Raw genomic sequence first — 72,089 nt, 5'->3', positions numbered from 1 at the left:
CCCGCTTACCAACAAGAACCGGGGTTCGACTGGGAAAACCTCAAAACGCGACTACGAGAGCGATTCTATTCAACACATGTAAAAGCATCCATGTACGAAGAGTTCCTCCATTTGAAACAAGGAACAGCTACTGTCATGGAATACCATAAACGATTTCTCGAACTAGCACGCTTTGCACCGGAACTAGTCCCCACGGAAGTAACCAAAATAGAGAGATTCATATCGGGCCTCAATTTCGAAGCCTGAAAAGCATTAGTGGTAAGCAGACCTCGGACCCTCAACGAGGCTTACTCCAGTGCCGCTAATCTCTATCGAATCCAACTACTCCAACGCGGGGTTCAGGAACAGATACGAAAGAGGAACACCGGAGGAGGGGCACCGCCAGCAAAAAGGGCAAGGAACGACACCAACACAAGGCCAAGCAACCTGACCAACCAAAGGCCACCCCTAGGAAACAATGAAGCAAACCCAAGAAGCTTCCCTTGCCCGAAATGCAACAAGAGCCATAGAGGCAAGGATTGCATGGGCAATTGTAACACCCCAGATTTTTAAGACTTTTTTCGAACTTATAATAAAGATAGATTCTTATTAAATCCCAAGATATAAATACAAGCGTTCGGGGTGCTATGCCACACCTGGGCTAGAAAACCCAAGTGCACAGGCTAACTAACTAATATCTTCAGAACGTACATAAGTAAACGTGGCACGCAGGCCAAAAGGAAGCTATCTACTTCTATACTCCAAGTTCTAGCGCGCTCCAGTGACTTAATCTTCTGTGCCTGAAAGCCAAATATATCTGTTCAGCGAGAGATGCTGGTAACCCACTTCAACGCGTTAAAATACAATACATATAGAAATATATATAGATATACGAAAACCATTTGAGCATGAAGATATATCCTACGAACTCTAGCTTTAAAACCGGGAATGACTCGACAGATGAGGCCAGACACAAGTAACAGTTATAACAGTCATAAGCAGTTCACAACAGATAAGACAGATAAGGCAAGGCATAAACAGTAATCACAACCCATCATAAACAATCCCCAATATGAAACCCATAGTCACATCCCCAAGACACTTCATCCATATCACAACACATAACGCACTCTGTTGGCGCCACAGGACCAATCGCATGCCCATACATGAGGGTCAGCGCATATAGCTCTGACACGGCCCCGAAACACCTTGCCCCATATCGCAACACGGAGGGGTCAATCGCAACCGACAGATGAACCGCAGCTCATCATAATGTTTGATCGCAACCAAACAGTGGACCGCAGCCCAAGAGAATGTCATCTGACCGCAGCCAGGGAAGAGGAAGAACCGCAGCTCGTATAGAAACGTTTGACCGCAACCAAACGGTGGACCGCAGCCCAAGAGTATCAATCTGACCGCAGCCAGCTTCTGAACCGCAGCTCAGGATAACCAATCCGATCGCAACCGAATTGGGGTAACACACACACATAACACATAGCAAGCACATGCAACCCACATTACACATCGGGAAGGGGATAAAACGTATAATCAAACCTATGCGTGATCCATCACCTACTAAGAATAGTCCTAAGGGGTTCATACTCCTTCCACCTAGGTCCACGGGGTACCAATTCAACTAGCATGCAATATAATAGACCCATAAACCTACGAACGGTACCCGAAACATCAAACTAGACATAGGCACGATAAACGGAGTCCGTTGGGACACCACGGGGAACGGGGAAACATCAAACGGGGGAGCCGGGGTCCCAAGGGGGACTAATTTCCAGCGGGTAGCCGGTGGGTGGGGGCCACCCGCCGGCTGCCCGCCGGAAACACTGTTCCGGGCAGCGGGTCGCCGGCGGGTAGCTGCCCGCCCGCCGGCTGCCCGCTGCCGGAGATGTACTTTCCGGCCGTGGGTAGGTGGCGGGTCCCCTACCCCCCACTGACTCTTAATACACAATCTCGCCCCGGGAACCATTGTGGAACCCGAAACCATGCTTAGACACTTTACGACGCAATTAACGACAACACGTAGACGATTAACGGATCAAATACGAGAAACGAACGGCACATAACCTATCATGCTTTTCTAAACACAATCAACGCCCAAACATGCGATTTCCCCACCCGGTAATCCAAGAATCAAAGCATACGATACAACCTAGGGTTCTAATCACTTTTATATCAACTAGAATACGATTTGCCTTCTAATTGCAAGATTCGGTAAGAATAACACATAAACCTCAAGAACATCACACAATCATCAAGAACAATACATAATCATCAAGAACAATACATAATCATCAAGAACTCCATATAATCATCAAGAACACCATAATTATCAAGAAACTCCCAATATCAAGATTATCAAGATTCCTCATGGAATCATTATATCAATTGCCAATAATAATCATCACCAATCATTAAAACACAATAATAAGGGGAAACCCTAAGGGGGAATCATAACTATGAAAATAGGTTTTGTTGAGACATGGGTTACCTCTTAGCCTTAATTAATTCCTTGGCTATGAAGGATCTTTCTTTAAGCTTTCTTGATTTCTTGATTTCTCCTAGGGGAATTCTTGGAGCTCTTTGGGTGGTGAGAGATTATTGTGGTGGGGATTCTAGGTGCCTCCTAAGTTCCCTATTTATAGGTCTGGGGGTCTTATTTAGGGTCTAATCCTATTGGGATTAGGGGTTGGGTTTAGATATGAGGGCCCACGGACCATGGTGGGCCTTTATTCCCAAGTAATCATTTATAGTTTATTCTTTCTTTTGGGCCATTGATTAGTTAATTAATTAGCTTTTAGGGGTCGTAACACGGGGTGTTACAGGCAGCATCCTAAATACAATAGAAAAAGTGTCCTAAACCTAATCTAAAAAACAAGTAAATAGAGTCCTATTTAGAACGGGGTTTAAGGAATCCTTTCTAAATACAAACTAGTGTTTTCTCTTTAATTCCAAACAATTTAAAATAATGATGACCACAAATAATAAAGCTGATTTGGGCCTTGGATCTTGTGATTGGCCCAATTTGTACTCTTAATGGATTTTCATTATGTTGGGCCGCATCATTTGGACTTGGGCCTTGTGATTGGCCCAATTGGTACTCTTGATGGATCTTCATTATGTTGGGTCGCATCAGACGTAGACTTGAACTCTAGGTACTTAGAGACATAGGATTCGGGAATCCTAGGACACGCGGTGAGATTGTGAAACCTACACATAACCTCCCCTCACTTTATCCCCCCACTTATCACATTAAAAGAAGAGCACCAAGCTCTAATTTAACGTTCTATAAACATTGACCCAGAAAGACGACAGCATGGCACCAAACAGAAGACAATCAAGGACTCTAGAACCCGCCGCACACGACCCCCTGACCCAAACACTACAACAACTAACGCAAGTCGCCCAGGCACTAAGCGACGTAGCTCTTCGCAACAACAGGCCCCCGCCTCCTCCATCAAACGCGAACTCAGATGTCGCCCGACAAGTTTCAAACCATCGACCACCCACGTTCTCAGGAGAAGAGGACCCCGTAATTCTGGAGGAATGGATCCAGACCCTCGACAAAATTCTAGGGTTAGTGGAATGCCCAGAAGAACGTCGTGTGGAAATAGACTCGTTCTACTTCGGACACGAGGCCGACCTCTGGTGGATGCACGAGGGGCCCGCTTACCAACAAGAACCGGGGTTCGACTGGGAAAACCTCAAAACGCGACTACGAGAGCGATTCTATTCAACACACGTAAAAGCATCCATGTACGAAGAGTTCCTCCATTTGAAACAAGGAACAGCTACTGTCATGGAATACCATAAACGATTTCTCGAACTAGCACGCTTTGCACCGGAACTAGTCCCCACGGAAGTAACCAAAATAGAGAGATTCGTATCGGGCCTCAATTTCGAAGCCCGAAAAGCACTAGTGGTAAGCAGACCTCGGACCCTCAACGAGGCTTACTCCAGTGCCGCTAATCTCTATCGAATCCAACTACTCCAACGCGGGGTTCAGGAACAGATACGAAAGAGGAACACCGGAGGAGGGGCACCGCCAGCAAAAAGGGCAAGGAACGACACCAACACAAGGCCAAGCAACCTGACCAACCAAAGGCCACCCCTAGGAAACAATGAAGCAAACCCAAGAAGCTTCCCTTGCCCGAAATGCAACAAGAGCCATAGAGGCAAGGATTGCATGGGCAATTGTAACACCCCAGATTTTTAAGACTTTTTTCGAACTTATAATAAAGATAGATTCTTATTAAATCCCAAGATATAAATACAAGCGTTCGGGGTGCTATGCCACACCTGGGCTAGAAAACCCAAGTGCACAGGCTAACTAACTAATATCCTCAGAACGTACATAAGTAAACGTGGCACGCAGGCCAAAAGGAAGCTATCTACTTCTATACTCCAAGTTCTAGCGCGCTCCAGTGACTTAATCTTCTGTGCCTGAAAGCCAAATATATCTGTTCAGCGAGAGATGCTGGTAACCCACTTCAACGCGTTAAAATACAATACATATAGAAATATATATAGATATACGAAAACCATTTGAGCATGAAGATATATCCTACGAACTCTAGCTTTAAAACCGGGAATGACTCGACAGATGAGGCCAGACACAAGTAACAGTTATAACAGTCATAAGCAGTTCACAACAGATAAGACAGATAAGGCAAGGCATAAACAGTAATCACAACCCATCATAAGCAATCCCCAATATGAAACCCATAGTCACATCCCCAAGACACTTCATCCATATCACAACACATAACGCACTTTGTTGGCGCCACAGGACCAATCGCATGCCCATACATGAGGGTCAGCGCATATAGCTCTGACACGGCCCCGCAGCACCTTGCCCCATATCGCAACACGGAGGGGTCGATCGCAACCGACAGATGAACCGCAGCTCATCATAATGTTTGATCGCAACCAAACAGTGGACCGCAGCCCAAGAGAATGTCATCTGACCGCAGCCAGGGAAGAGGACGAACCGCAGCTCGTATAGAAACGTTTGATCGCAACCAAACGGTGGACCGCAGCCCAAGAGTATCAATCTGACCGCAGCCAGCTTCTGAACCGCAGCTCAGGATAACCAATCCGATCGCAACCGAATTGGGGTAACACACACACATAACACATAGCAAGCACATGCAACCCACATTACACATCGGGAAGGGGATAAAACGTATAATCAAACCTATGCATGATCCATCACCTACTAAGAATAGTCCTAAGGGGTTCATACTCCTTCCACCTAGGTCCACGGGGTACCAATTCAACTAGCATGCAATATAATAGACCCGTAAACCTACGAACGGTACCCGAAACATCAAACTAGACATAGACACGATAAATGGAGTCCGTTGGGACACCACGGGGAACGGGGAAACATCCAACGGGGGAGCCGGGGTCCCAAGGGGGATAAATTTCCAGCGGGTAGCCGGTGGGTGGGGGCCACCCGCCGGCTGCCCGCCGGGATTACTGTTCCGGGCAGCGGGTCGCCGGCGGGCAGCTGCCCGCCCGCCGGCCACCCGCTGCCAGGCGGTGGTTCACGGCGCAGGGTAGGTGGCGGGTCCCCTACCCCCCACTGACTCTTTTTCATCAAGTACGCCCCGGGAACCGTTATGGAACCCGAAACCATACTTAGACACTTTATAATGCAATTAACGACAGCACGTAGACAATTAACGGATCAAATACGAGAAACGAACGACACATAACCTATCATGCTTTTCTAAACATAATCAACACCCAAACAAGCGATTTCCCCTCCCGATAATCCAAGAATAATATCATACGATACAACCTAGGGTTCTAATCACTTTTATATCAACAAGAATACGATTCGCCTTCTAATTGCAAGATTCGGTAAGAATAACACATAAACCTCAAGAACAACACACAATCATCAAGAACAATACATAATCATCAAGAATCCCAATTAATCGTCAAGAACATCATAATTATCAAGAAACTCCCAATAACAAGATTATCAAGATCCCGTATGGGATCATCACATCAACATCAATAATAATCATAAAATCTCGCCATTCACAATAACATGGGGGAAACCCGAAGGGGGAATCATAGCTATGAAAAATAGGTTTTGTTGAGACATGGGTTACCTCTTAGCCTTAATTAATTCCTTGGCTATGAAGGATCTTTCTTTAAGCTTTCTTGATTTCTTGATTTCTTGATTTCTTGATTTCTTCTAGGGGGATTCTTGGAGCTCTTTGGGTGGTGAGAGATTATTGTGGTGGGGATTCTAGATGTCTTCTAAGTTCCCTATTTATATGCTATGGGGTCTAATTCTCCTAGGATTAGGTATTGGGCTTTAGGGATGAGGGTCCATGGACCATGGTGGGCTTAATGTTAATTAATCATTATGATTTATTTCTCTCCTTTTTGGGTAGATGGCTAATTAATTAATTGGTTTTAGGACTCGTAACACGGGGTGTTACAGCAATCCCTGGCGATGCTTCAACTGCGGGGAGGAAGGGCACAAGGCCTTCCAGTGCACTCAACCCCAAAGGTTACGTTCCACCACCACGGGGCAACACGGGGGCACCACCCACCAAGGAAACTACGGCGCTCCCGGGAAAATATTCGTCATGAGCCGCACTCAGGCCAACCTCAGGGATGAGAGAAACCTCGAGGAGGACAACCCAACCCCAGAGGACGAGGACCACGCAAACCCCGCAGAAGAAAACCAAGAAGACGAATTCTGTCTAGGGTAAATCGGCAAAACGCTTGTAATCACCTTCGTAGTAACGAATTCTGTCTAGGATAAATCAGCAAATTCCTTGTAATCACTTTCGTAATAAAACTACTTACTTAGTTCAATTACTTCGGAATTATTATAAACGAAAGATTAGATCGAAATTTGATCCTACTTACAAAGATGGAACCAAAATTTTATATAACAAGCCAAGTCTCCCACCACTAGGAGACGAAAGAGGGGAAAAGACAATGGCCACACCATTAAAAAGCCTAGTGTTACTAATGGGAATTGAACCCTTGACCTCCCACATACAAAACCAAAGTCTTGACTACTAGGCTAAAAGTGTTTCTTGAAACCTCAAGGGGACACTTTCTTCTTAAAACCCCTACAAGTCCCTAAAACCCATAAAATCCCCAAATCAAAAACCCTTCTTCTTCTTCCTCCTCCTCACTTTCTCTCCTCCCCTCTCCCACTCACCTCACCGCCCCCCAACGCCGGAACCCACGAACCACCGCCGTCAGCAACCGGACTGCCACAAACCGCCCAGACCACACCCCGCCGTACGCCGCCATCGCTGCCGGAGAACGCCCGCGACACCAGCGTCGCCCGCCACCTGCCCGAACGCCGCCCGCTGCCACCACTGCCCGACGCCACCCAAGGCCGCCACTCCCCCTCGCCAACCTGACACCGGAGCCCAGCCGCCGCCGCGTCCCTCGCAAACAAAGAAATTTGCACCGCCGGAAAAATCCACCGGAAAAACGCCACCTACCCAAAATGCCGAAAAAGCTCCTCGGAACCCGTACCCCGAAGTGGGGCAACGCCGGCTACACCGTAATAGGAGGTAAAGCCCTTGAACTCGACCAATTTTCTCCAGAATTGGTCGATATGCTTAATCACCAAGGCCTTTGGGATACGTACCTCACCATCAAGGGTGACACGTACCCCGAATTAGTGAAAGAGTTCTATCAACACCTAGTGGCCACCAAACGGGGTGATAAACTAGAAATCACCACCAAGGTCCGCGGCAAAGAAATCATACTCTCCGAAGGCCGTTTGGCCAAGCTCTTGAAATTGACCACCACGGGTGTGTCAAACTATGACCGGAAGTGGTAGATTGATACCCAAAATACGGGGTACAAAGACTATCTCGGGTACCTACTCGGGAAAGAGGAAGGATTCATCTCGGCCACACGACCAAATAGAAAGTGGCTAACTGCGGAGTAAAAGATATTGGTTATGATTGTAACCGATAGCCTCTTGCCCACAAACAATAAGAGCAAAGACATGGGAAGTTTAGAGTGCACATTCGCCTATCTCTTGAAACACAAAATCAAGTTCAACCTGCCGGCCCTCATGCTAAAACACATGGAGTTTTGCAAAACAAGCAACCGACTTAGCCTGCCCTACGGGATGATCCTAAGTTGGATCATGGAGAAAAAGGGGGTGGACCTAAGCCACACCGAGGTTAAGACCGCAAACGGCATGATCTTTAACGCCCAGAACCTCCGCCGCAATGATATCTACTACACTGAAGGGGGACCTTACCTCACCCTCGAAGAAATCTGCCTAAAGCCCGAGGAAGAACGAAGAGAATTGGTCGACCAATTGGACATCTCCAACAAAAAGCTCAAAAGGGCCATGCAGGATTGTGGGGGTTTGGAGGGAAATGACGATCAGGAGGAGGATGACGAGCCTAACCCATCGGCGCACCCACGATCAGGGGGGAACCCAAGGGAACAAGACGAGGGCTCGGTCAATGAACGCATCCTAGCACAACTCAACCGGCAAAACCAAATCATGGAGGAAGGGTTCTCGTCCTTGATCCGTACAACACGCGCATTAGATCCAGAGGGTGGCAGCAATCGAAGCCACCATGAGCACTCACAGGGCATCCAGCTCCGGAGCAGGAAACCAAGGTAGACCCAAACTTCCCTAACACTACGACACCAGAAGTCCAGTCTACCCCAGCAAAGACAAAACGTGGGGCCGCGTTCTGAATCAGGAGGCCAAAATACGGGATGTCCGGGGGTGAAAGAATGAATTAACACACCGGGCTTCGGGGACGAAGCCCCTTGTAAGGGGGGGAGAGTGTAACACCCCGTGTTACGACCCCTAAAACCAATTAATCACTTAACCAATTATCCAAAGAAAGAATTAAATTACAGCAATTAATTAGGAAAAGGCCCACCATAGTCCGTGGGCCCTCACCTCTAAACCCAACCCCTAGTCCTAAGAGGAATAGAGTTAGCAAGCCTATAGTATTTGGGCCTTAATTAAGACTCTTAGATATATAAATAGGGGACCTAGGAGGCACCTAGAAACCCCACCACAATAATCTCTCACCACACCAAGAATTCCCCTAGGAGAAATCAAGAAATAAGAAAGCTTAAAGAAAGACCCTTCATAGCCAAGGAATTAATTAAGGCTAAGAGGAAACCCATGTCTCAACAAAACCTATTTTTATAGCTATGATTCCCCACTTAGGATTTCCCCATACTTTTGTGTATTGATGATTCATTATATTGTTCTTGATGATTGGTGTTATGATTCCATGGGTGATCTTGATAATCTTGTTGATGAAAAAGGATTTTTGATAATGGTGTGATTCTTGATGGAACCTAGTTTCTTGATAATTATGTGCCATTCTTGATTGTTGTTGATGTTTAAAGATGAATCGTGTTCTTGTTAAATTGCATGTGTCTAGATCCCTAGGTTGTATTGTGAAATTCGTGTGGTGTTATTCTAGATGTATTGGGTGGGAATTCGCATGTTCGGGTATTAATTATGTCTACAAAAGCATGATAGGATATGGGTCGTATGTTTCCTGCTTTTGATCCATTAATTGTCTACGTGTTGTTGTCAATTACGTTTGAAAGTGTCTAAGCATGGTTTCGGGTTCCGCGAAGGTTCCCGGGGCGTTTTTTGTGATGAAAGAGTCCAGGGGTAGGTGGGGGTAGGGGACCCGCCACCTACCCGCGGCCAATATTAAACGTCGCCGGCAGCGGGCAGCCGGCGGGCGGGCAGCTACCCGCCGGCCACCCGCTGCCCGGAACTACGACGCCGGCGGGTGACCTCTCACCTACCGGCTACCCGCTGGATTTTACCCCAACTCGGGATTTGGCTTCCCCGTTTGAGGTTTCCCCGATCCTCGTGGTGTCCCAACGGACTCCGTATATCGTGCCGGTGTCTAGTTTGATATTTCGGGTACCGTTCATAGGTTGTATGAGTCTTATATATTGCATGCTAGTGGAATTGGTATCCCGTTGGCCAAGGTGAAGGAAGTATGAACCCCTTAGGATTATTCCTAGTATGTGGATGACCGCGCATAGGTTTTGTTATACGTATTCTTCCCCCTTCCCAATGTGCTAATATGGGTTGCAAGTGCTTGCTATGTGTTATGTGTGCATGATACCCCAATCCGGTTGCGATCGGATTGGTTATTCTTGAGCTGCGGTTCAGAAGCTGGCTGCGGTCAGATTTACACTCTTGGGCTGCGATCCACCATTTGGTTGCGATCAAACGTTTCTACATGAGCTGCGGTTCATATTTCCTGGCTGCGGTCAGATGACTACTCTTGGGCTGCGGTCCACTATTTGGTTGCGATCAAACATTATGATGAGCTGTGGTTCATCGGTCGGTTGCGATCGACCCCTCCGTGTTGCGATACGGGGCAGGGTGCTGCGGGGCCGTGTCAGAGCTATATACACTGACCCTCATGTATGGGCATGCGATTGGTCCTGTGGCGCCAACAAAGTGTGCTATGTGATGCGATAGGGATGATGGCCGTTATGATTGTTATGAAAGCGTGACCATAGGACACATGCTAGTAAACCGTATATGCTTAGTTATAACTATTGGCTGTGCTTATCTATATCTGTGCCCTACATTGAGAATTGTATATGCTTGGTTATGACTGTTGATTGTGCTTATCCCTATCTGTCGAGTCCATTCCCTGTTTTGAAAGCTAGAGTCTCTTAGGATATATCTTCATGCTTCGAAATGGTTTTCTTATATCTATGTATATATCTATATGTATTGTATTTCAACGCGTTGGAGTGGGTTACCAGCATCTCTCGCTGAACAGATATATTTGGCTTTCAGGCACAGACGAGTAGACCACTGGAGCGCGTTAGAGATTTGAGGGCATAGATTAGATAGTTTTCCCTTTCAGCCTGCGTGCCATGATTTGTACTGATACTGATTGAGGTTCTTAGATTTTGGCCTGTGCACTTGAGCTCTCTAGCTCGGGTGTGGCATAACACCCCGTATTCTTATATAAACGTTTTGGGATTTTATGATCATTTACCCTTGTTATATAGTCTTTAAAAGTTTTAAAATTTCGGGGTGTTACACAATTGGTATTTTAATTCCTTAAATTCCTGAAAATTCAATAGTCGGGGACTAGTAATTGACTTGTCAACCCAAAGTCAAATGTTGTACCTAAAGTTTTGTGAGTAGTTCCCTTGTTCCCTTACACATTTCATCTTAGTAAGGGTAAATAAGACATTTCTTTGGCAATAGTCGTTCAAGCTAACCTAGGAAGACACATTTCATTTCTTCAAACACTCTTCAAAAATCATAAGCTCCACCTTCTCTCTAAAAGCTAGATAGCTTTCTCTCCAAGCCACACCTAAGGCTACCAAGATCTTCCAAGTTTGTCTTCAAGATTCTACCTTTCATACCTTTGAGCATCTAGGAGGGTAAAATCAAAGCTCCTTTTGTGTTTTTAGTGTTTTCTAAGGTATCTTTTTATAAAGGTGAAATCTTTATGTTGTTTTGGTGTGTTCTTGAAGTAGGTGTGGAAAGGGGACCTTGTTAGGAGCTTGTGGAGTGTTGTGAGTGAAGGATAAGTCTTCAAGAGGTAACCCATGCTCTACAAAATCTATTTTGCTTACCTATATGATGATTTGTTGGATTTTACATGTGATTTTGCTATGAAATGTGAGTGTTTATGCATTATCTTGTGAAAATGCTTACCTAGAGCTTGTTATTAGGGTTCATGTAAGCCATTGCTTGGCTATTCCTTTTATTCAAGTCATTTTGTTGTATTTGGTGAGATTTGGAATGTTTTGGACTTGAATTTGAGCTTGGTGTTGAAAATCCCCGAAGGGACATTTTTGTACAGTGCATGGTACCCGCGGGCGGAACGGCGGGTAGTGCACCACCCGCGGGTTGAAGAAGGTGTTCCCGCAGGCGAAACCACGGGTGGGGGTCCACCCGTGGGCCCACCCGCGGGGTACGATATGTTGGTTGGTGGGGATTTGTTCCCCGTGATTCTTTTGACTCGGTATTTGGTCTTTTGACTTCCCGTTGTTTTTTTGTGGAACTACTTGAGCGTCTTCTTGATGTTTCGTATGTCTAGAACTATATGGTAGGAATCCATGTAGGATTTGGTGTCTTGAATCGTGCTAAGTGTTCAACATTGTGATTCGTTGAACCGTGGTGAGTCTTGTGTGTTCTTCGGAACTATGTTCGGTTTACCCGTTTGATAAGCATGCTAGTTCGGTGTTTAAATGCTAGCGTGTGTGTTGTTTGTACCTTCCTATTGTTGATGATGACTTGTGTTATTCATTGTTGTTGTTGGACTGTGATCCATTCCTTGATTGAGTATGGTTTCATATCTTCGTTGTAATCCTTTGATTGATTCCTGTTGTGGTGTGGTGTGTGTGGTTGTACCTGGATTGCACGATTAGTGGTATGGGAAACTTGTCACCAAGGTACGGCAGTGGTCCTCGTGGTGGCCATGACGCGATTATGGAGTTTGTGACCTGTGTGTAAGGTTCACGTATTTCTTAGGAGGCATGTGTTGCCGTGTGTGTTCGGTACCCTCGTGTACTATGAAATCGGTGGTAATGTTGGAGACTGTTGGAGAGGGGACGACGGTCCTCGGAGGAATAAGGTTGGACTTGGTGTACAGGGGTCCTGGAGGTACAGGTTGGAACTAGATATAAGGTCGGGGGTAGCCATAAGGTTGGAACCGGGCATAAGGAAGGCATATCAAATCGTGATGGGTGATGTCACGAAGGCTTGTGTAGCCGTTGTTGTGTGTTTCTCTATTTGTGACGAGTGATGTCACAAAGGCATGTGTTTCCTAGGCATGTGTTGCCAATGGTTGTGTTTTTACTCTCTCTTGCATTATGCGTGTCGGGTGTTAATCTACTATGTGATGGTAGATTATGCCTTGAGCCGTTCTTGTGAGTCGTTATTACTTCTTGTGGTTTTGGGATGTGTTCCCTTGCCTTGTTGTGAGTGCTTAGAGTCTTGTGTTGACTTCTGCTCTTGGTTTTGAACTTTTATATATATATATATATATATATATATATATATATATATATATATATATATATATATATATATATATTCCGTTTCGCAAATGATTTTACATACGTATATTTTATTTATGTATGAGATTTCACATGTATTAGTGGGTTACCAGCATTATTCGCTGATCGGGCGTCGTCACATATTTTATGTGTTTCTTTCAGGTGCTGAGTAGACGAGAGTGCGGTCTAGAACCAATTAGCTTAGATCCCTTTATTTTGAGACGTTGTGGCCTGTGTGCCGATGTTAGACATTAGTACTCCTGTTTCTGAATGAATTTAGATTGTAGATTTATGCAGATGTTTCGCCTGTGCGTTCACCTCTGGGTGGGCGTGGCATAGCACCCTTTATTTTCTATGTTTAATCCCTGTTTAGTCTTCCGATGTGTATGTTGTTGTGGCTAGTTATCTACATGTTTAAGGTTTAATTTAGCATGAAAATTATGGGGTGTTACAGTTGGTATCAGAGCCTAGGTTTGAGCCTAGGTTGATAAAGTCTAGACTTCTAAGTGGCTAAGTGTGACTTGAGACCTTAAGGTGACCTTAAGAATCTAAGTGTTTAGGCTTAGGATTCTAGGATGTGCGGTGAGCTGAGCGTTGTTTATACCTGTTGCTTGTTTGTTGTCTTGTTGGTAACCGTGTTGTTGTTGTAGAAGTTTGCGATGCCTCCCCGAAAGCGTACCGCGATGTTTGGAGATACGGGTGAAGTGGTTAAGAAATCTAGGACGGCTGGAATTAGTTACGCTTCTAGTGTGATTGAGCAGTGGATCCGGAGTGGCACGTCCACTCGAGTAAGCCCTAGCGCAGCTATCTTGCCGGCATGTCGGGATTTAAGAAGAAGAGGGGGAATAGAGATCCAGCGTCCGACGAAAGAATCACCTCAAGGGAAAACACTCACCCTAAGTGAAGCTCGAGCGGGCGACAGTGACGTGGTGATCGGGACCTTTCTCGTGCAGTCTGTTCCAGCAATAATCCTGTTTGATTCTGGGGCGTCTAATTCGTTTGTAACTCCCGAGCTCGTGAAGAAGTTGGGTTTAACTGGAGGTACCGGAGTGAAGTTAAATGTTAAGGTGGCATCCGGAGAGGTTAGGACCTGCGACCGACTCTTCAAAGGCGTCAAGATAAACATCAGTGGAGAGGAGTTTCCCAGCGACTTAATCTAGTAGGATTTGGATGGGATAGATGTGGTCCTGGGCATGGACTGGTTGGGACGGTTCAGAGCTCAAATTTTGTGTAATGAGCAGAAAGTGGTTTTGCGAGGGCCCAGCGGAAAGAGAGTATCGTACCGAGGGTCAACAGAGGAACCAGGAATCAAGTTAGTATCATATCAATGCTGAAGATGAAAAAGTACGTGGAGAAAGGCCATGAGATCTTCTTGTGCTCCGTTGAAAATCTGAAAGCAAAAGGGAATGCAGCTCAGACCATACCTGTCGTATGTGAATTCCTTGATGTCTTTCCCGAGGAGATTCCGGGTATGCCTCCTCCGAGGGAAGTGGAATTCTCAGTGGACCTATTACCGGGTACGGCGCCTATATCCAAAGCTCCCTACCAGTTATCACCAAAGGAAATGCAGGAGTTGAAGACCCAGCTACAAGAGTTGTTAGACAAAGGTCATATCCGGCCGAGCACGTCGCCGTGGGGAGCTCCGGTTCTGTTTGTGAAGAAGAAAGATGGTAGCATGAGATTGTGCATCGACTACCGCGAGCTGAACCAAGTCACTATCAAGAACAAGTATCCCCTACCACAAATTGACGATTTGTTTGATCAACTCCGAGGCGCCAGGGTGTTCTCCAAGATCGACTTAAGATCGGGATACCATCAGCTAAAGGTGGCAGATAGGGACATTCCTAAGACCGCATTTAGGACTCGCTATGGTCATTACGAGTTCATGGTGATGCCGTTCGGGTTGACAAACGCCCCCGCAGTGTTTATGGATCTGATGAACTGAGTGTTCAAGCCTCATCTCAACGATTTTGTGATCGTGTTCATTGACGACATCTTGTGTATTCTCAGGATAAGGAAGAGCACGTAGGACATCTTCGAACAGTACTCCAGATTTTAAGAGAAAAACAGTTATACGCCAAGCTCTCGAAGTGTGAATTTTGGAAGGATAGTGTGGCATTCTTGGGGCACGTGATCGATAGTAAGGGTATCTCGGTGGATCCGGATAAGATACGGGCGGTTAAGGAATGGATTGTGCCGACATCGGTGGCGGAAGTGAGAAGCTTTCTTGGTTTAGCAGGCTACTACCGAAGATTTGTATTGGATTTCGCTAAAGTGGCTCAACCTTTGACTAAATTGTTGAGAAAGGAAGTGTCTTTCCTTTGGGATCAAGCTTGTGAGTTAGCATTCCGGGAATTGAAAGAGAGGCTTACGACCACACCAGTTTTAATCTTGCCATCCAGGACGGAAGGGTTTGAAGTGTACAGTGATGCATCCAAGAAGGGATTAGGTTGTGTGTTGATGCAAAACGGGAGGGTAATCGCTTACGCCTCGCGCCAGCTTGAAGTTCACGAGGAGAATTATCCCACACACGATTTGGAGTTGGCAGCCGTAATGTTCGCCTTGAAGATTTGGAGGCATTATTTGTATGGAGTGCGTTGCAAGATCTTCACGGATCACAAGAGTCTTAAATATGTCTTCACACAAAAGGATCTTAATATGCGTCAAAGAAGGTGGTTAGAACTCATCAAGGACTACGAGTTGGGCATCCAGTATCACGAGGGAAAAGCCAATGTGGTGGCGGACGCTTTAAGCAGGAAGTCTAAACATGCCGTTAATTCCATTTGGGTAGTGGCTGACGAGCTTTGCAAGGAGCTTAACAGATGAACCTATAAGTCGTGGAGCAAGGCGAATTCGAGTCGGAAGTCCGTCTTTACAACCTAAGGGTCATACCTACACTTTTGGAAGAAATCAAAGAGGAGGAGCTAAGGGATGCAAGCTTATTGAGGGCAAGGGATGATCTGGCCAAAGGAAGAGGGGGACCGTTTGAGTTATCCACGGATGGGGGGTTGAGGTACAAAGGTCGTTTGTGTATACCTGCATCATGCGATCGGTTGAAGCGTCAGATTTTGGAAGAAGGTCATATTACACCCTAATCGGTTCACCCCGGAGGCGACAAATTATACAAGAATGTGAAGAATCTCTTTTGGTAGCCTAATATGAAGAAGGAGGTAGCGGAGTTTGTGGGTAGATGCTTAAACTGTCAAAAAGGTTAAAGCGGAGCGTTGTAGGGTCAAGGGGTTGGTGTAACCGTTAGAAGTTCCACAAAGAAAGTGAGATTCTATATCTATGGATTTCGTGGGAGGTCTACCGATGACCCGCACCGACAAGGACAAAATTTGGGTGATAGTTGATCGGTTGACTAAGACTGCTCGCCTTATCGCGATGAAGGAAACGTGGATGATGACGCAGTTGGCCCAAGCTTATGTTAATCAGGTGGTGAAGTATCATGGGGTTCCGAGGGATATCGTCTCCGATCGGGATCCGAGGTTCTTGTCTCAGTTTTGGAAATCCTTACAAGCGGCACCAGGGAGCAAATTAAATCTCAGTACCGCTTTCCATCCGGCCACAGACAGACAAACAGAGAGGACCATACAGACTATCGAGGATATGTTGAGAGCTTGTATGCTAGATTTTCAGGGGTCATGGGAGGATCATTTGGATTTAATCGAGTTTTCTTATAACAATAACTATCATTCGAGCATACGCATGGCACCTTATGAAGCCTTCTACGGTCAAAAGTGTCGCAGTTCGCTATGTTGGGAGAATCTGGTCAATCCGGTAGTGTTGGGTCCGCAATACCTGCTTGATACAGCTGAGAAAATTAAACAAATTCAAGAGAGGATGAAAGCGGCTCAGGATCGCCAAAAGTCCTACGTCGATTTGGCTAGAAGGCAAGTGGAGTTCGCGGTAGGAAATAAAGTTTGGTTGAAGGTATCTCCCACCCGGGGAGTGATGCGGTTTGGAAGAAAAGGGAAGTTGAGCCCCAGGTTTATCGGCCCATATGAAATCCTTGAGAGGATTGGAAGTTTGGCTTATCGGTTGGCGCTACCTATGGAGTTTGAGCGAGTGCACAACGTGTTTCATGTATCACAGTTGAAAAGATATGTTCATGACCCAGCACATGTTTTACCACCGGAGGTGATTCCGTTACACGAGGAAATGTCCTATGAAGAGCATGGTTGCAGTAAGCGCTAGGCGCTAGTCGGGCGCCTGGGCAGCGCCTAGCGCCTAAGCGGTCTAGGCGGCGCCTAGGCGGAATCTAGGCGGCGCTAGGCGGGCGCCAAAAAAACAGTGGTAGACTTGCAGTTTGACAATTTTAATGAGGTTGTTTTCAACATTTACTCAAATAACACATCCAAATAAATGAATTAATGATAATTCATAAGTCATAACATCAAAACTATGGTTTTCAAAAAAAAAATTATATATATATAAATGAAAAAAAATTAGCAAGGTCAAGTCCGCCGGGTTAACTCGGCTAACTCGACAGAAATTGACGAGTAAACTCGGCGTAATCAGCCGAGTTAGGCGCTAGGCGGCCGAATTAGGCGCTAGGCGGGCGCCTAGGCGGTCAGTCTCCTAGGCGGGAGCCTAGGGAGGAAATCGCCACGGCTTAGGGGCGCCTAGCGCCTAGGCGGCGATTACTCGGTGCTTATGCGGGATTTTTGCAACCCTGAATTGAAGAGAGAACGCTCAGGATTCTGGACTCCAAGAACCGGGAAACGCGTAGGAAGTCTGTGAAGATGGTGAAGGTTTGGTGGACACATCACGGGGTAGAGGAAGCGACTTGGGAGCTGGAGTCAACCATGAGGGAGCGATATCCAGAGTTGTTCTCGTCAGGTACCTCGTTTCGACGTTTGTTAGTTGCTTGTTCTTGCTTTTTTGTTTAGTTGAGTAGTTAGCTTTGGTGGTTGGTGCTTTGAGCTAGTGCTTTAGTTCCTGGTTGTTGGTTAGAAGTTGGTGGTTGTGTTTGGTTTAGAGTTTGATATGCTCAATATCTCCGTGGTTTAAATTCTTTCAATCCTTGTATGATATGACTTCTTTCTTGTTCTTGATATCCTTTGAATCCTTTGAGTTTTGATCAAAAAAAGGGATGTTTTTGACGCTCTTGTCACATTATTGTTCCATTTCACCGTTTGTTTAATTTGTCGTACCCAAGCTTCGGGGACGAAGCTTCTATGAAGGAGGAGAGGATGTAACACTTTGTAATCCAAATTCGATTAAGGAATTAATTAAGTAATTAATCCTAATTCAATTGGTATTTTAATTCCTTAAATTCCTGAAAATTCAATAGTCGGGGACTAGTAATTGACTAGTCAATCCAAAGTCAAATGTTGTACCTAAAGCTTTGTGAGTAGTTCCCTTGTTCCCTTACACATTTCGTCTTAAGACATTTCCTTGGCAATAGTCTTTCAAGCTAACCTAGGAAGACACATTTCATTTCTTCAAACAGTCTTCAAAAACAATAAGCTCCACCTTCTCTCTAAAAGCTAGACAGCTTTCTCTCCAAGCCACACCTAGAGCTACCAAGATCTTCCAAGTTTGTCTTCATGATTCTACCTTTCATACCTTTGAGCATCTAGGAGGGTAAGATCTAAGCTCTTTTTGTGTTTTTAGTGTTTTCTAAGATATCTTTTTATAAAGGTGAAATCTTTATGTTGTTTTGGTGTGTTCTTGAAGTGGGTGTGGAAAGGGGACCTTGTTAGGAGCTTGTGGAGTGTTGTGAGTGAAGGATAAGTCTTCAAGAGATAACCCATGCTCTACAAAATCTATTTTGCTTACCTATATGATGATTTGTTGGATTCTACATGTGATTTTGCTATGAAATGTGAGTGTTTATGCATTGTCTTGTGAAAATGCATATCTAGAGCTTGTTATTAGGGTTCATGTATGTCATTGCTTGGCTATTCCTTTGATTCAAGTCATTTTGTTGTATTTAGTGAGATTTGGCATGTTTTGGACTTGAATTTGAGCTTGGTGTTGAAAATCCCCGAAGGGATATTTTTGTACAGTACATGGTACCCGCGGGCGGAACGGCGAGCAGTGGCCTACCCGCCGCCCCACCCGCGGGGAACGCGGGTTGAAGAAGGTGTTCCCGTGGGCGGAACCACGGATAGGGGTCTACCCGTGGGCTCACCTGCGGGGTACGATATGTTGGTTGTTGGGGATTTGTTCCCCGTGATTCTTTTGACTCGGTATTTGGTCTTTTGACTTCCCGATGTTCTTTTGTGGAACTATTTGAGCGCCTTCTTGATGTTTCGTATGTCTAGAACTATATGGTAGGAATCCATGTAGGATTTGGTGTCTTGAATCGTGCTAAGTGTTAAAAATGTGTTCAATGTTGCAACTAAATTATAGATTTCTGCTTAGTTTGTAATAGTTCACAGAGCATATAGGAAAGGTAAATCACGCTAAACAATATCTTTTGCAACTTGACTCTATTAATAATATTATGTTTTATTTGATTCGAGTGATGGGTGGCTACATTTTGTGTTTAGATTTAATTTTTAAAAGTTGAATAGATTTTTTTTATTGGGGCTGCACATTATTTTATATATCATTTTAGTAAGATTATCGTATAAAGAAAAAATGGATAGGCAACGGAAATTGAAAAATGCGCTCCTCTTTGTAACTATAAATTGAAGACTTTTTCTTAGTCAGTTATTGCGCTATCATTCTGTTAGCCACTTTTTAGCGTCTTTTACTCTTTGGCTCTGAACCCAAGAATGCTCTGCACTTCCTACATAACTGCAGTTCTGCAAGAAATAAACTTGGGAATTCATTCTCTTAATGTGATTTCGTTCTCCGATCGATCTCGAATTCAATAGCTAATGGTATGTTGTTTTGAATTTCATCTGGAAGTTCGATCTCCTTTTCTTTCTTTCTGTATCTCAGAGGTGAGGTGAAGTGACAAATGGCGAATAATGTGGCTGCAATTGTCGAATCTTTCGGACAACACAACAAAGAATTAAAGAAACTTTTGGCAACTACGGGAGGTAATGCTATTGTGGGAGGTGTGGGAGGCGGCCTTAATGTGAAACGTGTGGGAAGCCTTAATGTGAAGGGTGTGGGAGGTAACCTTAGTGCGAAAAGTGTGAGAGGTGATGTTAATGTTAAAGGTGTGGGAGGTGATGTTAATATAGAAGGTGTGAAAGGTGATGTTAATCTAGAAGCTGTGGAAGGTAATGTTAATGTGAAAGGTGTACAAGGTAATGTTAATGTGAAATTTGTGAAAGGTAACGTTAATGTGGAAGGAGTGAATGGTCATATTAATGTGAAAGGAGTGAAAGGTAATGTTACCGGAGATGCAGAACAGTACAATGAAGCTGAAGAGTGACGATAATAATGTAGAACAGTACAATGAAGCTGAAGAGTGACGATAATAATGTAGAACAGTCCAATGAAGCTGAAGAGTGACGATAATAATGTAGAAGAGGATTGACTTCCTAATCAAGGCCGTTCCAGTCAAAGTAAAGAGTCCTATGAGAAGTCTTAATTTGAACTCTCTTTCAAAATATATATATATACTAGTTTTTTACGCGCAATTGGGATAATGCCCAATGTTTTTTTTCTTAAATAAGTATTTTAAAGTATATCAATTCAAGATTATATTAGAATTGTTCATGCATAGATAATTGAATGTTAATTTGCGTATTTAAATTGGTAATTCTAAGTTTACAAATGCAAAATAATATAATCTAGATTGATTATAATTGTCAATAAAATAATTGTATGGGTATATGGTTGAAACCAAATACGTGACATAAGGGAGGACAAATAACAAAGGACAAATAACAATTAAAGCATAAAATATTAAATATATACCAATATTGTTTGAGGAGATTCCGACAGTAGGATTTGTGATTAGAGTTCCATTAAGACTTTAATATTAGAATTAGATTAATGTTGTAGTTATAGAATTAGATTAATGTTGTAGTTATAACTCTATATTAGAAGTGATCTTTGGAAAGAATGACCAGGGATCAAGTCTCACCGGCGGCAGTGTGGGAGTAACCTCTCAAAGTGCGCATTAAGCAAGGTCTAGCCTCTGTGATTCATGTTTAGTTGAGTTATCATGATTCATGATTTACATCCTCCCAGATGCTCTGTCGGGCTGGGGTGTGAGGGGCCCTTAGGGTTGGGATTCAACCTTTTGGAAAGAGTTTAATATTAGAAGGTTCAACCTGACTAACGGTGAATTAACTGTACTTAATGGAAAAGTTAACGGATCCGATAAATAATCATATAATTAAGGATAAATTAGGAAATTTTAAAGAAAAATTAAAATCTGAACAATCTAAACTATTCATTTGATTTAATAATTTGACGGTCATTTTTTTTCTACCCAATGTTTATAATTAAATAAATATTTAAAAGTATATATATGCAAGATTATATATGAGAAGTTCAACATAAGTAATTTAATGTCTAATTTGTTTATTTAAATATGTAATTCATAGTATATGAATACAATGTAATACATGAGATTCATTATAATTGTTACTAAACTTTTTTTAAATAGTAACCAAGTATTTTTGTTGCAAAGGGTTCTAATATACAAGATCAATGAATGAATCAACTGTACCAGTCCTTTAGGTGTTTTGCTCAGTGTTTATTTAGTTCAACCATTATTGTTGAATAAATTATTCCTAACCTGCAGTTCCTCTAAGTAGAGCCTCTCAGCCTCAGGAGTCAACTTAAACTTAAGTGAATAAGCCCCTTCTTCCATTATCTCAAACACTGCAGCAAACTTTTTCAACAAAGCAATGAATCTTCGATTTCCCTGGAGACCCAATGCTTTCCTGTACTTACCTAATTCTCCAAGTGCCACGACTCTGTCAGGCTGGCTCATCAGAAGCTTCCTAATTTTCAAAACCAGTTTAAGCTTCTTCTCCCTTTGAATTACATTATCAAGGGGAAACTCTTTCCTCCTTTTGACAACAGTTCTGATTGGATAAATGGGCAAACGGGTTTTCCTCAAGTTACCCAAAACCGCCATTGTCTCTTCCTCAAAACCTTCACCGTCGCTCGCCTCGCTTTTGGCCAAAGGTTCAACCTTTCCTCAAAAACCCAAGCATTTTCTTAGAAATGATGTCTTTTCTAACTCTTGTCTAATTACTGAGAGTAGGCAGCTAACGAAATTTCAATATAGCCCTGCAGTTTTTCCAGCCGAAGCCTAGCTCGGGATAAAATGATGTTGCATTACCTGTATGCTAATGCAGAGGTATAGATGCTTGCATGTAGCTACACATTCGTTGTAGGGATTCTGCTGGCATTCTTTCAAAAAAACTTGGATGAACATTTGCCTTTGTAGAATCAGCCAACTATGGAATCCTTAAAATGCATTCTCTTTCTTGTGTGGTTCCTTTCGTTGGTTGATGTAGTAAATAGCACAATCAGAAATTTTTTGTTAAAAAAAAAAAAACAAAAAACATACACACTATATCAATGCCTTTACCACCTCTGAGTTATTTTCCTCAAAAGGATTGGTAGAAAGATGGCCTAGGTTCTTGTTAGATTCAACCCAGCTCTTCCCAGGAATCTTTTTCACCCTCTTATGTCGCATATCCCACCAAACCTTGAGAGCATCATCCCACCGTCCAATCGCTTTGTACACATTACTCAGGTACACGTAACTCAGATGATACTCAGGTTTTAATTCAATAATTTTCTTTGCAATTCGCTGTGCAATAGTTGGATCCGTGGTATTGCTACAAGCTCCGAGCAGGCAGGTCCAAAGAGATGGATCATTTTTGAACTCTGAACTGTTTATCAAACACTCAGCTTCTTCTAGCTCCCCAGCCCGGCATAGAAGATCAATCATGCAGCCGTAGTGCTCAAGCTTGGGTTTAATTTTGTAATCATCCATCATCGAACCAAAATACTTGCGCCCCGTGTCTACAAGGCCAGTATGACTACAAGCAGAAATAACAGAAACGAAAGTTATATAATCAGGCTTGATACCCTCACTAATCATCTTGTTGAACATTTTAATAGCTTCTTCTCCCCTGCCATTCTGTGCAAATCCGGATATCATCGAGTTCCATGAAACCACATTCCTAGCAGGCATTCGCACAAAAACATTATATGCAGCATCAAAACATCCGCATTTTGCATACAAATCAACTAACGCAGATTCAACTACAATGTCCCTGAAGCCACCCCGCCTTAAGAACTGGCAATGAACTTCCTTCCCCGGCTTCAAAGCTGCCAACCCTGAACAGGCACGGATAACAGTTCCGAACGAGTAAAGTTCAACCTCCTCCGTCATCCTAAATAAATGAACCACTGTATCAAAATCGCCCTTGTGGCAGTATCCAGTTAGCAAGGCACACCAAGAAACTGAATTCCTCTCAGCCATGCCATCAAAAACCCGACGAGACTCATTTATAAGCCCACATTTGGCATACATATCTACTAAACTACTATCCACAAAAATATCACCACATATCCTGAGTGCAACCACCTTTGCATGCAATTGTTTTCCTTGCTTCAACCTACCTAAATTTCCCACAGCAGTCAATACACTCCCAAAAGTATGGGCACTTGGAAGCAACTTGTGATTCCTGTGCCCTGAATGGAAGATTTTCAAAGCTTCCCCAAACAAATCATTTTTAGTAAGGGCTGAAATTACAGAGGTCCAACAAAAATCATCAAGAAGTGGCATTTCATAGAACAACTTCCGTGCATCACCTGCTTCAAAATTCTTCCCATACATATCAATCAACCCACTAACTATCACCCCACTATCATCAAAACCACGAGTGATTACAGCCCCATGGAAACACTGCCCAAGTCTCAACTCCCGGAGCTCAGAACATGCCTTGATCAAAGTAGATAAAGTAAATGCATTTGGCTCAACTCCAAAATCCAGCATTTCCTCATACAATGCAAGCGAAAGCTGGGGCTTTCCCACCCGAATATAGCCCGATATGATTGACGACCAAGAAACCACATCTTTGTAGACTAACCCATCAAAAAGACGTCGGGTTTCAAAGAAATTTCTTCCAAGCTTGAAGTAAAGAGCGAGGAGGCTGTTGCCAACAAACCGGTCGACATCAAGGCCAGCCTTGATCACGTGGGCCTGGAACTGGAGGCCAAGGTTGAAAAAATTGGCTTTGGTGCACCCTTGTACAAGGGTGGCGTATAGAATTGGTTTGGCAGTAATGCCGTCTGGCGAGCCTAGAGAGTTGAGGAGCTTAAGAGCTTTTAAGAGATGGCCTGAATTGCAAAGCTGGATGATTTCAGATTCTCTAGAAGCTGGGGAGAGAAAAGTGCAGTAATGTCGTTTGGTTCTGCTGCTACACAACAGCTTCATCAACATTATTAGCCCAACTGATGTAAGGGGTCATTTGGTTTGAAAATCGAAATCACAGCAAATGCTACCTGCAATGTACTAATATGAAATTCAGTATATGTTTCCAGTATTCATTTGTGAGAGTATACACATTTAGTGTATTTTATATATATATATATATATATATATATATTTTTTTTTTTTTTTTTTTTTTTTTTTTTTTTTTCGAACTATACATATTTCTGAGTATTTGTTTTTCAAAAAAAAATTATACATATTTGAGATGTATGTATTTAGGTATTTTCGTATATACATTTCAGAGTATTTCAAAATTAAAAATAAAAACATTTAGGGTGTGTTTGGTTAACACGTTTTGCTCTACAGAATGCGAATCAAAGTAATTGGTATTGTTTGGTTAATAGGTTTTTAGAACACTACTATGGGTTTTAAATACCCCTTAATTGAAAAACTCATCCAAATAAAATAAGGGTATCATCCATTTTTATTGTTTATTCATTATCATCCCTTTGATTGGTGCATTTAGATTTATTTTTATTTTTTTTGTTCATATTGATGTTTTGAATGTCTTTATATTAGAATCAATTATCTTGATTTTGTGTTCTTGTATATTTTTAAAATATTTATTCCCAATATAGGATCATACATAACCAAACAACTAACCAAACAATATTATTGATAATCATTCTCATTCCACCTAGTACCAAACATGCAAAATACTTACACTAAAATCCATTACCATTATTAAGTATTTGATACCCCATGTGCGACCCAAACACACCCTTAATCATTTGTTAAATACCTTGCGGATTTTGGTTCCTGCCGGAGTTCTCTGTTCTTCTGCCTGGTCGGTTTTCCTGCGTCGCGTTGAGCGCCGTCGTGTCGTGTGCTGTCGTTGGTGTCACTCGACGCCGCAAGGAGCGTCGTCTGGCGCCACCGTGCGATTCGCTGCGTGCGGCAAGTGGTGTCGCTGAGAGCTGCTCTAGGCAGCGTTTAGAGGCGTTGCGTTCCAGTAACCGGCGTGCGGCGGCTGAGCAGTGCGGATCAGCGGTGGTTCGGCGGCGGTTGTAAGCGTTGGCTGCCCTTTTCCTTATTTTGTTTATATGGGCCAGGATATGGCTTGTTTGGCCCAGATCCGGAAACAATTTTATTTTACCAATAAAAGTTACAGAGTTAATACCTAATTTGATCATCGACTATTAAGATTTTCCTATTTTAATTCTCAATTTCAAAATTTGCTTAATTTTATTGTCAATTATGCAATGTTAATCAAAATGATCTTAATCAGGACTATTTTGATGTAGAAAAAAGAATATTTTAAGTAAAAATTACATAATTGAGATAAAATTGAACAAGTTTAGAAGTCGATGATCAAAATGGCGAAATCCTAATAGTCGAGGGACCAAATCGGGTATTCACACATACTAGTTTAATTATAGTAATGTTGAAGTATTATGAAGTATATTAATTGCACTTATGGCCCGTTTGGTTCACGGAATCAATTTAGAGGAAATATGAATGTTATTCCATAGGGAATGGAATAGGTAAGGAATAGAATATGATTTGTATTATGTTGTTTGGTTCGCTGAAGGAATAGACTTTAGAAATTTTATTCCTACGTTTGGTTGGTTAAGGAATAGAAACGAAATATATTTTAAAAGACATAAATGTCCTTGTACAAAATTTATTATTATTATTATTATTATTATTATTATTATTATTATAATAGCACATTAACAAAAGGAAAAGAGTGGCCACATAATATATTTGCAAATTAAGACTTCTATCTACAGCAGCTCACCCATCAAGGCATCAACTACATCAGACCGTCTGCAACTCCATTGCAATCGTGATCGAAGCCTCGCCGGCGACAGGAGCTAGGGTTACGCAGGGGGAACAATAAGCCGTGACCACACCAAGGACATCGCCACCAGCCCTTTCTTTGTCAGCGACCTCTGTTGGCCGAAAATTGAACGGCTGCGCAACAACCACCGATCCGAAAATTCTGGCGACCGCCGACGATCCTACCAGCGGCGAACGTTCTTTGGACATCCCCGACACTATCCACACCATCTGATCCTCCCTGCAACGACTCCATCGCCGGGGAAGCTTCGAGCGACGAAGTCTGGGTCCGATTGCGAGAAGCCTCAGCCGACCTTCGAACCTGAATTTCGGAAAATCCATGAAAGATGTGTGTTATATATCTTAGTAATCTCTGTCTTCTTTTCTTTTGCCGCATATTTTCAGTGATTTTGATCTCGATTTCAATTTTTCACGCCTTTGTTGCATTTAATTAAAAAAAAAAAGATAAAAGAATTGAAGATACTATTTGAAGCTCTGCAAAATGATATACTGGTTGGATATATTTAAACAGAACATATATTTGGCTGTTGAATCTCATTGTAAAAATTGTAAATTTATTACTTTTTTGGGGGAAAACATTTTTTAGGTCCCGAAACACTAAAATTGCAGTGCTTTAGTGAACCAAAATAACATATTATTATAAGAATATCTTTGTTTGAAGCTTCAATTTTTGCAAATGGCAGAAGGGATTGTGATGACAAAGAGGAAGAGAGAAATAGCCTAAAAATGTTTAGATTAAATAAAAGGGTAAAATAAGAAATCAAATAAAACATCTATTCTTGATGACTCAGGAATAGATTAATACCAAGGGGGCCCTAGTAATAGTTATTACCTCATTTGAGGTAATAGGCTATTACCAGGAATATTATTCCTGGTAATATAAAGGTTTGTCAAACAAAAGAATAGACCTATTACTGGGAATGCTATGACATTCCAGGCCTATTCCGTGAATCAAACGGGCCATTAAGGTCATTTGACAATGTATGTTATTGTATGACTTTAGATTTTAGTTTTATTTTTCACGTACACTAGTTTCATTATAGCAATAATTATACTACATGTTCATTTGACAATAATGTGCTCTATTTTTAGTTTCATTTTTCACACACACTAGTTCCATTATAGTAACACTAAAGTACCATTTTAATTCTACCACAGTTTCATTCGACGATCATGGTCTACACAACGATGTGTGGACCATGGTCCACTATATAACAATTGAATTTTTAGGCATGTGGTTTTAATCTTCATCTTTATATGGTGGACCACTAGACCATCGTCTAAAATGGTGTCGTTTCTTTTATGGTCCGTTTAGAAATTTGAAAAATATTTTCTGAAAAAATATTTTAAATTTTTGGTATTTGGCTGAATGTCAGCAAATTATTGTTTTATGTTTGGCTCAAATTTAGAAAATTGTATTTTTTTCTGTTTGGTTTATTTTACAGAAAATGAACATATTATTTGTAATAATAATAATAATAATAATTATTATTATTATTATTATTATTATTATTATTATTACAGACACAGAAAAATTGAAGTCAACAAATGGGCTGGTTCATATGTTTTGGCCTTCGTTTGATGAAATTGGACTAATTATTGATTTATTTGGATTGATTAAATTATCCAATTAAATTGACCTAATTGCCCGAATTAAATATAAATTGAAGAATAGTGAACTCAGATTATAAAGATGGATTGATGCCCAAGAAGAAAATATTTAAATTAATTAATTAATTTGAATATGTGATAAGATATTCATATATTTAAATTAATTATTTAATTTGAATATGTGATAAGATATTCATATATTTAAATTAATTAGTTATTTGAATATATGATAAGATTATGATCCTAGATGCAATGGTGGCTAGATACATTGTTGACAAATATTCATATTATCTTAAATATTAATTGATAATATGAGGATAATATTGAAGAGTCTTAAATATTGAAGGATAATATTGAAGAGTTGGTGTTCTAGTGGAAGTCTTCCATATTCTTCCTTATAAATAGAACTCTTCATTCATTCCAAAGAACACACTTGAAGAATTGAAGAGAAGCTCTGGATTGAAGATCAAGCCAAGCTAAATGATTGAAGATCAAACTAAGTCAAATGGACTAAAGATCAAGCCAATTAAAGACTGGAGGCCATTCAACGAAGATCAAGCAACAAAGCCTTCTTTGAAGAACAAACTGCATTCAGAGGCCCTGTAGCCAAAGTTTTAAGTCAAGTAAACTAAATGGAGAATCAGAGGATTTTGATAGAGATCTTGTACCATCGCAATTTTGAAATTTGAATATATATATATATATATATATATATATATATATATATATATATATATATATATATATATATATATATATATATATATATATTGTTCATATTTTCCTGTTTATAGATTTTGGCACGCCCAGTGGGACATCTCTTCACAATGATCTAAATGGTATCAAGAATTTCCACGTCCAAGATGACTTACGCTCAAGCTACCCGCTCCAATGCATCGTTCGTGGCCAGTTCCGATGATAGTCGCGAGATGCAAGGTGCAATCACTCGGAGTCGAGCGAGGAACATGGGAGTGCAAGTGGCTGAAACTCAGAGCATGGTGCGTAATATCATCCGAAGGATCAAAAACAACTCCACCACTTCAAGGAAAGAACTACTTATGATAGAGGTCCATTTTCTACAACCGGGACTGTTGGTAGCAAGAGCTCTACTCCCTCAAATAAAGCTACTGGAAGCGAAAGTCAGTCTCTTATTCCTTCAACAGGAACTACTAGCAGTGGAAGCTCATCTCCAATACCCAGTCGTCACCTTTATGGAAAACAACACCGGAATGGACTCGCGTCTACACAGCCATGCCTGCTATGGCAACGAATACAGCTTCGGTGGAGGAACAACTAGCAAACATCAACAAAGCTCTTGAGGAGGTAACTGCACTCCTTAATAACCAAGAAAAGAGGATAGATGATCTAGTTGAAAAAGTAGAGAGCGTGAGGAACGACGAAACGAGTTGAGCTTCTGGGAAGCAGCCTCAAACTCAAGTGGAAGAGGATGATGTGGAGTTACCAACCCATGGCGATAGGTCTGCTGCAAGGATGGAGGAAGTAGTATCCCACCCACCACCTGCTGAAAAGAGTGTTCCAATCTCCGGGGCACGATTCTCGTGGAGCAACTAAATGACTACATCATAGAAGCTATCAAAGGGAAGCTTGAGGTGGGACAACGCTCTTATACATATGAGGAGCTAAGGATGCCGCCTAGGTATCTGTAACACCCCACTTTTCTTAAACTTAATTACAGTTCTAAAACCAAATTAAGATAAACTAAGCAAGGCAAATGGTTTGATAGAGTTCTTATTTATAGAGGCACAAAACCCTAGAATGATCCCTCATGATTGGTGGAGGGCAAAAAGGTAAAGTGGCTTGCTAAAAGATGAATCAGGATGAAGCTTTTGAATGGTTAGTGGTCCACCATGCTTCATGGACCAAGACTATAAGGATAGCTTTAAATAGTTTGGGGATCAAAATAGATTTTTCCAAAAAATGATTTCTAAACAAACACTTGGTTCAGGTTTCTCCCGGTCTCACTCAGATTGGTTTCTCAGTTTAAAACTTGGTACACGAAGTACCTGAAATTTAGGATTTTGGAATTAAAATAAGTTTCGGTGTTGAATTAATTTAAAATGTAACTCAAAATAATTTATTCAAACACCAATTTATTTCATTTTTTTTAAGGGAGTGATATTTTGGAATTTCTTAAAATTGGATTTATAAAATTAAATTTTGGGTTGTCACAGCGGTCTAGGCGGCCGCCTAGCCGGCCGACTCGGCCATTTTTTTAAAAGTTTAGGGTAGAAACTTTGTCGAGGCATAACTTTTGACTCGGTTGTCCGTTTTGGACAAATTTTGTTTTCAAATTGCGTATTTTTTCGAGATCTATCCAATGTAATTGCGTATTTTTTTCAAATTGCCCGTTTTGGCCCATTAATTTCTCAAAAAATGTTTCTTTAGCTCTTAATTTTAGTTTTTTATGTGCTTATATGGCTTAAACCATCTTTTGAACAATTTTAAAATGATATGAACCTAGTCCAAGGTTCAAATAAAGATGGAATATTGTCCCAAGAATGCTCTCAATGCAAAGATAGAGATGGATCAAAATACCTTAAACCTCACGAGAAACCCTTTGTCTCGAATCCTCAAAGACTTGGAAGAATCCCGTGTAGCTTCAAGTACCTCGATGATGCAATCTTCAATCAACTAGAGTCGGATCTAGTTTCCTTCGATTCAAGAACGAGTCCACGAACCTAAATCTAAGGTTGAAGAAAGTAAGTTTGATTCGAGTCCACGAATCAATTTGCTAGTCGAGTCCACGACTAGCCACTAATTGAGTCCACAATTAGCCATAAGGTTTCTTACACAAGTGTAAATAAAAACTTAAGAATTTTATTGAATTAAAGCCTCCTTAAAACTGATATGGATGTGCCCTATTTATAGGTATAGGGGCAGCATCCTAAATACAATAGGAAAAAGAGTCCTAAACCTACTCTAGAAAACAAGTAAATAGAGTCCTATTTAGAAAGAGGTTTAAAGAATCTTTTTTAAATACTAACTAGTGTTTTCTCTTTAATTCCAAACAATTTAAAATAATGATGAACACAAATAATAAAGCTGATTTGAGCCTTGGATCTTGTGATTGGCCCAATTTGTACTCTTAATGGATCTTCATTATGTTGGGCCGCATCATTTGGACTTAGGCCTTGTGATTGGCCCAATTGGTACTCTTGATGGATCTTCATTATGTTATACCGCATCATCCTCCCCTTCTTGAAAATGATTCGACCTCGAATCTTGTAAGCATTGTCTTCGATCCATGATATCACTTGAAATGGGCCACTATAATACTTTCCTCTATCGAATGGAATTATTATTGGGCCTTCTTGTTTCTTCCACCAACTATTCTTTAAGGATGTAGTTATGGTCCTTGTGATGAGCCCAATATAGATGCTTATTGGATTACATGTGAACTGGTTCTTATTATTCTCCCCTTCTTGAAAAGGATTCGTCCTCGAATCCAAATCTTCAATGAAAGACAAATTAGCAAGCTCACTTTCTGTTTTATCACGCTCATGGAACTTTTCTTTGGGATGCTTGACACAAGTCGTTCCAATCATCATCCTACAATCAACAAGTAAGGCAATTAAGTCTAATGACACAACATGGAATTTAAACATTCTGGATGGTAATAATTCAACAAAATGAGATATATTAAATTTAGGCTTCTTGTTTGAATTGTCAACAAGCACAAAATATTTCCTCCTAGTGCTTAAGGTAAAATCAAACAGAAAATTCATGGAAATATCAAGTAATGATTTAGATGTATTATGGTGGTAAGTAGCACAAATCTGAACATAAGATTCTGCATCTTTTTTCTTCTTTGGCCAATGAAAATATCCATGCAAAACATCATCACTCTTTGGAAAATCAAAATGTCCTTTGGAAAATCAAAATGTCCCTTATGTGAATCAAAAATTAAATCATTGCCCAAAATAAAGAAAAATGTGCCAATCCCATTGACTTTGAACGAAAACCCCTTGTGCAAGTAGTATTTGCCATACGAAGTTTTCAAATGTGCCTTATAACTTCCAAGTGATTCCTTATCTCTATCAAATAAAGTTTTAGTAAAATCAAAATTAAGGAATCTTGGATGTATGGAGGCAAACAAATTTCTAACACATCTAGTAAGTAGGTCATTAATAGAAACATTGCAAACAAATCTAGAGAGTTTTAATGCATGCTTTTGAAATAAAAGTGAGTAAATAGTTACTCCCCTTCTTTTCTCTTGCTTATTATCCTTTTTTGTTAGCAAGCAAGGCTGCACTTTGATAGCTCTGGCCGGTTCTTTCCACTGTACCACTGATAGTGGTTCCTTTGTTTGGCTACAATATAAGTTAGAGGACTGGAGTGGTGACTCCAATTCTAAACGTGGAGGTTCCAGTTTGCTCTCTTTGATTTCTTCTTTCTTCAAGGCTGGTTTGAGAGCTTGCTTCGATCTCAGTTGAATTTCTTCTACTTGTTTTGGAAGTAGAGGCTTAAGCACATGTATAAATCTATTATAGGTGACATTGCACGTGTTGTTGAGTGCATTATAATAAAAATGTCTGTCATGTTGCCATGACCTTCCAAGTGAAACATGTGCAGTACGCATTGGCACAATATCACATAGAACCTCATCATAATACTTGCCAATACAAAAAGGAATAAAAACTTGTTTAGTCACTCTCACATCCCCTGAATCAATAAGATTGTATGGTTGGGGGTGATTGATAAGAGGTAACTTAAGGTAGTCCACCATGGCTGCACTTGCTAAATTCATACAACAATCCGAATTGATAACAATAATGCATCCCTTTCCATGAATGTTTCCCCTAGTATAGAGTGGCAGTTGCACTCGCTTAGGGTGTTGCTCTAGATTAGTCATTCGAGTGCTTAAACCTTCCATGGCAAAGGCTAGAGCATCTATTTTCTGCTCCAATCTCTTACGTGTGTTTGGAACCTCTTCAGCCATCTGTAGATGTGAAACAAAATCTAAAAACAAGAAGATATGTGAGTATTCACGTTAGTGAAACCAAAAAGTTGGCTCGCAGGTAAGAGGTGGATTATATGGCTCTGGGGGTGCACTACACACACTCCACTCGTGTATCGGTCAAGGTGGCAGATACTCTCACAAGCCTTTTTCCAAAAAGGAAAATTCTAGTCCGGTACTCAAGTTGATATGGATTCAACCTCAAAGTTCAAGAAAACGTACCTTGGAAGACTTCACAAGCCGTTGAGAGTAAGGGTGTATCGCGAGATAGGTAATAAAATTGAGAGCAAGAAGCAAAGAAAAAGGACAATACGAACAAAGAAACTAAATAAGATTTGAAAGAAAAAGGAAACCAAAGAAGGAAGTATGGCAGAAAGATACGCAAGACCAATATCAACAGAATGTAAGAGGGGTTCAAGTGTACCACAACCAAATAGGAATATATCAAGAACTCCTTCCAACCTTATACTTTTCCCCTTCCTTTTCCCTCCAAGATTCTCCTACCAACCTTATTCTTTCCCCAACCTTCTTCTTCTTTTGCTTTCTCTTTTTTTTTTCAACTTTATTAATTTTTTTTTATTTTTTTGATAAGTAACCTCCAAATAACTACTGTAAATATCAAAAAAAAAAATCGGACCAAGAGGATCCACACAACCCCTTCAAAACAGAATCAAGAATTTCAAGAATCACCCAGAAAAACAGAAACGCTGCCCTGACTTTAAAGATCAATATCTCACTAACCAGAAGGAATTAGATAGTGTATAATATATCAAAAGAACACCCCAGAAGAGATCTAAAACATATCCAAATATCAGATAAAACTAACCAGTGGATCTCGAGATATAGGTAATTATTTGAAACTGGTCACAGCTCGCGAAAATCTGGACAGGGTGTGATTGAGACGTGATTGCGCGTAAATGCGCTTTGGATATAGGTAAGGGTGAGATGGATTTGTTTTTTTGACAGAATATGTGGTAATATGGTGCTTAGGAGGTGTGAGGTCTCGTTGATATTAGACGGGAAAAAGGAAAAACACTTTCGGGATTGTTTTTCAAGAAACTGGAAAACATGTATCAAGATTCAAGAACACAATCAAGAATGCAAAAGAAATTTTTTTTTGGGGTTTTTTTTTTTAATGAAAAAGACACGAAAAAAAAAGTAGTATGTAAGATAAGAATGAGATAAACCTAGGAAACCAAAGAAAACAAATTTCTAACGATAATGAGATAAACCTAGGCTCTGAATACCAAATTGATATGAACCTAGTCCAAGGTTCAAATAAAGATGGAATATTGTCCCAAGAATGCTCTCAATGCAAAGATAGAGATGGATCAAAATACCTTAAACCTCACGAGAAACCCTTTGTCTCGAATCCTCAAAGACTTGGAAGAATCCCGTGTAGCTTCAAGTACCTCGATGATGCAATCTTCAATCAACTAGAGTCGGATCTAGTTTCCTTCGATTCAAGAACGAGTCCACGAACCTAAATCTAAGGTTGAAGAAAGTAAGTTTGATTCGAGTCCACGAATCAATTTTCTAGTCGAGTCCACGACTAGCCACTAATTGAGTCCACAATTAGCCATAAGGTTTCTTACACAAGTGTAAAGAAAAACTTAAGAATTTTATTGAATTAAAGCCTCCTTATAACTGATATGGATGTGCCCTATTTATAGGTATAGGGGCAGCATCCTAAATACAATAGGAAAAAGAGTCCTAAACCTACTCTAGAAAACAAGTAAATAGAGTCCTATTTAGAAAGGGGTTTAAAGAATCCTTTCTAAATACTAACTAGTGTTTTCTCTTTAATTCTAAACAATTTAAAATAATGATGAACACAAATAATAAAGCTGATTTGGGCCTTGGATCTTGTGATTGGCCAAATTTGTACTCTTAATGGATCTTCATTATGTTGAGCCGCATCATTTGGACTTAGGCATTGTGATTGGCCCAATTGGTACTCTTGATGGATCTTCATTATGTTGGGCCGCATCATAAAACCACTTACGTAAATAGTTTGTAAGAAATAAATATGGAAATCTTATGTTTTATTATTGAATTTTGATGATTTTTAATTTTTTTAATTAAAAAAATAAAAATTAAAAAATCAGCGCCTAACGTGTTTTGCAACCTTGCTAGGGAGTAATCGGTCAGGGAGTGTCCTGGATGCTGAGGAGGATTCTCCGAGGGGTCGCCGTGTCCGGGCGAAGATGTCCCGACCGCATAGCCTAGTAGCCCGACTGACTTTCTAAATGGTTCCCATCCTGGAACGCACTGCCTGCGGAGCCTGGTCGCCTGCCCAAATGATGTAAGGCATTCGGTCGGGGACACACCGGATGTCACATCTACCTGCTTTGCTTAAACCAACTGGCCTTTATCTGGGCCGGCAGTCGTGTTTCTTGGTGGTCGATTGATGAGAATCGTCTGGTTACGACCCCCCTGTACTCTTTCGGGAATCGCGGGTGTTGCCCTTTTTGCTAAGTGTTGTATCATGTTCACAACTGACCGCCTGGCTTTATCTTCCGGGCCGGGTGTCCGTTTCGGGGGTATCTATAAATATCGTTGTTTGAAACTCCACCCCCAAGTTGGATACATGAGCTTTGTCCAATGTTGTGGCACAGTTTCAATTTTGAAATTCCTACACAGAGAAAACACGCTAATAAGCATACGCATACAGGTGGGAAACTCAGAAATTGGAACGAAAACCAAGAGAGAATATAGACGAAAGGAAATGTTAACGGCGACAATGACCAGGACCCTCTCTTGTGCGGGGACCGGGAACGATGATGGTGATCCACCATTCTTGGAAAAACCTTAGAGAGAGAATGTGATTTTTGAATCTCTTGAGTAGTGTGCAGGGGGAGGCAAGCCCAAGTTCAGTCCTACAGACCCGGTGTAAGGATCATTTTTTATTTGCAATCAATTAATAATTTACATTTCCTTTTCTAGTATTAATAAGTAATTTCTGTTTTCTTTTCAAGGTCAATTAGGTATCTTTTTTTTTTAGTAAACTAGTATTTGCGCCCGTGCGATGCACGGAATGAATTTGTTATAATATCTTATTAATATTTAGATCGATATATAATTATTTAAATTAGAACATCAAATATTATATAGTGCAATTGAATGTATGGTTTGGATCGTTTATGTGTTTTTATGTTATCAATGCTTGAATTTGAGCAAATAATTGCTCAAATTAATAGCTAATGTGTAGATGTACGCATGCGGTGTTGTAATTTTGGAGATTTTATTTACCATTGTTCAATATTTTTATAAATTAGGCAAATGTGTCCGTTCTCTAGCAATTCAGTTATAAGAATGAATTGATATCCTAATTATTTGTATGGAAAATATATTTTTTATCTATATATATAACAAATTTACCATTAAAAAAACATAATATCACCGATTATATTTACACATTATTGAAACCTCTTTGTAGACGCCATTTGTAGTGGCAACACAATCTTGTCCATCCTCGTCTAGAGTTAACACCTTCAGTCCATCCGGACGGGTGACTCGGGTGAAAATATATAATGGTAGAATATCACTCAATTAGTGATCGTATTATATTTTCAATCAATTAGTAATATCATATTCATTTTAAGCCAATTATTCTTTTGTATTTTCAGTCAATTAGAATATATTGAAGTGTGACTTTCTAACATACAACATACAACATAAATATTAATATTAATTGATATTAATTTAACATCATTAAAATACATTGTTGTTTGAAAAATGTAAAAATGCAAATATGTACCTTGGAGTCATGAAACCAGTGCATGGTGGTTGACGACTATGTGTTGATATTCTTTGGACAAATAACAACGCATCAACCAAAGCCTTATAAAACTTTTCATTGTTCTGGGAGATAGATCAGAGGTAGTGACCAAATTTGACTCCATTAGTAAACAATAAAGAGAAAGTTGAGAAATAACAGAAAAAAATTAAAAGTATATAATGGTAGAAAATCAGCAAGTTCGTGATCATTTTATATTTTATTCTCAGTCAAATATTTGTTTTAATACATATGAATTAGTTTATACTATATTTCCAGTCATTATTAATAACAAATACATTTTCCAATTTACTTATACTATTGTTAATCCGTTTCATTTTTGAAATAGTTAATGGTGGATCATTTTTAATTTTTAGTCAATTATTAATATTTATTTCATTTTTCAATGGTCATATAATTAACATAGTCATTGAATAACGTAGTAAAAATAATTTAAAATTATTATTTTTTAAAAAAAAAGGATTTCAGCCACCAGCTGTCCAGCGAGGACAGCAGGTGGTTGAACCCCCCCCCCCCCCCCCCCCCCCCCCTCTTTTTAAATTTTAAATTATTTGGTAACTTGTTAGCAACTTGAAAAAAAAAATCAATTACCTGCACAAAATGCCAATTGAACAAAGTTAGCAGGTAAGTGTAGTTAATTAGACTTTAATTTAGTTCATGGTAGAATTGAACACTTGGCAGTAGTAGATGCGCCTATTTGACACTTCTCCATTTTTTAAATACATATAAATTAGTTAATTATTAATAACATTTTTTAAAATATTTCTAGTCAATTATTAATAATAGATTCCTTTTCCAATTTACCTGTACTATAGTTAATCCGTTTCTTTTTTGAAATAGTTAAGGGATCATTTTTAATTTTCAGTCATTTATTAATATTCATTACATGTTTAATTGACATATAATTAACATAGTCATGCAATAATGTAGTACCAATATTCTATGTGTAAAGTTTTCTCAAAATAGTTTGCTCATTTTAATTTTTAGTCTATTATTATTTATTTCCCCTTTCAAAAAAAGATATTATTTATTTCCTTTTTTAATTGACCTAATTTTCGTATCAAATATTGATCTCAATCAATTATTTTTTTGTTACTATATATCAATTAGTTAATTACTAATAACAGATTTTTAAAAAAATATTTATGGTCATCAATTATTAATAACGAATGTCTTTTCCAATTTATCTATACTATATTGTTTGGATGGTCTGGGACTCTGGCATTTCTTTTTCCATGAGAGTCAATTTAGGATATTTTTAATTTGTAATCAAGTATTAATATTAGTTTCCTTTTTCAATTGGCTTAATTTTTGTGCCATTTTTATTATCAATCAATTATTCCTTTTTAATGTATACTAATTAGTTAATTATTAATAACATTTTTTTTTATTTTCAGTCAATTATTATTAATAATATATGCCTTTTCCAATTTATCTATATTATAATTAATCCGTTTCCTTTTCAAAATAGTTAATATGTTGATCATTTTAAAATTTTAGTCAATTATTAATATTAATTTCTTTTCTCAATTGGCCTAATTTCTGTGTTATTTATATTTTCAATCAATTATTTTTTTTTAAATTCATATCAATTAGTTAATTATTAATAATAAATTATTTTTTTAATATTTCCAGTCAAATATTAAAAACAGATTCCTTTTCCAATTTACATATATTATTGTTTGGACAGTTTGACCATTTCCTTTTTTATTTCAGTTAATTTGGATTTTCAGTCAATTATTAACATTCATTTCCTTTTTCATTTGACTTAATTTATGTGCAATTTTTATTCTTAGTCAGTTATTTTTTTTAAATACATATCAATTAGTCAATTAGTTAAAGATGTACCATCCTTAGCATCACATTGCTTGTTAAGCTCCAAAGTTCCAATAGTACTTTCAATCACCTCTCAATCTAGAAAGTCCTAAAATGACAAGAATAGTCAAATAACTAAATGAAGTTGGAAAAAAATGTTAGTGACAAAATAACTTTATATTAACAAAAGTTTGGGAGGAAAACTAAATATGAGGATTATATTTTTATTTCATTAAATTTTAAATAAATGTTACCAAAATTATATTTAGTAATCTATCATATATAAATTTCTTACTTTAATAATATTAATCATATCATAATATATGTTATTAATAAAAAATAAAATCCTTCGTGCATAACACACAAGATTTTAGATTTGTCAAATTGATTTCTTAGGTGCAACTATAGTTTTAAGAGTGGGTTTCTAACAACCCATAAAATATTTTTTTTTAAACATTGAACGGAACAAATAATCCATACACTAAAAACAAAAAATAAAAAATAAAAAAAATAAGAACAATGATTTTTATAAGAATCTAATTACAGAAAATTAAATTTATGTCAATAAAAGCATACAAAAGTAAATGGTACTTTCAAACATACAGAGATATTTTAATCAACCAGCCTTTAATTATTCCTCGGAATTAGAAGAAGTATCTTCATCAAATGAAGATGAAGAACTTTCCACCACCTTCTTCTGAATCTTGCGATTGGCCTTTTTTTTTTTGCTGTATTATCATCATCATCATCTCACTTAGTTTAATCTCCAAAATTGGGTTTAATTTTTGATTTTTTTAGAGCTGAGTTTTTGAAACATGCATGTTTGATATGGACATTTCACTACGAAGTATCGTTGTTTTCCACACTTCCAAGCTGTTGAGCATATAGCCATTAATGTGCAATCCAACTATCAGTTTAAGCTTTTAGTTGAGATGGAGCACATGCTTCAATTTGGTATTAGAGCCAGACCAAAGGTCATGAGATATATATCGGAGCACATGCTTCAATTCAAGCAATGATGTATTTTTTTCTAGGAAGTATGTTTCCACGCCCCTCACGTGCGTGAAGGAGCGTGGGGCGTGTTGAGCATATAGCCATTAATGTGCAATCCAACTATCAGCTTAAGCTTTTAGTTGAGATATATATCGGAGCACATGCTTCAATTCAAGCAATGATGTATTTTTTTCTAGGAAGTATGTCTATGATATACTCCGTATTATACTAAACTTCAGCAATTTCGTCTTCTTTTTTCTAAATTTCTGAAATAATCGGAACACTAAAATGATTTAAAGGTTAGGATTTATGTGTGGTATTATTCGTTGAAGGAATGCATATAATTAGTAGCTTAATCCTAAACTCTAAAATATGTCTAAAACACTTCTAAATTATTTTAATTATATAGTTTTGATTTTTGTAGAACTAGGATTTTTTCTTTGTTTTTAAGTTGGGAACATGCATGTCTCAACAGATCTGGGAATTTAACAATGATGTGTGGTCTATTTTTCCTTAATTTCCAGATAATGAAGTGAAATTACTTGGTACCGGCGGCAAATTTGTTATTTCTATGGACCAATTGTGTACATTTGTGATCGCTAACAAAGATAAGTATCTTTCTAACCATCTTACCCTATTTTCTATTTGTTATACAATAATTTTCTGTCATATTTAGGGTTTATAATATTTCAAATGCTCCAATCTCAGTTGTACAACTTGAGTCTATTAAAAAATATACAAAACTTGAGTCTATTAAAAAATATACAAAATTATATTTACCTAGGATTTTCTGCATTTAATACTTAAATCTGCAATGTCTCTTTGAGCTTTAGAAAAAATAATGTGTGCTGCCATAATTATATTCAAATGTGCCTATAATGCTATGTGGATATTAAAAAGTCCTTTTGGCATACTGTTCTACTAACATGTTTTTAAGATTTAGGGATCAAAATTGTCTGATGTCCTTTTTTTTTTTTTTTTTTTTTAATGCAGCTCAAAATTAAATGTTAATTTTCCAAACCTTGTTCCCCATGGGAGTGGAGCAGTTTAATGCACAATATACATGTTTTTAAAATATAGAATAGGTAGATGATGACCAAAATAGTCTGATGCTGGCCTTCTAATAATCTAGAAGTTAAGTGACTTAATTTTTAGCCTATTCTTTCTGTGGCTTATATGCATTTCTAAGTGTCCATTTCCTTTTTTCAAAAAATAAATCCAAACATCTGCTTTTTTCGAAGAGATTTTTAAAGCCTGTAGTTTGTGGAGTAAAAAAGTACTGTTTCTATTTATTTATATTATGACTACAAAAAAACATTTTTGGAATAAAGAAGTTTTCAAAATACATTAGCTAACAACATAACATGTATTAAAAGGGAAAATGACGTTCTCTGGCTCATTGCATTTTGTTCCTGCAACTTGGTTCCTTAATACCATTAATTGTCATTATTCTTATTGAAAGATAAGAATAGTCTTCAACATATTCACTGGTACATGTTACCCTGCTAGGTTGCTTGTTTCCTGAAAAAGAAAAACAAAAAACAAAAACAAAAACTAATACAATAATTCAAAATGAATAAGCCTAGAAGGCCTCTAAATGTTCCCTTGAAACATGAGCATGAACAAAATTTCCCTGCAATATTAAAAAGGAAATAAATCATATATTGTGTTGAAAAAAAAAACGTAAAACGGTAGTGCTCAGATGGTTGAATAATGTATTTAAATGCATACATCTTTTTCATGGAAGAGACACTTTACCTCTACCTCTTCTATCTCAGATTTCATATCTATGCACACAATGAAATTTCATCGTACTGGTTGCTGAAAGATGAAAGTAAATGAAGAAAAAGAAGAATGTGACTTGCGTTGATGTTGTACCGTAGTATTTATAAAAGGATTAGGTATAGATGGAGTTCTAAAAGGGATAGAACAAATGGGTGTGCCTCGGAAGATGAAACGCCCACGTAGAAAGGCTTCAAAGAGATCTGAATTAATATATATGTATTGATATGTATTGCTTAAAGAGATTTGAATTTATTTGAAAAGTGTTATTATGTGGAACAACTTCCCACAATTTTGGAAAACAAAAAAGGTGGCTGATAATAGATTAAGTATTTAATTCTAATACAAACACAATTAGTTAAAATATAAAGGTAATTAAGAGTATTTGAGCGCAGTATTTTTAATGGCCTAAACGATGTCACTTTAAATGGGCAGGACCATGGCTATATGGCTTTAATATATAGAAGGAATGATATAGAGTTGTGAACATAATTATAAACATATAGTTCTGTAATTATGAATATAGAGATTCAATAATTGTGAATATGAAGTTCTAAAATTATGAATATATAGTTTTATTATTATGAACATAGAGTTATGTAATTGTGAAATAAAGTTCAATAATTATGAATATAAAGTTAAAAAATTATGAATATATAGCTTTATAATTATGGATATAAAATCATGTCCATCTTGCAAGGTGGACACGGTTCCACAGCATAACGTTCCATATATTGCCCTCCCATGAATTATGAGTGGTGTAAATGTGGTTTTCACAATAATGTTTCTCCTTCCTTTTAGGGGAGAGGCATGTATATATTAGATATAGAATGCAACACACACTGTAGGATATTAGGCCCCCAAAATATCTTTTTGAGAAAATATATAAACACGGATTCAGCTCCATATGGTAATTTGAGAATGACTCAAATTTGGCTTTTGAGAAGTTGGCAAAATTTCAGTTCTTAAATTTTGATTCGTATGTGGGCAAGGCACATGAAACAAAATATGGCATAAAGCAAAAATTGAAATCTAGCAAGAACCAAAAACAATATGGCGTAATTCTCAAATCTTGAAAAGTCAATCCTCTTGTACATTATTATCGTCACTCTTCAGCTTCATTGGACTGTTGTGCATCTCCAGTAACATTACCTTTCACACCTTTCACATTAATATGACCATTCACTCCTTCCACATTAACATTACCTTTCACAAATTTCACATTAACATTACCTTGTACACCTTTCACATTAACATTACCTTCCACACCTTCTATATTAACATCACCTCCCACACCTTGTACATTAACAGTACCTCCCACACCTTTAACATTAACATCACCTCTCACACCTTTCGCATTAAGGTTACCTCCCACACCCTTCACATTAAGGCATCCCACACGTTTCACATTAAGGCCGCCTCACACACCTCCCACAATAGCATTACCTCCCGTAGTTGCCAAAAGTTTCTCTAATTCTTTGTTGTGTTGTCCGAAAGATTCGACAATTGCACCCACATTATCCGCCATTTGTCACTTCACCTCACCTCTGAGATACAGAAAGAAAGAAAAGGAGATCGAACTTCCAGATGAAATTCAAAACAACATACCATTAGCTATTGAATTCGAGATCACATTCAGAGAATGAATGAATTCCCAAGTTTATTTCTTGCAGAACTGCAGACTGCAGTTATGTAGGAAGTGCAGAGCCAAAGAGTAAAAGACGCTAAAAAGTGGCTAACAGAATGATAGCGCAATATATAACTGACTAAGAAAAAGTCTTCAATTTATAGTTACAAAGAGGAGCGCATTTTTCAATTTCCGTTGCCTATCCATTTTTTCTTTATACGATAATCTTAGTAAAATGATATATAAAATAATGTGCAGCCCTAATAAAAAAAAAAATCTATTCAAGTTTTAAAAATTAAAACTAAACACAAAATGTAGCCACCCACCATTCCAATCAAATAAAACATAATATTATTAATAGACTCAAGTTGCACAAGGTATTTTTTTAGCGTGATTTACCTTTCCTATATGCTTTGTGTTACAAACTAAGCAGAAATCTATAATTTAGTTGCAACATGGAGCACATTTTTGACTTTGTGTGACTATCCACTTTTTCTTTGACTTAGTCTCCTATAAGACTGTCTCGCAGAGTCATAGATCTTTATCTGTGAAACAGATCGAGTCAATGAAAATATAATATTTTTGTTGGAAAATTTAATACTAATCAGGATTAGATTGTTTGTTACTTATAAGCGAAAGTATAATATATTTGAAGAAAAATGTAATATTTTTAAATCAAAATGTAATATAGGGGTTGAACAATTATAACACACATTTACTTATGACAAAAGGTGTGATAGTAATAATGGATAAATTAATTGATTTTACTCCTGAAAGAAAGTGTAATACTTATGAGAAAACATGTGATACTTTTGAAGAGACGTTACTAGTAATTAACGTAAAGTGTGAGGCGTGATCGGTGCACGGCAAATTATGTTGTGACCCGGGTCCACCTTGGATGGGTCCCCCAGGTCCAAAACGATGCAATTTTGCGTGTTTGGAATATCGGTGCCATTAGTGAACCGTTTCCTCAACCACTGATTATTATTATTATTATTATTTTTGTGTGAATATAGAGTTCAAAAATTGTGAATATATATATATATATATATATATATATATATATATATATATATATATATATATATATATATATATATATATAGACTTCAAAAATTGTGAATATAGATTAAAAATTGTGTTATAATGTTGAATATAGAGTTCTGTAATTGTGAATATAGAGTTCTATAATTGTGAATATAGAGTTCTGCAATTGTGAATATTGAGTTCTAAAATCGTGAATATTGAGATCTAAAATTGTGAATATTCAGTTCTATAATTGTGAATATAGAATTAAAAAATTGTGAATATAGAGAAACGAATTTTGAAGACAAACGGAAAGGAAGGAAACAATTTTTTGTTTTAAATTCGGACGGCGTCGTTTTGAAGCAAAACTACGCCGTTTTGGACCTGGATCTTCCTTGCAAGGTAGACTGCAAATTATGCTGTATATCCGTATGCATCATGCATGGTGCATACGGATGCAAAAACGACGTCGTTTTAATAAAAAGCGCGTCTCCCCTTAAAAAAAATCAGGTTCAATTCCCAGCAACAACATATGAACTAAAATTCCATAATCGATGAACTATAATTCCATAATCTAATCTATGAACTAAAATTCCATAATCTATAAACTAAAATTTCAGAATCGATGAACTACAATTCCATAATCGATGAACTATAATTCCATAATCAATGAACTATAATTCCATAATCTATGAACTAAAATTCCAGAATGAATGAACAATATAATGTTGTTGCTGGGAATCGAACCTGGATTTTTTTTAAAGGGAAAACGCACGTTTTTTAATAAAACGACGTCGTTTTGGCATCCGTATGCACCATGCATGGTGCATACGGATGCACAGCATAACTATCCAAGGTAGACTCTGGTCCATGGCATAACAATTGATCAGTGCATCACTCCGCTTATTGAGCTGCTAATTACGGTGATAAATAGCACATTTATGGCTCGTAAAAATTGAATTGCTAGTAGCTGAGAAAGGATGATCGAGCAGTCGAATTATTTAATGACTGGTCGGTCAATCTTGGAAGGGGCCTCAAGGTGCTATGGCCGGACCAAATGACCACTTAAGGGAAGGGGAACAACTAGCAAGCGATGAAGAGAAAGATGTACCTGGTCAACAAAGGTGGTAGAACACGTAGCACAAAATTTCTTCTAACTTGCAAGGAAGTCACTACTACAAATAACACTTTTAACGTCTATTTTTTGGCACTTTTAACGTCGGTTTTTCGTCGACGTTGATAATGCAAACGTTTTAATTACTTGTAAATAAATGATACGACGTCGTATATTTTTAAAATTTTTTAAAATTAACGTATGAAGTCGGTTATTTATACTTAACCGACGTCGCATATTGTTTTTTTTAATTTTTATATTATATATAAAAACAAAGTCTTCCTACATCATTTTCCTGCTCAAACAATAGAAAAGGAAAATTGGAACGGAAATTAATAATCTATATATATATAAAAATAAAATCCTCCTTCTCAAATTTTCCCCCCAAAACTTAGAGGCATTTATGTAATATCCTAATTTAATCAATTATAGAAATTATATATTATATATTATATATTATTCATATCCGTGTATAGAAAATTCTGCGTGAATAATATATATTAGGTTATTATTAGGTAATGATTAGGTAGTAGTGTATAGCTAATTACCTTAATTAAATATAAATTAGGTTACTATAAATCTGTGCATAGCATATATTATATTGCATATTTACCATATATGCATATTAGGATGGTATAAAGTAGAGTAATACGTGTAGTATTTTACTAGAAGTTATTTTAGTAAAATAATTAATTTTATTAATTAACCATATATATTTTCGTAAAATTAGCAATCAATTATTATTACATATTATATATTCCGCAATTCTCTTCTAACTTCTTGGAGAGAACAACCACCATCTATGTCTACAACAACACCGCTTAGGTAGATTTCTTCTTCTACTATCATTTCGTGTATATCTTATGCGACATCGTTCTTTCTGCGTCATAGTTTTTCTGGCTTTAATTCATCTTGCTTTTAGCGTAAACAAATGTGTTTTTTGTTTATTTGTGGAAAAGATACGGGTCTAGAAAGATTGACCGGGAAACAGTAGAGTTCCTTGCTCATCAAGTCAATAAAGTTTGGAGAGGGATGGATTCTCTCTATATGTAAACATATAGAGAGGGACGCATGATAGGATAATAATAATAATAATAATAATAATAATAATAATAATAATAATAATAACAATAACAATAACAATAACAATAACAACAACAACAACAACAACAACAACAACAACAACAACAACAACAATAACAACAACAATAACAACAACAATAACAACAACAATAACAACAATAATAACAACAATAATAACAATAATAATAACAATAATAATAACAATAATAATAAGAACAATAATAATAATAATAATAATAATAATAATAATAATAATAATAATAATAATAATAATAATAATAATAATAATAATAATAATAATAATAATAATAATAATAATAATAATAATAATAATAATAATAATAATAATAATAATAATAATAATAATAATAATAATAATATAGAGTTAGGGTTTCGTATATTCGTAAAATTTGTGGCAATTTCTATACTAGAAACGATTTTTTTAAACATATAGTATGAAAGTTACCTTAACTGCAAGATTGAAGCTAGAAATTGAAAGAAACTGCTACTATTTCCAGGTTTAAAAATATACCTTGCAAGAAAAATATATCTTTAATTACTAAAGTTCAAAATTTAGTGTTATTAACATACAAAATTTTAACAAATGATTAATAGTGATATAAGATCAATGTCACTATTAATATTATATTATTAATACTAAGCTTATTAAAAATGAACTTAAGTAAAACATTTACAATTTCAGCTCCGTGAACTTGATTCGACAAACACAGTTATGAAATTTTAAGCTTTATATTCGAGAAGTTAGTACAGATTATAAAAAAATTCATAGATTAAAGAAGAAAAAGATGAATTAAGTAGTTAATTTTACAGAGGAAGAGAGGAAGAGAGGAAGAACTACTTAACTCCAGGTTTCTTGGATGCTTGATCTTCGTTTCTAGCTAAGCTTTAGAAATGTATGCTTTCCAGATCTGTACTACAACAAGAGTATAGATGAATTTTGTTGAAATGCAAAGAGAGAGAGAGAGAGAGAGAGAGAGAGAGAGAGAGAGAGAGAGATAGACGACAGATGAATGATGAGGATGAATTCAGCGTTTCAAAGAGAGAGAGAGAGATGCGAGCAATGACGGATGAGGAAGCGTTTTTAGAGAATTCTAATAAATTAATTATTTTATTTTTTTAGGGCTTTATTTATTTATATAATAAATTTATTTGTTTATATATATATATATATATATATATATATATATATATATATATATATATATATATATATATATATATAAAAGTAAGGTAAATATATAGAATTAAATATATTTGATTAAACATAAATAAATATGCAATGCTTTATATATTTATATGGTTAAAAATATATATGGGATATAACTGGCTAACAAAGAATCTTTGTCTGAGATGATTACCATAAGAGGTTGAAATACAAGAGATTAAGGAGTTTGCACGTTCGATTGTTAATATTGGTGATGAAGTGGTTGTTAATTAGGTACATATTTGGACTTTGGTGTTCCAATATATTCATGTGAGCACTGTGGTGCTTTGTTTTGGATGGAAGAAAGAATCAACAAAATTATGTGTACTTCAAAACTAAAGTATTTACTTTGTTGTACTTACGGGAAGATAAAGTTGCATCCTACAACAATTCCGCCGGCTGTAATATTTGGATTTTTTTTGTAATAATGATGATAAGAGTAGTCATTTCTTACAGAATATTGGGTCTTACATGTAGCACTTATAATATATATATATATATATATATATATATATATATATATATATATATATATATGTTGCAATTATAATATATATTGAACTATTTAACTAGAAAATATAAGTACTTAACATATAAAATCTTTTCAAATGAATAATATTTACAAAACATATTCATACTTAAAATTGAAAAAGACTTATGAATTGTTAATAACATAACAATAATATTTATAATTTTTAATCCGTGCATCGCACGGGTGAAATACTAGTTCATAATTATAAAACTATATATTCATAATTTTTAAACTATATATTCATAATTATGAACAATTTTGGAATCGTGTCCACCTTTCAAGGTGGACACGGTTCCACAACATAAGTCGCAATATCACTGTTGGAAATCTGCATTTTTCCGACCGCCAAAAAGTGGTCGGAAAAGGGGCATTTCCGGTCGGAAATGCTGTTTCCGACCAACTTAGCGACCACTTTATGGATTCGGAAAAAAAGCCCTAGCTATTATCGACAACTAGTCAGGGTGGTCGAAAATACCAACTTCTTTTTTAAGACGTCGGAACTAATGGTTGTCGGATAAAGAGAGCATATTTCCTATCACTGGTGGTCGGTAATTGGTCAGAATTACTATCCACCAGTGGTCGGTAAGATTTACAAAGAAAAAAATAAAATTTGTATTGTCGAGCACTAGGGTGGTCGGTAATATTTACTAACAAAAAAAAAAAATTAAAATTCTGCAAATATCAAATGAATTTGACCTATTATAATTGAAATTCAAATTTCAGCACTGCAATATTAAATTCTACAATACAATTAACAATATAGGGAAATCAAACATTAGTCATTCATTTAAATCAAGGTGTAGCAATTGTTTCACCATCAAAAATACATTTGTCAAAATATTAGCTAAACATGCTAAATAAGGTTGTAGCAATTGTGCTTTAAAAAAAAAAAAGGTTGTAGCAATTGTTTCACCACCCAAAATACATGTTAAAAACATTCAAATACTACACTATCTAATCTTGATTAGAGTGGGGGATAGTGTATTATCCTCGGACTGATCGGAGGGGGGCTGTGTATCATCGTCACTGCGAATACCATCCAAGTTAGGACTACTAAGATGTGCACTAAAGTTGGCAAATGCTGATTCCATATTTTTGACAGTCTCACATATACTACGGTATTGCTCTTCCATATCCTTTTGCTTTTGATGCATTACTTGATTTTGATATTCTAATTGCTTAATTCGAGCCTCGCAAGATGCATGTGAAGTTGATGGCCCGATCTTTGATTTCCGGTGTATCATAGCCTCCGGGAAGTAATGTTGGGTATCCGACCCAAATCCTGAAACGGACCCCCCCTTTCCTCACGCCACCAGTGGCCTTTAACCACACTGTTGTTTCCATCATTTCAGGTTGTTTTTGCTTCAATTCAGTCACTGTTTCCTGAGGAAAAAAAAGAGCCTAAATTGGTAAGCAACTATGCTCAAACAGAAACTCATAACTAAATGGTAAGCAACTATACTCAAACAATGTAGATGGTATACAGTGTAGATGGTAAGGTATTGGTATTTGATCGTGCAAATAGATAGGAGATAATATGAGGCATTTATGCATGCTAGCAGTTGTGATTTTCGCCTTTTCTTCCCTTTTTCTGCTGCTTACCAATTATATTGTCAATAATTGAACATGCAAAAGAAATGGACTATCAAAGCTTGGTGTACTGGATGTTTGTATATTTGCTGGCCTGGATTACATGTTTTCATCATTAAACTAGAAGAGCCAATAAAGTGCATGAAGGGAGTTGAATTGAAGGATAATCAGCGAATTGAATTACATTATAAGTTTTTAGTTTATATCAAGTCAACTCTAATAAAATTAACAAACAGAAAGCATGCTAGCAATTGTGATCCATGCAAATAAGTATTAGCTATTTCAGCCTGGGAAGGCGTTTCTTTGACATATATATCCAGGGTTAAAGTTAAGTACAAAGGCCACAACAATATAATGAAAACACTTGGGAGATTAAAAAGAAATGTTGAATATCAAGCAGAAAACCATAACATCTGAGGATGCAATACACTACCCTAGACACATCAGCCAAAAACCATAACAGCTGAGGATGCAATCTTTCTCAACAGAAACTCATAGCAAAACAAAAACTCATAGCAAAACACTCTGAGTTATCTTATTCAACTAATAATTGAATAGTTCTATATTAAAGCAACATTGAATAGGGAATCTTACAATTACTTTCTGCGCTTTTCGGCATACATATCCTCCTCGTTTAAGTGTGTGTGTAGCATTGAATAGTTCTGTATAAGTAGGCTCCTTTCCAAGCTTTTCTTTCTATTCAACAATAGTAGAAATAATACTTAATAAAATTCAATATAAATTTTCTTTCTATTCAAAAATAGGTATCAATTGATTGTATATAACTTACTAGTCTTCTTCTATGTTCGGTGATAGGGATAGAACCTGCAGTGTGTAATGATGGACCTATTCCTCCACAATCTGAGTTCCTATTACGCTTATTCTTCTCACTTATCTTCTTGAATTCATTGCTGTTCCATATGACATGGTATTGGGCCAATACAGGATCAGATATCCATCCTGGTACTCCATTTCCTGATGCCAATCTTGTGCGCACATCACTTAACGCGTCAGCAAGCAATTTAGCAGCCTTTTTCTCAAATATCATCCGAACAGTATCCTCATCATTAGGATCCCATTCATGTCGTTTCTGAAACAAAAAATAGCCTTTTAGCAGCTTTTTTTTTTTTTTTTCAAATATTATCACAAATGTATAATGTATAATGCTTTACCTTGAATTCATTAAACCAAACATCCTTAAGATGTTGAGGAGCAGTTTTAAAAGTATTAACTGCCTCTGGGAATATCCGATTAATGCAAGGCATAATATTTGTGTGCACACTGCTAGGTTCGAATCTGCAATGCATTACAAATTTAGAAACAAATAAAAACAAATGATATTTTGAAAGTACTAAAACACCAGGCACTCAAAACTACTTACGTTGTATTGCCAATAGGATGAATAAAGGTCTTATTGCGACTGCTTAGTTCAGAACTGCTCCTTGATGGTCCTCCTGCCATATAGCTATTACTTGTGCTTGGACCAGTTGATATTGTACGCTCTGAATCAGTATCATGTAACTCTCGTCGCACAATGTTCGGTGGCGTAGGAATCATTTGTATTTGCATATGATCTTCTTCTAAAATAGTCATTGATGGAGGTTGCAATATGAGTTCTTCAGATTGTGGAAGAGCAATTCCTTTACCCTTGCGTTTATTGTTATGCTGAGACATCAGGGTCCTATCATGCTGCTATAAAAATTTAAAAGTTTTATAGGCATATTATGTTCACAAATAAAACAAAGTCAGTTGAAATTAATTCTGCATTTTCCTCCAAAAATAAAGTCTACTTTACAGAATTTAACTCTTGAATTCAACTTGGAAAATAGAACATGAATACACACAAGGAAACTGACTTGAGAAGTTTAGGCATTCAACAAGACAACAAATATTGAACTCCAAAACAAGAAAGCGCACTGAGCTGTTTACTAAACTACCAAAAGCTGAAAACAATCCACTCCTTCAGCAAAAATCATCAGTGAATTCTCATTCAGGAAACGCAGTTGTTTGCAGATAATTGCATCATAAGTAAGAAAATCATGTGCAAAGACAGACCATTTATCAAGAAGATATTTAGAAAAATATAACCAGACAAAAGCAATAATAAATACAATACCACTCTAAAAGATCAACCAGTTCTGAAATAAATATATGAAGAAACATGTTCTAAACGTATAGCTGCAGCATATATAATTTATGTTATGCATGGACAAAGAATACATCACTGACCTCACACCATTCTAAGCAGTTAAGAGCATTCGCATCTAAAAGACGATATAAATTATATAATTTAATTCTGCATTTTCCTCCAAAAATAAAGTCTACTTTACAGGGAAAGATGATATAAATTATAGAGGAAGTTTCTTTTGTGATTTTAAAATGAACTGAAATTCTATCACTAGAAACTCAGATGTGAAAGCCACTATTTATTTAAGTCCTCTATTAAAGCTCCCATAGCCAACTTACCTTAACATTTTGTTCTTTTGAAGCAGATGCAGTTGCAGAATTTCTCAATAGCTGCAATAGAGACACGTAATCAATGTTAACAACACACGTTAACAAGCAGTTAAGAGCATTCACATCTAAAAGACGATATAAATTGTATAATTTAATTCTGCATTTTCCTCCAAAAATAAAGTCTACTTTACAGGGAAAGATGATATAAATTATAGAGGAAGTTTCTTTTGCGATTTTAAAATGAACTGAAATTCTGTCACTAGAAACTCAGATGTGAAAGCCACTATTTATTTAAGTCCTCTATTAAAGCTCCCATAGCCAACTTACCTTAACATTTTGTTCTTTTGAAGCAGATGCAGTTGCAGAATTTCTCAATAGCTGCAATAGAGACACGTAATCAATGTTAACAACACACGTTAACATGCAAATTTGCATAGTTAAAACTGAGCAAAAATGAAAAGTTCAGTCCACTAACGATTATTTGGAATGCAAAAAGATGTCAATGCCACAAAAATGTATGTATAAAAGTCAACATCTGCCAGGCTAAATTTTCTTTGTGGAAATTGGGCACAAGAGAGAGAGAGAGAGAGAGAGAGAGAGAGAGAGAGAGAGAGAGAGAGATAAAAAAAGGAAAAAAATCCGTTTGTATTTGTTTGTTTGTTAAAAGGGTTTGACGGGGAATATGAGAAGTACAGTACAGTGGGGGGAGGGTGTGAGAAAGATACAAACAGGGAATAAACGCAGAAGAAGAAGGTGTGGTGGGAGAAGGAAAACAACCTAAAAAATATGGGGGACAGACTGTGATCACGAGCACCTATGTGGCTTCTTCTTGGCTTTTGGCTTTGGGACTCAGATATATAATGTTGCAGTAAATACTTTCACACCTTTCAACTCACCTCTTTCAGAACAACATATATATAATTCTACCATATGATATGATATGATGCTCTCATAATTAGTTGAATAGAAAACAAAAATTGGGCCATTTGATTATTTTAATGAACACCATATTAAACCTTAATTATTGCAGTATTATTACTATGAAATGAAACAACTATGTATCATTTACCAAGAATCGTGAATTTTCTATGAACAACCAGAAGGGAATGCACACACAAAGCAAGCTTCTTCAGATGATCAATGCTTCATGCAAATTTGCATAGTTAAAACTGAGCAAAAATGAAAAGTTCAGTCCACTAACGATTATTTGGAATGCAAAAAGATGTCAATGCCACAAAAATGTCAAAACAAACATACCTCAAAATCTTGATGTTCCAAACCTTGAGCTTCACATTTTCTCCCCTGCATAGAAGATCTCTATTAATTAACTGCCAACTCTATTCATTAGTAACAAGGTTAAATATTCACAATAACTTAAACAACAAATAACTAAGAGACAATAATACCTTAGATATCTTCTTTCTTCTTCTCATATGTTTTGTTTTAGTACGAGCCTTAGCATCAATTGAAAATTTTCCATGTTTTGCCATTGTACTAGATGCAACCTCAAGTCTTGAGGTCTAGATTCCAAACAATATGAACCCCTGACAACTGTAGGTGTCTAACAGAGAATCAACATAGCTACTTATTTAACATAGACTGCATTATGATCATAACAACTAAAACACTTTATTTGATGAGAATAATGCACCAATATATCATGCAGCTGATAAATGTTGATGATAACACTAAGTGCAGCTCACACATTGGAAGATATAAGAAAGCTTACAGAAGCACTAATATATAAAAATATAAAACACAATGGAATTTGAACTCAAAGGTAAATGGAGGACTGTAGGACTGAAAATATACCACAATGTTTATTTTCTCACTCAGAAACCCTAAACAGAGACTCTGTATAAAACAAAAATAGAAAAACAACAATGTATATTTCTTAATATCTACTCATAAACCCTAAACAGAGACTTAATTTAGTACACTTAGTATATAGCATTGAAAATTTGAGATGCAATTACATTTTGGTTGAGATGCGGATGAAGATGTGGGACTCCCCAGCTTTAGCTTGAAATGACTCCGTTGATGACTCGGTTGAGGTGCGACTCAGTTGAGGATGGCGTCTCCATAGCTTTAGCTTGAGGATGATCCGTAGCTTTGGCTTGAAGATAGTGATTTTGTAACTTCAGATGCGGAGATGATTTAGGGGTGCGAAGAGGATTTAGCGCAACTCTGGCAAGGGAATTTAGGGATGCGGAGAGGATTCATTTCTCAAATTTGAAAATTAATATCTTCCCTTATTACCTTATATAGCCAAGTAGCCAACATGCCTTTTATTTATATTAAATAATAATAATTATTATTATTATTCTATTTTATTTATTTACACACTTACACATTAGTTATTATTATTCACTTTTTTCATCTATCAGAATATCCACCATCTTCATCCTCAAAGTGCTCATCCTCTTCTTCACTATATTCTTCTTTAAACCTTTCCTCTTCATCCTCAAATTGCTCATTCTCTTCTTCACTATATTCTTCTTCAAACCCTTCACTATCTTCTTCTAACCGTTCTTGTCTAACCGGGGGTAATTGCACTTCATCTATTTGTAACGGTTCGTGTACTAAGTTTGTCATTTCTTCTTGAGTTGAAACTTCACCATATCTCTTCAAAGACATGTCAACTTGCTGATAAGTTTCACTATTACTATAAGCTTTGTCGATAGTTCCTCTAGGACGCACATTCAATACCACCAACCAATTTACTTTCTCCTTTATACCTCGTGGGTATGGAATGTAACAAACTTGAGATGCACTTTCTGCAATGATAAACGGATCAAACTTGTTATACCTTCTATTGCATTGCACCTCAGTGATACCATGTTCAGAATTGAATCGTACCCCAATATTAGGTGTTGGGTCAAACCACTCACACTTAAATAAGACAACCTTTTTAATTGGAATATTAGGGTACTCAACCTCAACGACCTCTTGTAATGTGCCAAAAAAGTATGATTCAAGTTGTGCCAAACTTGTTCCCTTAATTGACACACCATAGTTCGAAGTTGACTTTCTAAAACATTGCACTTTGGTTTGAAACTTGAAACCGTTAACAACATACCCAGTGTACATGCTAACCTCCATTAAAGGACCATTTGCCAAATCAATCAGACATTGGTTATGCACATTATTCAATGGATTGTACACCTAATATTAGTAAACAAGTAAGTAATAGTATAACATAAACCTCTCTATAAAGAATACTTTAAAGAATGGAAATTAATATAAATTCTTACGTAATCTTTAAACCATTTTGCAAAATTTCTTTCAACTTCACGATCAATTTGCTCGTCAGTTACATTAGGATTATAACGACGTAAACCTCTCTCATACATCCTACAACCAGACAATGATATTAAAAGCTTCAACAAATAATCCATAAAAAAAAATCTGCTTCAAACTTATTATTATTGTGAAACAAAATCAGTATTCAAACTGATTATTATTGCAAAACTATGGTCAGAAACTTGATAAGAGGAAGTGAATTGTCACTAAAAGCTATTACAAGTGTAAGTATACCAACTGTGAAAGTCATAAAGTTATTTAAATGCACTTCTTATGGACAATTAACAGAGATTCTATTCAAGGGTTCACATGATCATCCAAAAAACACAATTTCCAGAAACCATTAACTTTACATGATCAAGAAGGTAAGAACTAAGAAGCAGAATCACAATCTAGGTGTTGGAATTCACCAGTATCTAGAATATATCAAATTCAGAACTAAGATGGGCATGTTCATGAAATCCAGCATACAAATATACAACTATTGCTATTCAGCTGCTGCTAAAATGAGTCTAAAGAAAAAAGAACCAGCCATCATGTTATTCAACAAATAATCTAGAAAAAAAAAATCACACTGCCCAAACAACATATAATATTCAAATAGAAGCAACAATTAGAAATAGCATTACCTAAATGTGACTTTCCAGAAATTAAAGGGAAAAAAATAGTAAAAGAAATTCAGTCGCAAAGATGCAACATACCTTAAAATAGGTTGAACCTCCTCACAATTTAGTAAGACATATTGATGAGCTATGAAGTGTTCTTCTGCACTTAGATATCTTGTCTTTCGAGCCCCCATTGGTCGGCCTGGGCGATTAAAAATTGACAAAGTAATAGGCACATTTGGGTCAATTCCGCCATCATTTAGATTTCGACCTATTTTTGTCCTTATGCTTTGCACATGATCATCAAAATAAAATGATGCAAAATGTGTTGTTTCCTCAAGTATATATGCATCTACAATTGACCCCTCAACATATCTCTTATTCTTCATTTTGGCCTTCAAGTGATTAAGGAATCTTTCAAATGGATACATCTAACGATACTGTACCGGTCCACCTAAGCGTGCTTCGCACGGGAGATGAATAGGCAAGTGTTCCATGCAATCAAACATTGCTGGAGGGAAAATACGTTCTAACTTACACAAGGTAAGAACAATGGAATCTTCCATTTCACATATTTTGTCTAGCCAGAGGGATGTTGAGCAAAGATTACGAAAGAATACACTTAACTCGGCTAAAGGTTTCCAATGACAACTTGGTAAAAACATGAAGGCAATTGGCAACAAAAACTGCATAAAAATATGACAGTCATGACTTTTCATCCCAATTAATTTGATGATGTAGAATCAACACACGTAGCTAAATTAGAAGAAAACCCATTAGGAAGTTTCAAAGCCTGTAACCAATCATAAACAGCCAACTGATTATTTTTCTGCAAAGTGTAACTTGCTTTGGGCATAAGAAAACATCCATTTTGTTCCACCAACTCTAGTTGTGACTGATGTGGATAAATAAAGCGTATATAAAAAGTAGATTGATGTAAGGTCGAATACAGTGGGTTAGGAGAAGACCGATCGTAAATGATGACCGGGAACCTCTCTAGCCTAGCTTGTGGAAATCTCCAAAAGTCCTTCTCACTAGCATTTAATGCAGTATTTATAAGAGCCATGGGGAACCGCGTCCGGTCTTCCGGCATGTCGGACGCGTGGCGCGCATGCACCGGGTGGAGAGGCGGCCAGCAGGTAACCGTACACGTGGCGCGAAGCCTCTGCTACTGACAGGGCTCCCATCCTGCCGATCGTACGTCCCGATCCCCATCACCCGCCCCAGGGTCCTTTGGGAGCGCCCTTGCTAAGAGGACGACCGGGCGACCGGGCAAGGCTTGCTGGTCGTACTTGACCGGGACATACGGTCGGGTCGGTACGGCGCTCTGTATGACCGGTGTATATTCCCCATCATATCGCCCCCAGCCCGAGGCCCGACGGTGCCCGCCGGGGGGGGGGGGGGGGCACAGGCTGACTTAGACTCTCCTTAGGGCGCGCTGGATGAACGGGCTGCATAGGGCGAGTTACGACGGAGGCGTGCGTAGGTCATAGCCCGCCACGTGTCGGTCATCTACGAGTCTTGGGATCCGGGTCTGGCGTGCTGTGGAAGCTTTCTTTTTCCCGCCTTTTCTCGCTTCTATAAGTAAGGGCTTGGGGTCCCATTGAGAACTTTTCGCAACTTCAGCGAACTTCAGAGCTTCCCGGCTGTTTCTGCTTCCACCTCCGGAGCTTAGAGCGGTTGTCGCCACCAGGCCTTCTAAGCGGTAAGCCTTATCTCTAACTTTATTACGCTTGTAGTTCTATAGCCCTTTAGACGTAGGTTAAGACCCGAACCGAGAGCCCGTACTGAGACGCCCCCCCCCCCCACCTCATTTTCTCTTTAAGGGAGAAGATGTCTAGCTCGGATAGCCAGAACATGTCCGGTCGGGACTACGCGGCCGGGGACGAAGCCGACAAAGCGACGGGCTCCTCGCGAGCGACCACCAACACGGACGCATTCATCGACCGTTATACCGCGCCCGGTTCTCCGCAAGCCCCCGCTGGTCAAGCCAATTCGAACGGGTCCGAAGGGCGGAGCGGTTTCCTAGCCGAGGGTTCCGGCGGTGAGGGCGAGGAGGGCGAGTCCAGCGGGGTTTAGGTGCTGAGCCCCCCTTTGGTCGGGTCATCACGCCCGGGAAAATCGCCCCGGGTGATCTTTAGCAATGCCTCAGGTTCAGGGATGTCCCCCCGGACGGTGGTCGGAGCCCTGCGTCCCGACCTATCCCCTTCGTCGCGTGATCGGCTAGCCTATAGCTTCAGGGACCCGGCTCCAGCGCCGACTTCTGCCCCGGCCGCGTCCACCTCCGGGCGGAAGCTGGTTTTCCTTAGCAGCGAGTCCGTCATAGGCGGGGCGGTAGCCGTCCAGATGAGCATTCTCAGCCGGGCCGAGGCTAAAGAGATTAAGTCAATCATAGGCGGGGCGGTAGCCGTCGACACCGACCGGGCGCTCGGCAACATCGTCGATCGGACGACAGGGGAGTGGCTCGGGCTCCACTTCGACTCCTTGAGGGCTCTGCTGACCTTTCCGTTCAGCCCGTTTCTGCTGATGTTCCTCAAACATTATGGGGTCCTCCCCGGACAGATCACTCCGAACGCCCATCGCATCATCGCGTGCTTCCCGCAAGTCTGCGCTCTGCACGGTCTCGACTGCACGATGGAGCTGTTCGATTTCATCTACTCGGTGCGACCTTTGGCGCCTCGGTATGGGTCCGAGTTTCTTCAGGCTCAATCACACGGTCACCGGTGCAAGATACTCCGCTTACCGGACAACAACCGTGGGTGGAAAGAAAGATTATTCTCCGTCAAGTACGTCTGGGAGTTGCCGGTTCCCTGGGAATGGCCTAGCCACTACTTGGAGCAAGTCACTCCGGACGAGACCCGCGAGCTGGCCGATGCCACGGTGAAGATTTCGTCAGAGTTCTACGACTATCACACCTACAAGACTCCTGAGGCGTTTAAGGCGGCCCGGCTCGAGCCCCCCCGGTACGATCTCCCAGAGAAGTACGAGCCCCGGCGGATTCAGATCACCATCGCCCGGCCACCCCCTCGCCCTTCGGCCGTGCCCGGAGGTTTTATTGTTTACCCGCGTCTCGTTTTGCTCGGTCCCGTTCGACCGGTATTTTAACTTTTTGCTTTCTTTTCAGACATGGGTTTCGACAAAGCTTTCATCGCTGCGCCAGCACCTCCATCCGGGCCCCGGCTGAAGATAGCGCTCGGGGGCAAGAAGAGCGCTGCCGTCGGCTCTTCTTCGGCGGATCCGACCGTTCCCACCGGTCTCCCTCTCAGCATCACTTCGAATCATCCGGCCGAATCCGAGCCGGATTTGCTGGTCATCCGATCTCGCACCCGGAAGGGGAAGGAGCGGGAGGCGGATGACGTGGAGGAGGTCCCTCTTCAGAAGCGCAGCAAACGGGCTAGCCCGCCCACGGACACCCCCGTCATCAATGTCCTGCTGAGCAGGGAACATCCGGCGGCAAAGCTCAACCGGTTGGTCGACATTATCTCGACCGGTGATGACGGGAGGGGGCATACGCTCAACGAGATCGGGGACCAAGGAGCGGCCGATGTCGTGCAGGTATGAGCCTTGCTTCGCCCCCTATTTTATCGCGTTGGTGACTCACTATCCAGCACCGTTTTTCTATTGCAGATAACGCACACTTTGGTAACTCTGTTCCGTCGGGCAAAGGCGACGGAGGACGCTGAAGCCTTCCAGAAGGCCGCCAACCGTCACGAGAAGGATGCTAAGGACGCGCGGCGAAAACTTCGGGCTGCCAACGAACGGTTGGTCAAGGTGGAGAACCGGGCGACGGAGGCCCAGAAGCTGCTGGACAACTCGGAGGCGCTCGTAGCTCGGGTTTGTCGCGACCGGGCTGAGGGTGAGGCATTCTTCCGCCACTTCCTGAAGAACGAGGTCGGAGAGGAACTGGCCTGGACCTTGGCCAAATGGGCTTTTAACTCTGGACAACGCCGGGTTCAGCGGGAGGATCGGGACGCCCTGGCTCAGTCGCTCGACGATGACAATCTGGCCCTGGTCTTGGGGGTTCTACCCGCCGAAGTGCCCGATCCCGGCCCCGAGCCGTTTGATAGCCCCCCCAGCCGCTGGTCAGCCACCTTCCGATGAGCCGCACTCACAGGCTCCTCCCGAAGCATAGACTGTTAGAACGGGAGCCCGGCCCCGTATTTGTGCCGGGCCAAATAGTTTTTGTTGACTGGCATCAGGGAGCCCGACCCCGTTTTGTCGGGCGAAAAAACTTTTTAAGCTAATGGAATGACTTTACGCTTTTTCTAGTTCAATCTTTTGCCCCCAGTGTACCGCCAACTCAACGAGGCCGGGACGGACCCGGGCTCGAGCGCAAGCGTCGACGGACACTTTCGGGTGTACCGCCGACTCAACGAGGCCGGGTCGGACCCGGGCTCGAGCACAAGCGTCGACGGACATTTTCGAGTATACCGCCAACTCAACGAGGCCGGGACGGATCCGGGCTCGAGCGCAAGCGTCGACGGAAACTTTCGAGTGTACCGCCAACTCAACGAGGCCGGGACGGACCCGGGCTCGAGCACAAGCTTCGACGGACACTTACGAGTGTACCGCCAACTCAACGAGGCCGGGACGGACCCGGGCTCGAGCACAAGCGTCGACGGACACTTTCGAGTGTACCGCCAACTCAACGAGGCCGGGACGGCCCCGGGCTCAAGCGCAAGCGTCGACGGACACTTTCGAGTGTACCGCCAACTCACGAGGCCAGGATGGACCCGGGCTTTTCCTACCCTCGTAGGGCTTTTTGGCCTAACGGCCTTGCCGGGACGGACCCGTGCTTCGCCTACCCTCGTAGGGCTTTTTGGCCTGACGGCCTTGCTGGGACGGGCCCGGGCTTTGCCTACCCTCGTAGGGCTTTTTTGGCCTAACGGCATTGTCGGGACGGACCCGGACTTTGCCTACCCTCGTAGGGCTTTTTGGCCTGACGGCCTTGCCGGGACGGGCTTTGCCTACCCTCGTAGGGCTTTTTGACCTGACGGCCTTGCCGGGACGGACCCGGACTTTGCCTACCCTCGTAGGGCTTTTTGGCCTGACGGCCTTGCCGGGACGGACCCGGGCTTTGCCTACCCTCGTAGGGCTTTTTGGCCTGACGACCTTGCCGGGACGGACCCGGGCTTCGCCTACCATCGTAGGGCTTTTTGGCCTGACGGCCTTGCCGGGACGGACCCGGGCTTCGCCTACCCTCGTAGGGCTTTTTGGCCTGACGGCCTTGCCGGGACGGGCCCGCGCTTTGCCTACCCTCGTAGGGCTTTTTGGCCTGACGGCCTTGCCGGGACGGGCTTTGCCTACCCTCGTAGGGCTTTTTGACCTGACGGCCTTGCCGGGACGGACCCGGACTTTGCCTACCCTCGTAGGGCTTTTTGGCCTGACGGCCTTGCCGGGACGGACCCGGGCTTTGCCTACCCTCGTAGGGCTTTTTGGCCTGACGACCTTGTCGGGACGGACCCGGGCTTCGCCTACCATCGTAGGGCTTTTTGGCCTGACGGCCTTGCCGGGACGGACCCGGGCTTCGCCTACCCTCGTAGGGCTTTTTGGCCTGACGGCCTTGCCGGGACGGGCCCGCGCTTTGCCTACCCTCGTAGGGCTTTTTTGGCCTGACGGCCTTGCCGGGACGGACCCGGACTTTGCCTACCCTCGTAGGGCTTTTTGGCCTGACGGCCTTGCCGGGACGGACCCGGGCTTTGCCTACCCTCGTAGGGCTTTTTGGCCTGACGACCTTGCCGGGACGGACCCGGGCTTCGCCTACCATCGTAGGGCTTTTTGGCCTGACGGCCTTGCCGGGACGGACCCGGGCTTTGCCTACCCTCATAGGGCTTTTTGGCCTAACGGCCTTGCCGGGACGGACCCGGGCTTCGCCTACCCTCATAGGGCTTTTTGGCCTAACGGCCTTGCCGGGACGGACCCGGGCTTCGCCTACCCTCGTAGGGCTTTACGATGCGCAGGTTTCTGCTTGAAGAGAAAAAATTTCATTACATAACAAGTCGAGCCTGCCGGTACAACGGTTATCCGGCTAGGCTGAGACTACAATGGCGTAGCAATACAACCTAAGGGTTTTTAGCTTAGTGAAAGGGCATTACAATCTCGAGAGTAACAGTGTGTTAGGAAAGAGAACTAGTGGTGGAAGAGCGTGAGATTCTCTGAGTTCCACACTCTATCAACGGTCTTTCCGGTCGTTGTTTGCAGCTTGTAGGTCCCTGGGCGTATGACTGCCGATATCACGTAGGGGCCTTCCCAACTCTGGGATAGCTTCCCGCCTTCCAGCGGGCGACTGGCTTCCCTTTTTCTTAAAACAAAATCACCCACTTGGAAGTATCTTGGTCGGACCCGAGCATCGTGGTATGCCTTTGCCTTCTTCTGGTATTCAATCACCCTCTTAGCAACCTGCTCTCGCTTCTCTTCGACAGAGTCCAGCTCGACCGTCATCATTTCGTCGTTGTTATCGGGGTCAAACTCCTTCTCTCGGGCGGTCGGTAGCTACGCCTCGACCGGTAATCTAGCCTCCGCACCGTAGACCAGTGCAAAGGGAGTCTCTTTGGTCGCCTCTCGTGGGGTTGTTCTATACGCCCATAAGATGTACGGCAGCTCGTCTGCCCAATTTCGTCCTGCCTAATACAACTTCTTCTTCAACCCTTCCAGGATGGTCCGATTGGCGTTCTCGACTTGGTCATTTCCTTGTGGGTACGCGACGGACGACTTCACCGCTTTTGTGCCGATCGTTGCAAGGAAATTTGCAAAGTACGCCCCCTCAAACTGCTTCCCATTGTCCGTGACCAGCTGCACGGGGACTCCGAACCGAGAGACCACATTGCGCCATAGGAACCTGGCGCACTGTTGTGATGTGATGGTTGCCAACGGTTCCGCTTCGACCCACTTTGAGAAGTAGTCGATTGCCACGATGATGAACCTTTTTCGGTCGGCCACTCGGGTGAACGGGCAAACTATGTCAACCCCCCATCTTGCGAATGGGATGGCCGTGCTAACGGGTTGATAGAAGGTAGCCGGTCGACCGGGCACTTTCGCGAAGACCTGACATGCTTTGCACTCCCGGACCACCCTCTTGCAGTCGAGTTGAATCGAGGGCCAGTAGTATCCTATCAACATTATTCTTCTTGCCAAGGCCTTACCGCCCTGGTGTGACGAACAAATCCCAGAATGGAGCTCGGTCATTACCAAGTCGGCCTCAAAGTCGTTAAGACATCTCATCAAAGGGCCACCATACGACCGTCGGTAAAGCTTTCCGTCTATAACCTGGAAACGCGGTGATCTTAGCTTGATTTTGCGAGCCCTTTCCTCGTCGTCGGGGATACGACCGTCGGTCAGGTATTGTGTCAAGTCTGTGATCCAGCTCTCTTCTGTCGGTGCTACCGGGGCGACTTCCAGCGCGTCAATGGCAGCTCGGGTCAGTTCTTCTATGCGGGCTATCTTGGAGATGTGCTCGGGGGCCTCATGTGCGAGCTTAGATAAGACGTCTGCGTCCATGTTTTCTGCCCGGGGAACGTGTTCGACCGCATGGCCTTCGAATTCCGCGAGGATTGCTACCGCTCGGTTTCTGTACTGCACCAACCGGTCCCCGTTAGCCTCGAAATTTCCCAAGACCTGCCCGACTACCAGAGCGGAGTCGGTTCTAGCCCGAACGTATTACGCGCCGAGTCTTCTGACATACTGGAGGCCGGCTATGAACGCTTCGTACTCAGCCTCGTTGTTGGTGGGGGAGAAGGAGAAGATAAGCGTGTGATACAACTTGAACCCTTCCGGGCTGGTGATCACTACACCTCCCCCCGCTCCTCTCTTACTGCTTGAGCCATCTGTTGCTAATTCCCACCACTGTTCGTCCGGGCCCGGCTGAGTTGTCGTCACGATTTCCCGGGCCGTGCATTCCACTACGAAGTCGGCTAATGCCTGGCCTTTGATTGTCGGTCGTGGTTTGTATTCCATGGCGAATTGAGTCAGCATTAGGGCCCACTTGACCAGCCGGCCGGAAGAGTTGGAGTTCCGAAGGACAGACCCGATGGGTTGGTCGGTGAGTACGCGAACTGTCCGGCCTTGGAAATACAGGGTGAGCTTCTTTGCGGCTATGTACAGGACATACACTACCTTTTCCAATCGAGAGTATCGAGTCTCTGCTCCGTTCAGGGCAAGACTGACGTAATAAACCGGCCGTTGGACGTTGTGCTCATCAGTTCTGCAAAGGACCGCACTGACTGCTCGGTCCGACACTCCTAAGTAGACGTCCAGATCCTCTCCGGGCTCCGGTTTGGACAGTACGACCGGCGACATAAGGTACTCTTTTAACTGGTCGAACGCTTCTTGGCATTCTCGATCCCACTTGAAAGCGTTGATTTTCCTCAAGGTTTTGAAAAACGGTAGCGCCCGCTCGGCCAACTTGGACAAGAAACGGCTGAGGGCGGCTTGCCTACCGGTCAGCTGTTGTACCTCCCGGATGGTGGCGGGGGGTTGCATTTCCAAGATCGCCTTGACCTTAGCCGGGTTCGGCTCGATGCCCCTCTTAGTCATCACGAAGCCTAAGAACTTTCCGGTCTGTACCGCAAACGTGCATTTCGCTGGGTTCAACCTCATCTGGTGGTGCCGTAAGATTTCGAAGCAATCCCGGAGGTCCTTGGCATGGTCTTCCCGCTTGAGACTCTTGACGAGCATGTCGTCGATGTATGCCTACATGGTCTTGTTGAGCAGGTTCTCGAACAACATGTTTATCATCCTCTGATACGTGGCCCCCGCGTTGCGTAGGCCGAAGGGCATCACCCGGTAACAGTATAAGCAATCCGGCGTGACGAAGGATGTTTTGGCCTCATCTTCCTCCGCCATCATTATCAGGTGGTAGCCTTTGAAGGCGTCCATGAAGCTCATTAAGTCGGACCCGGCGGTCTCGTCTACCATCTGATGGATACTTGGCAAAGGGCACGGATCAAGCGGACATGCCCGGTTGAGGTCTGTGTAGTCAATACACACGCGCCACGCGGGTGGTTTAGGCACCAGGACGACATTAGCCACCCAGTCCGGGTAAACGACCTCCCTGATGTGTCCAATTGAGCTTAGCGTTCTGACCTCTTGCTGGACGAACTCCCTTCTATCGACCGAGAGGTGTCGTTGTTTCTGCTTGATTGGCCAGGCGACCGGGTTCACCGTGAGGTGGTGGCAAATCGTCGACCGGGCTATCTCGGGCATGTCCTGTGGTCCCCAGGCGAAAATATCGGCGTATTCCCTCAGGACCTCCACGATCGAGCTTCTCAGGTCGAGCGGCAGGGTCGCTCCAATTCGAACGGTCCTTTCAGGGAATTCATCGGATAGTCGGATCTCCTCAACTTCTTCCGCCGGCTCCGGCTGCTCCCTGATTGCGGCCTTATTTCCATTTATTATGGCGTTCACTCGGGACGAGCTGCCTTCGTTTCTCTGAACCGCCTTGACATAGCATTTCCGAGCGGAACGGGTGTCGCCCCTTAGTACGCCAACCCCTGCCGGCGTTCGGAACTTCATGCACAGATGTGACATGGATATGATTGCCCCGATTTGAGCGATTCCTGGTCGGCCTAAGATTATGTTGTGGACGCACGCGAGGTTTACCACGATGAACTCCATTTCCGCCCTCGCTACCTTGGGGTATGTACCGACCTCTACGAGTAACCGGATTAGGCCCTCCGGTTCGATGGTGGCGCCCGTAAAACCGGATAGCTGGGTACGGACCGGGGTTAGCCTCTTCTCATCCAACTTCAGCTTCTTGAAGACGTCCAAGTACAGGACGTTCACACTATTGCCCGTATCTACCATTACCCTCTCGACGTCCACGTCGCTAACGTCGAGCGTGACAATTAGGGCTTCAGTCCCATGATCGGGGTTTCGGGGGAGGTCTTCGTCGGTGAAGGCGATAGGTTCGGCCTTCGGGCGTTTTTCCGGTCGAGCTTCTTCTAATAGTTCGACCTGTAGGCTGTGGCACCACCTGTGCCGGTCTTCTGAGCTGTCGCCCCCTTCAGGTCCGCCGAAGATGACATGAATCACCTGCTTGGAACCCGTAGGTCGGTGGTCGTCGTCGGGTTCCTGAGCCTTGTCCTTCTTATCACGACCGGTCCTTTTGAAGAACTTCTTCCATCGTTTCCCTTTGTCTTTCTTCTCTGTGAACTGGGTCAACTCTCCTTCTTTTAGGAGGTCTTCGATCACTTCTTTCAATACTCGGCATTCGTCCGTCGTATGTCCCCGGTTACGGTGGTACGTGCAGAACTTGGAGGTGTCCCGGCCGTCTTGTCCGGGCTCGGGCAACTGGATCAGGTTGCAGCCTTGGGCGTAGTCGAGGATCTCCGTCACGGGCCGGGTGAGCTTGGACAGGTCCCAAGGGGCCTGCTGTCGGTCTCCACGCTTGGGCTCCGGGCGATGGTCGCGCCGGGCCGATCCCGACTCTTGACGCCGTTTCGCGGAGTTGGCCTCCATAGCATTGGCGTGGTCGGTGACCTGGCGGATCGCTTCATCGTAAGACTGCGGAGGGTGGACGATGAAGTCCTGGTATAGAGCCCCGGCTCGGAGGGAATAGTGTAGGACGTTGATAGCTGTTCTATCGTCCATGGGCTCCACTTCTCCAATAGCTTTTTTCCATTTAACCAGGAAGTCGGCCAATGACTCGCCTTCCAGCTGCTTGGCGGCTTTGAGGTGCGTGAAATGCTTCCGGACCGTCCGGGACATTGCGAAGCGGCGGGTGAACTTGGTGGAGAGTTCAGCGAAGCACGTGATGGACCCTGGCTCGAGGGACTTGAACCATTCAGCCGCCCGTCCGGAGAGTGTTGAGAAGAAGGCTCGGCAGATAACGCGGCGTCCGATACGCCCATCATGATCATGTTACCGTAAAAGGAGTTGACATGCTCTTCCGGGTCGGTCTTCCCGGAGTAGTCCTTCGATCCCTGAACCCGAAGGTCTATTGGGTAGGGCTGCCGCATGATGTCGCTGGAGAAAGGGGTCCTCAACAGCTTGGTGTCCAGGGTCGGGACCTGTGAGGTCTGCTCCTGTTTCCATCTGTTGAACTCTTGCCGGACTTGCTCCATGATATCGTGCGGGACCCCGGTCGCCATGTTCGGCGGGTTGTCGCGTCTGAGATTGCTCCTAGAGGAACTTACTTCTTCCGAATCCGCGCCCCGACTGGATGCTGATCGGTCTAGCGACGGCCGTCTGCCTGCTGGTCGAGCTCGCCGGGGGGAATTTGTGGGCTGCAGCCTGTCGAACGCGCTAGTCCGGGGCACGTGGCCTTCCGAGTGGTCGACCGACCCCAAGCGGGTGTGGGCTGGTCTGCGTTGAGGCTGAGGTGCTTCAGGTTGGGGGTTCCATGGCCCTTGTGGCGGCGGCATCCCGCCCCCGTCGTGATCGCTCGCCCCCGGGCCGAAGACGGACGGGGCGACCCGGTAGTTGTGCACCGGGCTATACATGGGATGTGGGTATATCCCCGGCATCGGCTGCTGCGGGTACACCTGGGGGTAGAAACGCGGGGCGTTGGCCCACCATTGATATGTTGGATCCAGGAATCCCGGGACGGCGCCCGGGGCCGGATAGGCGGCCTGGATCGGTATATCCCTATAAACGGCTTCCGCCGGCCCTACGCTTGCCGGTTCTGGCGGCTAGAACGCTCCTTCAGGTGGTTGGTTGAGGTCCATCCGGGTGTTAAGGTGTGCTCGTAGGTCTGGTTGAGCGCCATCGGCGTCTTCGCCGGCGTTGAAGAAGTCCATGAAGGGATACATTTAGTGAGGATCGGTAAAGACGTACTGTTTTCGTACTGGTCCCCACAGACGGCGCCAAATGATGTGGATAAATAAAGCGTATATAAAAAGTAGATTGATGTAAGGTCGAATACAGTGGGTTAGGAGAAGACCGATCGTAAATGATGACCGGGAACCTCTCTAGCCTAGCTTGTGGAAATCTCCAAAAGTCCTTCTCACTAGCATTTAATGCAGTATTTATAAGAGCCATGGGGAACCGCGTCCGGTCTTCCGGCATGTCGGACGCGTGGCGCGCATGCACCGGGTGGAGAGGCGGCCAGCAGGCAACCGTACACGTGGCGCGAAGCCTCTGCTACTGACAGGGCTCCCATCCAGCCGATCGTACGTCCCGGTCCCCGGTCACCCGCCCCAGGGTCCTTTGGGGGCGCCCTTGCTAAGAGGACGACCGGGCGACCGGGCAAGGCTTGCTGGTCGTACTTGACCGGGACATACGGTCGGGTTGGTACGGCGCTCTGTATGACCGGTGTATATTCCCCATCAGTGACCTATTACACACATCTTTCATATCTAGCCGTGCAGTGGATGCGTCTTTATTTTTTGGTGTGCTTTTGACATCCATAATTGTATGAAATATATTGTCAAAAACATTCTTCTCTATATGCATCACGTCTAGATTGTAACGGAGCAAGTTATCCTTCCAATAAGACAAATCCCAAAATATACTTTTTTTCTTCCAATTGTGTGACTGTCCAAACCCATCAATGCGACCAATTGGGCCATCGGTAATCTTTGGAATTTTTTTCACACTATTAAACAACTCATCACCTGTCAAAATTTGTGGCGGTCTTGATTTTTCTACCCGTCGTTTTACAAAATCATCTTGATTTTTCCTCCATGAGTAACTCATAGGAAGAAATTGGCGATGACAATCAAACCAACATGTTTTATGACCATTCTTCAAATAAAAGGACTTAAAGTGGTGAAGACAATATGGACAAGCTAGTTTCCCTGATGTTTGCCATCCAGATAACATACCATATGCAGGGAAATCATTAATGGTCCACATCAATGCAGCACGCATCATAAAATTCTGTTTGAGTGACACGTCATAAGTTAACACACCTGTTTCCCATAACAATTGAAACTCATAAATTAAAGGCTGCAAGTACACATCAATGTTTGTTTTCGGGTTATGCTTCCCAGGGATAATACATGTTAAAAATATGTATGGTGTAGTCATGCACATTGAAGGTGGAAGATTATACGGAACAACCATAACTGGCCAACAAGAATATGGTTTTGCATTAGAACCAAAAGGAGAAAACCCATCAGAACACAAACCCAGTCTGACATTTCGAGGTTCTGATGCGAAATCAGGGTATTTACTATCAAAGTGTTTCCATGCTTCACCATCTGAAGGATGACACATAATACCATTCTCGCGACGATTTTCATAATGCCATCGCATGTGTGAAGCAGAACTGGGTGAAGCATACAAACGCTGCAATCTAGGGATGAGAGGCAAGTAATGCATCCTTTTTTGTGGCACTTCTTTTCCAGATGGTTGTGGTTTAAACCTAGGCTCCCCACAGAACTTACAGTGTTTGTCATTGATATTGGACTTATAGTACAACATACAACTGTTCACACAACAATCAATCTTCTCATAACCGAGACCAAGTTTTGTAAGCAATTTCTTTGAATCGTAATACCTAGAGGGAACTCGATTGTCAGGGCCCATGATACGGTTATTATACTCAAATATCTGATCCATTGCTTGTTGTGGTATGTTAAACGTTGTCTTGATATTCATCATCATGAGTATATATACAATTCTGTTTCTTCAACACAGCTCGATGACAAAGGTTGTTTGGCTGCATTTAACAAATCGTAGAAGTTCTTTGCACTAGTATGTGGCTCTTCATCATGTTCATTTTCCGTAGTAAATGGAATAAATGATGGACCACACATATTGGAGACCATTGCTTCATATCGATTGGTTTCACCATGCCCTTCATTTACCTGTTCATTTACTAAGGGGACAGACTCACCATGACATGTCCAAACCCAATAATCCGGTTCAAAACCATTCTTGTATAAATGGACGCGAACTTCATTTGCTGATAAGTGTACTCTATTTTTACACTTACTACATGGGCATCTAATTTGATTCGACAACTCAAATACGAAAAGTGTACTTGCATAATTAATAAATTCATCAACACCTGTTAAGAACTCATCAGTGTATCCCCTCTTTTTTGGCATCAATCGGTTGTACATCCATTTGCGATGTTCCGGTATATTAGTCATATAAAACAACTATTTTCAATTTGGTATCAAATTGAAACAATAGATAGAAAATAATAAACATTAACTTTATAATATTTTAAAATTTGAAAAATTTTATATTCTCAAATTGTATTAATAATAAAATCATACTAAATAAAATTTTCAATTGTATATATAAAACTTTATTATTTCTAAATGTTCACACTATTTCATATGTTGCTATTTTAATATTAAAACTAATATGAGCAGGTATTCTATAACTTTGTTTAGAAGTTGTTGCTGTGATAATTAAATCCACTTTTACTCCATACTTTTTAGTTCTACACTAAACTAAGCCATCTTATGTCTTAAGTTTACTAACCAATATACTCTTGCATGCTGTTACATTTTTTGTCCCTGGCATTTGCATCCAGCACTTGTAAACTAGCCCAAGTTTTATGTTTTACACTAATTTTCCCTGTCATATTTATCATAATGGCCTCATCCAGTGACTCTAGGTAAGAGGTCACAAGTTTAATTCTCATTCGTCCTTAGATGCACGCTCTATTGTTTTAATATGGGGATAACCATAGAAATTAGTAGAAGTGTCAAATTTGTCTCCTTAGTCAAGTAAATAGTGCAATTTGGGTCCCCTAACTAAAAAAAGGCTACCCTAAAACATCAAAAGAAATCCTTACCTCTACTGGAGATGCAGATATGGATTTGGATACAGCACCCAGCCAAGCATCCACAAAGAAGAGCAAGAAAAAGAAATCTAAATCTGTAGAAGAACAAGAAAAATATGCTGAATTTTCTTTAAGCAAGAATGAATTATTAAGGGAAAAAAAGGTTCAAATCTTTATGGATATAGATAAAATTTTACCAACTAGATGAGTACACAGCCATAATTTCCCTGACTTTACATCACCATAGGGACAACTAGAAGCTTGTCTTACAAAAGGCATAACCCCCCAACCATCCCTCATCCTCAACCATTCAAACCAGAAGTCCCTCGAATAAATATGAAAGGACAAGATTGGGGTTGCTGTCATCACTTAGCCCACTGGGGTTTCAACAAGATATATACAAATCTTTACTTCTCTGTAAGGTTGATGTCATCCAACAAGATTTATACAAATTTTTCTAAATTATTCAATTAACCCAAAATTGGGGTTGCTGCCATGAATGGTCAGTGTATCTATCATGGTATAACATTAAAATAATGCTACTTGTTGATAAACATTTCAAAAAGGAAACTGTATATGATTCAAATATATATTGAAACTATGAAAAATTCCCAGGTTTGGAAAAATCAGTTCAGAAATTTCATCACTTGAATATAAGCAGACTAGGAAGGATAAACACAACTTCTGCAATTAATCTAAAAATGCCCTCTCAAGGATGCATCTGAAGAATCAAAAAAGAAGAAATGGAAAGAGGGAAAAGCAGAAGAAGTTCTAATCTTCATAAATACACAATCTTAGAATGATTCTTAAACTGCCCTCTCAGGGATAGAACCTGAGCAAAACAACACAGGAGCAGAAGAGGGCAGGGATTCACCTAGAATGTGATGCTATTGAGACTGAACACTCACCTTTAGCCGACGATTAGAATGCACTGAGGCACTGAGGCAGCAGAGGGAGGGGATTCACCTAGAAAGCAGATTCATCTCAAAAAATAATTTTGAAATGGGTAGATGCAGAGCAAAGATGAAACTTTATGGGGAGATCCACAGATCCAAGGTGGAGATGGTGATTCCTACGTTGATAACTTCCGGTAATTTGAGGGTAGAAAATTTGAGGATAGGAAAGAGTTGAAGGGTAGAAAGATTGTTATATCTAAGGTAAGATGTGGAAATTAAAGAATATACTCCGTATATATTTTGACTTCCGACCACTAAAGTGGTCGAAAGTGGTCGGAAACTCGTCAAAGTCTACCAGTTAAAAAACAACGGTCATGTAACATTTTTCAACCATATTTTTAGTGGGCTGCATTTCCGACAACCATTTGAGAGTAGTCGGTAATACCGTCCAAATTCTGACCATCCAATCAGGTGGTCAAAAATTTAAGAAAAAAATTAATTTGCCATCCACTTTTTTCGATAGTCGGAAAGTGGACGGAAAATGTCATTTTTCCAGCAGTGTATATGTAACATGCAATATATGTAACGTTTTGAAAATTGAGTGACAACATTTAGACCACTAATATATCAGGGATGGCATTGATAATTGACATATTGGTGAGGGCATAAATTATAATTTTTCCATATAACAATTTGTGACGTTATATTAAATAACGCCACTATATATATTGTTAGAGACAATAAAATTTTTTGTAATA

The 72,089-nt window shown here is 40.7% G+C and overlaps 2 protein-coding genes and 1 long non-coding RNA gene across 6 annotated transcripts; 1 reads left to right on the top strand and 2 right to left on the bottom strand.

Annotated features, from left to right (window-relative positions):
• Positions 1-22,411: 22,411 nt before the first annotated feature.
• On the bottom strand, positions 22,412-25,438 carry LOC109173330 (pentatricopeptide repeat-containing protein At1g03540). Of its 2 annotated transcripts, none has more exons than XM_019322563.1 (2): positions 25,155-25,438; positions 22,412-24,433 (listed from the first exon to the last, which is right to left on the bottom strand). In XM_019322563.1, the coding sequence occupies exon 2, from the start codon at positions 24,359-24,361 to the stop codon at positions 22,478-22,480; it is 1,884 nt and encodes a 627-aa protein (XP_019178108.1). In that variant the 5' UTR covers positions 24,362-24,433; positions 25,155-25,438; the 3' UTR covers positions 22,412-22,477. The 2 variants fall into 2 exon arrangements, with proteins under 2 accessions (XP_019178108.1, XP_019178107.1); XM_019322562.1 differs by having other exon boundaries at positions 22,412-24,423.
• Positions 25,439-27,106: 1,668 nt separating this feature from the next.
• Positions 27,107-49,539, top strand: LOC109173337. Its single transcript, XR_002052880.1, has 3 exons — positions 27,107-27,183; positions 37,228-37,231; positions 49,529-49,539. It is a non-coding gene; the product is annotated as an uncharacterized LOC109173337 (long non-coding RNA).
• Positions 48,619-71,583, bottom strand: LOC109173336. 3 transcript variants are annotated; one of them, XM_019322575.1, is made up of 12 exons: positions 71,344-71,583; positions 70,448-70,530; positions 55,852-55,957; positions 53,254-53,398; positions 53,105-53,149; positions 52,175-52,225; positions 51,857-51,907; positions 50,772-51,082; positions 50,563-50,686; positions 50,181-50,480; positions 49,985-50,086; positions 48,619-49,183 (listed from the first exon to the last, which is right to left on the bottom strand). In XM_019322575.1, exons 4-12 carry the CDS (start codon positions 53,335-53,337, stop codon positions 48,980-48,982), a joined length of 1,272 nt encoding a protein of 423 aa, XP_019178120.1. In that variant the 5' UTR covers positions 53,338-53,398; positions 55,852-55,957; positions 70,448-70,530; positions 71,344-71,583; the 3' UTR covers positions 48,619-48,979. The 3 variants fall into 3 exon arrangements, with proteins under 3 accessions (XP_019178120.1, XP_019178122.1, XP_019178121.1); XM_019322577.1 differs by having other exon boundaries at positions 49,991-50,086; XM_019322576.1 differs by having other exon boundaries at positions 50,772-51,079.
• Between the last annotated feature and the right edge of the window lie 506 nt (positions 71,584-72,089).

The sequence above is a fragment of the Ipomoea nil genome, unplaced genomic scaffold, assembly GCF_001879475.1.
Source record: "Ipomoea nil cultivar Tokyo-kokei standard unplaced genomic scaffold, Asagao_1.1 scaffold0480, whole genome shotgun sequence".
NCBI lineage: Eukaryota > Viridiplantae > Streptophyta > Magnoliopsida > Solanales > Convolvulaceae > Ipomoea > Ipomoea nil.
The sequence above is the reverse complement of the archived record's forward strand: the minus strand, read 5'-3'. Positions and strand labels throughout refer to the sequence as shown.

Excerpts from the sequence above, each read along its gene's own strand:
- LOC109173336 (XM_019322575.1), bottom strand. The coding sequence starts at position 53,337 with ATGGCAAAACATGGAAAATTTTCAATTGATGCTAAGGCTCGTACTAAA. Across the intron at positions 51,083-51,856 it reads CAAAAGAACAAAATGTTAAG|CAGCATGATAGGACCCTGAT; the intron begins GTAAGTTGGCTA and ends AAATTTTTATAG. Across the intron at positions 50,087-50,180 it reads CCGAACATAGAAGAAGACTA|AAAGAAAAGCTTGGAAAGGA; the intron begins GTAAGTTATATA and ends ATTGTTGAATAG.
- LOC109173330 (XM_019322563.1), bottom strand. The coding sequence starts at position 24,361 with ATGTTGATGAAGCTGTTGTGTAGCAGCAGAACCAAACGACATTACTGC.